The sequence below is a fragment of the Henckelia pumila genome, chromosome 2 (genome assembly GCF_033568475.1).
Source record: "Henckelia pumila isolate YLH828 chromosome 2, ASM3356847v2, whole genome shotgun sequence".
Lineage (NCBI taxonomy): Eukaryota > Viridiplantae > Streptophyta > Magnoliopsida > Lamiales > Gesneriaceae > Henckelia > Henckelia pumila.
In genome coordinates, this window is record NC_133121.1 from 112,949,131 (window position 1) to 113,019,923 (window position 70,793).

Here is a 70,793-nt window from a genome sequence, read left to right on the forward strand (position 1 = left end):
TTGGTGTTGCAGATGCCTGTGTTTCTGGGCCTTCAGTTCTTTGTCCAGCAACCCCCTATAATTGAAAGTTTGGTCAAAATGTTTGAGAAACATGGTATTGAAATTTTTGAATAGATTGTTACCTTGTACATGTTTGATTTTGGATGAACTGCATTTTTACAAGTTGCTCGATTGTGTCCAAGCTCCAAGCACTTTGAACATGTATGAGTTAGTCCCTTTCTTGTAGACATGCTAATGTCACCCTCATCTGCTTCTCTTCTTCTCATTCTTTGAGGTCTTCCTTTCTTTCTCTTATATATTGGTGCATTCAATGGTTCACCTTGTGTTTTGCACCAATCACCTTGTCTAGGCACGACATGTATCATGTGTGAATAAATCATCAATTATTCACTCTTGCCATAGTATTTATCAACAAAATCCTCCAATTTTTTTCTATTTTCACCGATGGCAGTGCATGCATGAGCGCAATGATACCCACAAAGCTGAAACATACCACATGTACATGTTTTATTGTTCAAATCAACCACATATTGACTAAGTACTCCTTCAGAAGACAAGCACTGAATTTGGAATTCATTATCCCCACAGTATATTGCAAAAAAATTGCTGGAGAATTTTTTATTCTTATTGATTCTTCTCATTATATTGGGACAAATCTCACCAATATATCTCTCCATTCCAATTTTATTTTGTTGAATCCTCTTCATCATTTTATTTCTTATACACTCCAACATTGTTATTATTGGTTTGTCCCCTAGCTTCCAAGATGTAGCTATTGAAGGATTCACACAAATTGTTCACTACTACATCTGACAAACAAACAGTGGGAAAATGACTTCTAGCCCAATGAATCGGTGGAATGTTTTGGAGCCATTCACAAGCTGTCTCATATGTAGCATTTATCTTCGGATCAATTTCAGAAATCTTCTTCATGTGAACATCAAAATCATTTTTGTTTGCGGTAGTACTAGCTTTCCAAAACAGACCCTTCAACTCTACTCCCTTGTATTTTTTTTGACGTTTTGGTACATGTGTCGTAAGCAATACCTATGCTGAGAATTAGGCACCAAATCCTTCAAAGCTTCAATAAGACCCTTTTGTCTATCTGAGATAAAAGTCCATCTATCTTCACCCAAACCTCCTATATCTTCTAGCAACTCCCTTATAAACCAAGTCCAGTTTTCTCTGTTCTCTACTTGCACTACAGCCAATGCAATAGGAACCATGTTGTCATTACCATCCCTACCAACAGCAACTAATAACTGTCCACCATGTACTGTTTTCAGAAAACAACCATCAAGTCCAATAATGGGTCTACACCCTGACAAAAAAATGTATTTCATTGCTTGCAAACTGTAATACAGCTTATCAAAGGTTGGAGGCTCAAAATCTTCTCTCCTCCTAATTATAATCTTGCTGCCTGGATTATATTTCAACACTGTCTCACAATAATCTCTAAGTAGCTGGTACTGGACACCATCAACCCCTCTTATCTTCTGAACATCAGCCTTTTTTGCCCTTAAAACTTTCCAATAACCAACATAAACTACACATTTCCTCAATATTATATTCTGTAGTTGATCAATCTTGATATCTGGATTATCTCTAACAATTTTTTCAATCCTTCTGCCCAAGAACTTGTAGTTAGCAAATCTGTTGGTATGAGGTCTCACACAAGTGTGAGCTCCTTTGATTATTTTGATTTGGAATGTTGGCCCACCTTGAACCATTGAAGCATGAATCCTCCAATCACTACTTTTTTTACAAACACCGGTTATCCTACCTTTCTCATTATTTTTCAACACCAACTCATAACTCATTCTAACCATGCAATCTCTAAGAACCTCTCTGAACTCTATTGCACTTTTGAATTTCATACCAACCACAAGTTCGAAAATCTTCATATCCTGCCCCTTCTTATAAGTTGGATGCTTAGGGCCATCATTATCAGATCCATCAAGACTTATGAGGTCATCTTCCTCACCATCATCACTTGCCCAGTTAGCTGTACTATTTGAATCTTCATTTCTCTTCCTCTTCTCACAAACCTTGCTCTTGCCTTTGTTGTTTTTCCTAATCGTATGCTCACTCATCCCTTCTCCTCCAACACCCACTTCAGCAAAAATATCCTCTTCATCACTCCCAAAAACACCTTTCAACATTTCATCTATTGAATCATCATCAGATTCTGACTTCTCAACTCCAATTGAATAGTTTTCATCTAAAGAATCATCAAATTCACTTACATCACTAATCCCTTCATGAATGTCATTGTAATCATCATCAAAGTTAGGTTGTTGTTGATTGGAAGCATTGCCTCCAACATTTTCAGTAGGATTTGGTTCAAATTCAGATAAATTCGGACCAGAGCAAGAAAAAGTCTCATGGACTTGGCTATTATCAGCAGGGGATTCATCATCGAAGCTAACATTCTCAGTTGGTTTAGGGGCAGCTATAGATTCCTTGTGATATTCTATATAACCTACTGGATTTGAGTGCAAAAACTCCTCTGGATCAACCACATTTCCATATGGGTCTAAAACCATGTCAGGCAATGGCATTGTCTCCTCAATTTAGACAGTTACCAATTCTAATTCCTTATACCAGTCATACATATCACTGACTTCTTTATCCCCCTTAATTTCTATTAGACCCTGTTCTATTACCCACCCCGGAATCCTATAATAAAATCGAACATTCAATTTGTTACCACCACAGAGTTTATAAAGAGCACGCAAATCTCTCATATTAAACCTATCAAAGTTCACTCTCTTGAACTGATGTTTTATCCCCCAACATAAGAAATTCTTGGATGTTCGCCTTCAAATTTTACCTTGAACACACCTCCATACCAAACCTCAAAATCGATTGCTAAATCCATGATACTAGAAAGAAGAGAAAAAAAATACATTCACCTATTCCATAATCTGAATCACATCAACGTCTCGATTTCTCTTCAAAATTCTGCTGGTTCAAAATTAGGGTTCGCGATAAGAGCATCGTCACTCCCCGCTTCTGTATGTTGGTATTGAATACAACAACATATTATTTGTTTATATATGAGGGTATAACAGACATTTGATAATTGAATTTAATTAAAATAGACAAAGGGGCAAGTGTGTCAACGTTTTAAAATCACGAGGAGCTTGGAGCCTATTAATTTATCACAGGGGGTTTTACGCCAATTAGAACTTTCACAGGGGGTCCACATGCAATTAACCCCCATATACGTCTCTGAGCCGTTTGGATTTTGTAGATATTTTTTTAAAAAAAGTGATTTTTTAATTTATAATTTTTGGCTTTTGAAAAAGCTCTAATTTTGACTCAAAAAATGTTTTTTTAAGCGCTTATTTGGTCATCTAAACACCTTATTAACTAAAAAGGCATTTTTTTTTTCATAACTTTTGATACCAAACGAAGCCTATGTCTCTATTCATAATCATAGGCGTTGAAGAAGCACATTTGCTTGCATGTTATTATTTTCTTTACTAATTTCCTGAAATTTTTCAATCAATGGAGAAAGTAATTCATTGGTGTATACTTATTTTCGATGCTTGGGGCTACTTATCTAAATGAGTGATCCATCATATTTCCAAGGCCCAGTGGAATAATTGTTGATGCTCATTTTCAATGTTCGGGCTTCTTATCTACACGAGTGATCCATCATATTCCAAGGCCCGAAATAAAGCCCATAAAGGACTGGAGTGGAGTCTCGAAGTCGAAACCCAGCATCCAAATGTCGGCTCTGGAAACAAATAACAAATTTATTCAACACTTTAATTTTTATGTTATCGGGGCAAAAGGATCATATTTCATCATTTACTCGTTAGGGTACATAGAGATGCATGATGTGTAGTTTCTTTCTTTCAAATAAAATATATATATATATATAAAAACTTAGTTTGTTTGACTTTGATCGGGAAATAATAATTGTACTGTACGTAATCGAAATTAGAAGAACAAGAATTACGTATTATAATATAGCTAGCCTTTTCTTTAATTTATTTATAGAAAAAGAAATATTGGAGTGGTGAATTAAAGTCTTGGAAATAATTGAAGATTGTGTCGCCGTGTCTCCCTCATTCATTCTTGCTTCCCACTAACAAACAGGACTCTCCTCACCTCAGATTGCCCTCTTTTTTATTTGTTTATTAAAATAAAATATATTTTGACCCATCATTCTCTTATTCGGATCTAAATAAATAATTAATCATCCCCCAACTTTGTAAATATTAAATATTTTCAACCCATATATATATGCATACTACAAGTTGAAAGCAAGATCACTAGATCAGTCATATTCTTCTTACTATTGTTCATATTTTATTTTCTTATCGCTCTTATTACATATATGTATCATTTGATTATCTTTTTTATCCGATGTAGTATCAAAATGAAAATATATAAATACACAAGATATGTATTTTGTGGCGGATGCATCGTATATGTCATAAAAACCATAGGAATTTATAAATTTATTATTTATATGGTATAATTTAGACGCGTGGGGTCGGGGCTCCTTAATTTCATGCAAAAAGAGAGATGGATTTTTATAGATACCAGAGAGCCTCGTTGCTCGTGCACGTTTCTCTTTCACAACCTTTACATACAAAATACACAACTCCCCTGATCCATCTCTACATATTTGCATTTTAACCCTCGGACAATCCGAGTCTCTCGTGGGACACCCCTCTTTTATTTATATCTATTCTAGCTAGGAGTGTTTCTCTATAAATCTCTTCAATATATATTAGATAGTGTGTACGCTGTTTCCCAAAGAGATCCATTAATATATATTCATCATCTCTCTCGATCTGCTAATAATTTCACATTCGCCAAAGAAATTATGGATATGGATTCTAATTCAGATGATCATCAGAACTGGCTTGCCTTCTCTCTTTCCAACAATTCCCTTTTCCAACCTCTCTTGATCAGCAGCAGTGAGTATTTATATTTATATATAAATACGGAAATGGAATATGATATATTCTAATTACTTTAGTTTATAAATCACTTAATGATTGTTTATTTTGCATAAAATATGAACCCACACCCTCAAAACCAGTGCCAAAATGATTATTTTATTCATTAACTGGACGAGAACGAAGCTATGGCAACCATTTATTTGATTTGGTAGTAGTGTTACATCATGCTTTCGTGTTTAATTTCTTGGGAATTAATTTTTAGGTACCGGGGTTGTGGTTAGTAGCGATCAAGAAAATGGAAGCTGCGGTGGTGCAGCTGCAAATCATCATCAGTTGTCAGTGCTTGGAGGAGCTGGAGGGCCCAAGCTGGAAGATTTCTTGGGTGTTTCCGGCGGATCTTCTGGCGCCGATGCGCCTCAGTTTGGCGATGGGGGTCAGGAGATCATGTACGATGATTTGGAGTTCAAGAATATAGCTGCTAGCTTCTTACGTGGGTTTTCTGATGAAGAAATTAGGACTAGTGCCACTGCCGACACACACAAGCCTTGGACGATGGTCGTGGCGCCGCCGCCGCCTCAGCCTCCGGCGAAGAAGGCGGTCGAAACTTTCAGCCAACGCACTTCCATTTATAGAGGAGTCACTAGGTAATTAATTAATTAAGCTATAGCACACATGCATATATATATATATATTAATTATGAATTGAAAAATTAATTAACATGTGTAATGTAACCGGATGGATCTGATTTTGTGGGCGTGTTACATTTACATTTTCAGGCATAGATGGACTGGTAGATATGAAGCTCATTTGTGGGACAATAGCTGCAGAAGACAAGGTCAAAGTCGGAAAGGAAGGCAAGGTATAATATATATATATGTGTGTGTGTGTGTGTGTTTTCTTCATTAGGGTTTTTACGTACTCTTTAATTTAGAATCTACAGATTATGATTTTGTAATAATTAATTAATATTATTATTTCTTTGACGCATGATTAATATATATCTTATCTTTTAATGGTTTTTCCTTCTCGTGGCCGGCTATACGTTGCAAATGATGATTTGTTTCATGGATTCGTGATTTCGATATCGCAATATTTTCAGTCTATCTAGGTAAGTTAGTTATTCATCACCATTTTATATAATTAGCTAGTCATGTTTAGTTTCAACTATTTGTCACGTTGCTATATATTTTGTTAATGTCTCATATACTTATTCAACAAATTGAAGGTGGGTACGATAAAGAAGAGAAAGCTGCTAGAGCTTATGATCTTGCAGCCATTAAGTATTGGGGTCCGACCACCACCACCAATTTCCCAGTTAAGTCCAAATCAATGTACAGTAATATATATATATATATATTAGATTAGATATTATCAAGGACTACATGAATTTATTACCATGTACGTACGTTTTGGAATATTAGTAATTCGTTGTCTCAATGAAGTAATTAAAAGTGCTGTTCCAATTATCCTTGGCTTGATATGTGTTAAATTTAAACGTTTCGTGATTGCTGCTGCAGGTACTAGATTACGAGAAGGAAATTGATGAAATGAAAAGCATGACAAGGCAAGAATTTGTCGCTTCACTTCGCAGGTTAGATTAGATTATATATCTCCATTTTTTGACCTAGCTAGTATCATCGGATTTCTTGGCTTTGAATGTCTTAATTACATGTTTTACAGAAGAAGTAGTGGGTTTTCACGGGGTGCCTCCATGTACAGAGGAGTCACAAGGTTTGTTCATTTATTTATAAATAAATTTCCGCTTAATTATATATCTGTATATATATAATTGCCATAACTAATTAAGTAGTACTATATTATATCATTGCTAGCTCCAATATTTACATTTTTCGTGACCGGAAATTGTTGTTGTTTCAGGCACCACCAGCACGGCCGGTGGCAAGCAAGAATCGGAAGAGTCGCCGGCAATAAAGATCTCTATCTTGGAACCTTCAGTGCGTTTATTTAATTTCCCTTTTCTCTTTTAATTTCTCCATTAAAGAATTTATTTATTTATTTACTGACATATATATATATATATATGATCTATGCTGAATATATTGAATTGAATGGCACATGCAAGTTGCAAATAAATAGGGACCTTTAAATACTCGCGGTGTTTATCATTGGTTGTCTCGGCGGTGGATGGACTTCTACGTAAAAGATGATAAAGCCTGCAATATAGAGCCGAAATTATTAATTAATAATGATAAAATATAAATGTACGTGGCAATCAGTGCCTGGCTCTACAAAACGGTGCTACATAACATTGTCATTGAAAGAGACCAATAAATTAGAGGAATTGTTTTAATATATATATATATATATATATATATATATATATATATTACTTTTTTATATATTTTTTGGGTTTTCATTCGAAATACTATTTACAGACTACAGTGGTTGAAGGTACTGCTCACTCCTTTGAATACTTGAATTTAAGTATATTTTCTGAAGTCTTTTCTTTCTGTCGACTGGCTCTATCATTTATAGAGAAAAAGACGATCCAGTCCTTATTTCATTAACCTGAGGTACGTACTGAGCCACAGTAAATTCAAAAATCATTTTGTTCATATAATATATATATACCGTACAAGTGGCTAGGGATAATTAAATTAATCAAATTGGCAGAATAGTTATTTTGGTCTGTTGATTTAGGTCTATTTGGAACTTAATAATTTATGATATATATATTCTACGTGCAACCTTCATCATACATGTAGTTTTAAATCTTGAACTTATAATATATATGACATATTAAATTTTTTATTTAGCTAAATATGTAGTACTTACCATGTTTATAAATTCAAGGCAATTAGGTGGCTAAAAATTGCCACCAAGACAAATTTAACAATGAAAGCGACTTAAGATGGGGGAGCTATTATTGGAATTAACCTCGATTGAAATTTGAATCATGTGAGTGATTGAAGTGGAAATGTATCCAAATTAACGTTGATCAATATTTGTGCTTGGTACGAAATATTAATCATGTTTGATTCCTATTTCAAGATGATTTACTTTTGTGATCTAAACTATTTCTTCATGCATGCATGCAAAATCGGACAGGTACTCAAGAAGAAGCAGCGGAGGCATACGACATTGCTGCAATAAAATTCAGAGGCTTAAACGCGGTCACAAATTTCGACATGAGTCGATACGATGTCCAGAGCATAGCCAACTGCAATCTTCCCGTCGGAGGCGTGACGAACAAATCCAAATCCCCGTCGGATTCCTTGTCCGATCCGAGAATCATCGATGGTCTGTTACAATCAGAAGACACCAACAAGAAGCAGGACTTCGCCTCTAGTATCTCTAATTCCCAGAATTCAGCTCCAAATATAAACTTTGCATTGCCCATTAAACAAGATCAATCATCTAGTTTGTGGGCCGCTCTGGGGTACCAAAATCCTTCGAAAAACCCTTATAATCCTGCCACCCTTTGTCAAGATTTGAACGGCGGCGGGGGGATCGTCGACATCAATAACGAGGATTTTTTCGACGTCGGTGGAGGTAATTACTATCAGGGCAATGGTGCAACTGATGATCCTACACACATTGCTGTAAATGGGAACGATGGTACGACGGATACTGCGTCTGTTTATGGAAATGGGACAGAGAGTCGGATAACTAATCAATCCCTTCATCTGTTGCAGCAAGCGAAACCAAACATCTCGGCTTTTCAAACCCCGATTTTTGGCTTCGAATGAACTCATGATCATAGAGAATGGAAAAGTGGGTTTTTGAGAAATGTCAAAAGGATGCAATCATGGGTGTGTTGTTTGATTGGGATACAAGGAGAAGTGGATTGGTCAAAAGGATAAAAGATGGGATTAGTTTACTTTCGCTTTTTGCATGGGATATACGAGAAAATGATGGGATAATATTTGACAATCATTTCGCATCGAATAATTGGTGGATACACACTACCACTGTACTATAACTGAATCTTTTGATTGTTTAAGAGTTCTGTTTTAGATATTATTAGTTTCTCTCGATCTTTTCTTATTAATATTTGTTTCGGATTTCCATTTTGCGAGGAAAGATATGGGAAATTAAAAAAATAATTTTGCATGGTTGCATGTTGGTGATCAGCGAAGTTTTTATTTAAATGAAGATTGTCTCTAAAGCTTTTAAAATAATCAATTTTTTTAAATAAAAAAAGGGTACATGATATCGATCTTTTATAATACTTTGATTCAAGTATTGGATAAAATAAAAATGATTAATCCATCAATATTTTATTATTTAATATATAAAAGCTACTTTATCTCCACATTACTGCGTGAATTGAGTTCAATCTGGTAAGATTATTGCAAGGGTACTATAACAAAAAAGAAGAAAATTGGACATAACAACTTGCCGATGGTTGGAGGCAAGCAATAAATGGTAGTGCTTGATAAAGCTTTTAGTAAGCACTTTTCAGATTTTTTTTAACAAAATTTTGTTAAGGAAAAACTGAGAAGTGTTTCTTAGAAACTCTCCCAAACACTACATATATATCTTTGAAAAAGATCGTGATAGATCGATAACCACGAGAAAATAGTGTTTTTTTTTCTAATATTTTGACGAACCTTGATATTGCTGGTGGTTGTTTCTGTGTGATATGATGAGTTTGGGAGAAAATAAATATTTTTGGAAAAGGGATACTCGAAGCTCAGCTTGAAAGCTTACTTGAGAAATTTTGTATGCAGAAGATTATAGAAATATAATTTTATTACCTTATCAATATTGGTTTTGGGTGTTGGATTGTTGGATTCCAGTGTGTTTTCTTGTCTCAAAGGGGTGCTTTAATTTCGGCACATCTTTTGTGGAACAGCTGATTGAGTTTTTTCACTGATTGACCACCATTTTAACATCTTATTATAGCATTTATTTATTTAGTGATCAAAATTAGAGGTTAATAAATATATGAAGGGGAAAAAAAACACACACACACACACAATGCCCCAATATTAATCGGGTCGAACCACAGAGTCAGGCCCACGTTTCCCGAATTTGGTTAGCCTTCTCAATCTCCCATAACGTTGGAACGGATTTGGGCTTGAATAGTTCATTTAACATTAATCGATACCATAGATTGTTAGTTCAAACACATTAATGTCAAATATAAAAATTAGGGAATTATAGAAATAAAGCTAAATTATATGATAAGTGCATGGTATATTTTAGGTTTTCTTGTTTAGCAGCGTGACGCTCAAGGTGGATTTCCAGGGGTGGAATAGGGTCGGGATCCGTCCCATAAACCCCCTACCCAACTCTCGTCCCGAAAAGAATTGAAAAACTTTTTTTTCTCCCGATCCCGTACCTGAAACATTTCGGGACCGACTATTCGGGATCCCGAATGTTCGGGATCCCGTCGGGTAGGGAGAGAAAATCCCGAATTTTTTTCATGTTCAAGATTTCGTTCAAAAAATAAAAAAAGTGATAATTTTATTAAATATACTATTTAGAAACTTATATTTATAAATAAAAATAAATATTCAACTTAAAACATATAATATTAAAATATTCCGGATAATGTTTCAAAGTTTTGTTAAGATAAAAAAATGTATCGGATAATTATTAATAAAATGTTCGGATACAATTATTAAATAAATTTTGTTAAATAGATTGTCAAATTAATCTCTTGAGTCTTGTTCTACATATTTGTTCTAATTAGATAATTATAAATATGAATTAATTAAATTATTAATTTAATTTTAAAAAAATACACAAAAATAAAATGGCATTTCGTGATTTTACAATTTGATCGTCCCAACAATAAAAATTATGCGAATTAAGTCCACAATTAAGTGTTATATGAGTTGAAACTTAATAATATTTAGCTTATTATATTAATAAAGTTATTAATAAAATATATTATTATATTATTTCGGGACGGGTCGGAAATCTCGTCGGGATAAGGTTTTATTCCTGATCCCGCTCCCGATATTAATCGGGATGGGAAAAATCCCGAAAGTTCGGGTCGGGAAAATTTCGGGTTGAGATTTTTTCGGGACGGGAATGGGATGAGATTCGGGAAGGGTCGGGATTTCGGGAATTTTTGCCACCCCTATGGATTTCAGCCTTAAGTTTGGTGATTTACTTGTATGTTTCTTACAGAGATTTTCAGTGAGTTGTTTCTACGTCTCAAAACAAAGTCAGAGGAGTCGGGAGGGTTTTTGGCGAAGACACTTCGACGCTCAAGTTAGTGATTACTCAAGGAATAATAATCAAAAGTAGAGCGTTATCGTGCTAAAAAAGTGTGTACCTTAATTATAATGAGGTGACTTGAGTTATTTATAGATATTCGAAGCGTTTTCATGTGCTTGAGTCTCTTATGGGCTTTTTTTGAATTCAGGATCTGCTTGAATAAAATCTAAAAATAATTAGATAAGCATGAGGCACAAAAATATTTGAATTGGACCTTTATGAATGGGTCTGGGCCCAATGAACTTTTTAGACGTAATCCATCCGTGATTAAATTCGAACTAAAATGATTCGAGTGTTTTATTAGTCGAATTTCACCAATCTTTCATTATATATATTATATATAATTGAATTTGACAAAATTGTGAAGCCGTCACGAGTTTAGAAGAAAAAAAAGCTTATTGGACCAATATTTTAGTTGAGTATTGGACGTAAAACCCAGGAATTAATTGCAATTGAGCTCCCTTATGTCGTATGTATTAATGAAAAATCGAGTGGTAAGTGGAATTTGTATAGGTTAGGTGCACCCAATTATGCGAATTTTGTATTAAAATAATTGTATACTCCGTCAAATATAATATTTATATTCAACTCATTTACTTCAAATTTTAAGTAAAAAAATATTATCGGAATGTTCTTTTTTTTAATATGTTATTTCTTCTCTCCAATACATTTATTTGTCAACATATGTTTTTAAGTTTCAATTTTGGTCCAATATGTTTGTTCGTTTGTTTTAATTTTTTTTCTCAATATGCGCTAATATGTGATACAATATTGCGGTGCTAACGTACGTAGCGCAAATTAGCATTTTAAAGCACATAAAATATAAAGATACGAGACATTGAAATTTGATTTCATAGATGATCAAAATCACAAAGAGATGAATATACTTGTCTAAAGATGAAAATTTTCCAAATATAAGTATCAAAATCGATCAATGAAATCAAAGTAGTGTTTGGGAGAGTTTTTAGGAATCACTTCTCAACTTTTCTTAACATAATTTCACAAAATTTCAAAATTTTGTTAAGAAAAACTAAAAAGTGCATTCTAAAAACTCTCCCAAACAATACCTAAATGGTGAATGAGATTCCTATATTTAATGGTTTGTATAGTTAATGCATGTGTCGAAAAACTTATTGAATGAGACTTTCTCCTCCTTCGATGAGGAAGTATTTTTTTTTCGATGGGGAAGTATTTGTGATATTGCTTATTTATATAAATTATAAATATACTGCGATATATTCTATAAATTTTGAGAATATAATTAAAAATATGAGATATATATCGAAATAGTCTCATCTATTTTGTGCACCATTCATGTTATTAAGTTGGATATACGTCTTCAGATGTGGCGTTTGGGCGTGGGCAGTGGCGGAGCCACATATAAAGCCCGGGTGGCAAAATTTTTTTTTAAATTTTTAATAATTTTGAATTAATTTGATATTAGCTCGGGTAGCTCGATTCAAAAAATTAAAGTATTGGAGGGCTTAAAATTCTAGCCCAAATAGATTGATATTTATGTTCGCCATTGGTCATGGGGCTCCCAAAACGACCGGATCGGGTCAGTTATTTTTCAAAATGTTTGATTTTAGTACTTGATTTATATATATATTTTGGGTTTCCGATTTTTATGTAATTACCGGTTTAATAAATTTGTAATTTAAATAATAAAACGGACAAACTGATAATATTACCTGAAAACTTTTGTATTTAAAAAATATGTGACTGTTTTTATTGAACACATTTTCCACGTTTAATGAGAAAGCCCAAAAAAAATTAAGGAAAATTGGATACCCGACAAATTTTTATAAAGCAAATCAAACCGAATCGAACCGAACCAATCTGAACCCGAACTCGAACCCGACACCCACATCCAGATATAAACTAAGTCATAAATATAATTTATTTTAAAAAAAAATTCATAAATGTAATAACTACTTTTGACTTCAAAGTATTTCGTACTTAATAAGATATTTGAGTTAGTGAAATATATGAACATCCTGAAAAATTATTATAAGTTTGATTCTTTCTTTCAACATTTCTCCAGTTTGCTTCATGATCTCAAATACTCTAATTGCTTCACATATTAATACCCTTGTTTAATTTGTGCGACGATACCATAATTAACCAAATGAAATTTTAATACATAATTGGATTTTTAAAAAAAATTATGGGTACATTTACAAAAAAAATTATCGTTTACGGACTTACAGTATTACATTTTATACTAAGATTTACTAAATATGCGTATGCCTCATGCCAAAGTTCAAAATGACTCTATTATCGTACGTTTATCTCTATTCTTAAAATCAACAAGTTATTATCACTTAACACTATAAATTTCAAAACTAATCTATATGGGACTTGTGAAGCTTCTATTTTTGTTTATCCCACTTAAATAATAATTTTAATTAATCATCACAAAATACTACACAAATCACGTCATAATTATTTATTTTAATATAATATTTGACTTGTTTAAAAATAATTACATAAAAAAATATTATATTATATAAGAGACCCCTCTAGTAACTAGATAGTTTCTAAAACAAACCAAATTTTCTTCTCCATAGACCATCTATCATTCCCTAAAAACTATTAATACTTTTGCAAAAAATAAAAATTTAGTGAACACAAAAACTAATGCAACATATTTATTCTATAAATAAAATTTTCCATAGATCCACGTATATATGTGATACATGAATTTTATTTTTATTTATTGAAAATGGAAATATCTCAATCATCAAGTAGTCACAGTACCAATTTAGCACATATATATACACACACTCTTAAAAACTGATGCTAAAAAACAGATGTGACGAAAGGATCATTTGAAATTCATAGATTTCAATTATAATTTTATTGTTAACATGCAACGTACTCAGATTCTGAATCTATAACTCCTTCTGTTTCAAATACATAGTCCTACCTTTTTTCACACAGATTAAGAAAAAAATTATTGAGAAAGTAAATTTTATTCAAATTTCCTATTTTATCGCTATTTAATGTATTAAAAATGATTGAATAATTTTCAATGTGTAATTTAATAGGGGTATATTAGTAAAGAAGTATAAAAAATATTACTAAATATGGTATATGACTATATATTTGGGACAAACAAAAAAAAAACATGAACTATATAGTTGAGACGGAGGAAATATTACTTATTTACACAATACTTATATAAAATATAATGAATTTTAAATCATTCATTGAATCTATACTCTAAATTCATGAATTTAAAATCTTTTAATCTAAACATAATTTAAAATATGTGTTCTGGTTTGCATCAAGTGTCTTTATAGCAAGAGCATGATCCATCTCATTAACCGAGCTAGGTAATATTTAAGTCGTGGAAATAAATAATTCACTGCCCTTTTGAGGGTGATGGTCATGGTACTCCAAATTGTTATAAGGTCAAACAAATAAATAATAATAATAAATAAAAACATAAAAAAGTGTACAACTAAGGACCAATGATTTCTGGACCTCATGCCACAGAAAAAAGGCCACTCCCATACAAAACTAGAAAACTATTTATATATATTTCTGAAAATCATTAATATTTGCGATTTTTATTCAAATACCACACCCCCTACGAAAAATAGCCATTAAATTATTTATTTTAAGATTTCATTATTACTCCGAAGTTGGGTAACATTAAAGCCGTGAAAGTTGAACGTAGCGGCTAATTAATACACATGGCAGGCAGCTCAATAATAATTTATAAAAAAATCGTTGAAAATAATTTAGTAATTAGTATACTAAATATAATTTCTTGCCTTGACGTATTTATTTTAGGTTATATATGAAAGAATGATTTCATTTCGGGGAAGATTTTGAAAAAATAGATATCAAATGTCCTTAACATGCATAACGTGTATATAAAATATAATCCCTCATATAATAATATAAATAAATATAATATAATATAAGAGATGAATGGCATCGAGTAACCACTAATCATGTCATGATATAACCACAAAAGAACCATATTATCTTTGACCTTAGTACAAAATTTATTATAAAACACCGTATGTTTTAAAACTAAAGAAGTTATCATATCATGCTCAAACAATCATCGTAAATTTACACAATTCTGTAAAGAATCATCTCTAAAGTTCTTGGATTTAATATATTTTTTTAATAAAAAAAGAAAATTAAACCTATTTATGTACAACTGGCAAACGAGATTACCAGTACAAATAATAGTTTTATTTACGAAATTGTGATACCTCAATCGATTCACAAAATCGATGAAAAAAAGAGATAGAACCTAGCGCTCTGATATCATGTTGAAAAATGCAATAAACCGAAGAGAATAAGCTGGGGAAATTTTCTTCATTGAAGAAATGAAAATTCTGCTATATCTATATTCAAAAATGAGAAAGAAACAGAATATATACATTTCTATTTTCCTAAGCTGTTATGATATCTCACATTAAAATATTAAACTAATAAAGAGTTAGTTATAAACTCATGAGGCAACCCCACCCAATAGGCAAGCCTTTTGGGATGGACACCTCATGAGTTTATAACCTAACATTTGGTGCTCTCGTTGAGAGCCGACGTAGCGGAAGGAGCGGCCTAGAAAAGGGCTACCATCGGATCAGTGTCAATAATTGGAAAAATTATAGGCCGGATTAAGGTGCATGAATGCATGCACTGAATAATGAAAGGTGAGTGAAATCCGTTTAGAGTAGGCCGCCGCGAACGTCGGCTTCTCAAGAGGTCGGCAATGTTATGATATCCCACATTAAAATATTAAACTAATAAAGAGTTAGTTATAAACTCATGAGTCAACCCCACCCAATAGGCAAACCTTTTGGAATGGACACTTCATGGGTTTATAACCTAGCATAAGCACTTCAATCAGAAACACGCTTTTTACAAAATAAAATGCAACTTCTTTTCAGAAGGCTAACCATTTGGATAATTTATGTTGGTGGGTATTTTTTTTCTTCACGTTTGTCATGTCATTCCTACTTCAACAAGAGAGTTTTGCATTCAAATCCATCGTATCGTTGGTAAAATATGTGGTGCAATGAAATTCAATTCGCATAAGATTGTCTCAGTTTATGAAAAACTTTTAGACAAAAACTGAAGTAGTGGGTAAAATCGAGATTAGAGTTATAATCTATGTTTTTAAAATGATTTTTCTCCAACACGCAATGATGATGGTATATGACAAAAACATCTTCAAAGATATAACGATTTTTTTTTGTAATAACATTATTTCAAATTAAAAAACCAAGCGAACAAAAGATGAACAAAGTGAAAGGCAAGTTGCAACAATGTGTATAAGACGGAGTTAATATTTTCTATTTTCGCCAGTGCAAAAAAAAAAAAAAACTCTACTCTCATATAATGTTTATTTGTGTCCATGTGATGAAATTTAATCTAATCCATCGGATCTCATTAGATGTCAGATGAGTTATAACCAAGGGATCATCGTCTTTCACCATATTATATCTGGTGCATTCATTTCGAGATCAATGATCCAGATCACACACCTATTAGATGATCCACAACTCAAGGAACCCATTAGATTAAATCCGCTGGATTTGAATCCGACGATCTATATCGCATCATTTTCGGTTGATGAGATCCTAGCATATGAGTAATATTCAAATCATACATCCAATGATTTTTATTTTTACACATAGACGTAATTAATGATATATTGTTGACATGACAAATCATGAGACATTAGATCTATTATTGGAATAATACTCATATGCTAGGTTGAACTCTACCATCATTTTCTATCTAAGTGCATCTGGTTTTTTGCACCCAATCGCCATCAAACAACCACGATTGTGAACCAACACAACCTTTCGATCCCACACGTCCGACCACATCCCACGGCTCTCAACAATCACCACGTCACGCATCCTAGCGGCACCTAATAGCACACAATTGTAAAAAAATTTAACCTACCCCATGAGTATTATCCTATGGAACAAGTAAATGCATTTTATTTGTTTAAATCATGTGGACCCCATATAATTTAGTGGAACCCACATAATTTGAACCAACTAGTGATTATCAACTACCCCGAAATACCCATAAAATAGGATCGAAGCTATCACACATGTACGATGACCGGACTACACATCGATCACTTCATCAACTCTATTTTTGAGTTGTATAATTAAAGCTTTTCTCACACTAATATGTACGTGCCAAGTGCAAAGATCCACGTATAAAATATACTAAGAGGAAATGAAAGCTATAGAATTCCAATTACAATTACATGTATTCAATGGGCTTGATTATCCAATTTTAAATAGTTAAATTAAATTTTTATGAAGCAATCACCAAATTTATACTCGCGGGACGAATATATTAGGTAAAAGGGCATCCATTTGAAGCCGCTTTTTTGCTTTGCTGTTGCTTGCACTCTTAATTCTCACTTATTTATTTATTTATTTATTTATTCTCAATATTAAATTTTTTGTATTTTTCGATCGATTTTGGTTTTTCATTTCTTTGCTCTTCTGATCTGTTTTCAACGGCCGGGACCTCGATTTCTCTCTTTCATTCTCGACTCAATTCATACATACATACACACCATAAATGTGTGCATAGATGTATGTATATGTCTATCTACATACACTGATGGTGGTGATTCGGATGCCGAAAGGCCCACGTTAAAGACTCATATTTTCATGGATTCCTTGCTTTTGCCCTCGATTTCTACCCCTGCTCGTCTTGGTAATTGTATCTCCTTTTATTTGTATTCATATAACATACATACACTCGCAGCAAATGGGTTTCTTTATGTCAGTGAGTGGGGTTGAAAAAATTTTGTTTTTCAGGTTTGTGAAACGGAGCTTTTGGTGGTAATGTGGGTATAGTTTTCTGTTGTTGAAAATATTAGCTATGGATGCTTCTTCTTTGGAGGGTAAAGACTCTTTTCTTTTTGGTTTTGTTTCTTCTCTAGCCAAAAAATATATATTCTTTTCTCTCTTTTTTTGCGATGTATATATATCTTGATTTTAACGCTTTTCATGCTAAAATAGTGAACCTTTTATTTTCTTGGTTGTTTGGATAACGGGTAATCGATTTCATGGTGGATCTGTTTGCTTGTCTGATTCTCAGAGTGATTTTGTGCCTTGTGAATCGATTATATGTTCTGGGTATTTTTCCTCCCGACGGAATAGGATACACGAGCCACGGCCATGAATACATACGCTTTTATTCTTCTCTCCTTTTAATTTTACAATTTTGATGGTGAACATGTAGTAAGAATTCTCGGTCTACACCCTTCTCATAAAAGCGTTGTGGGATGAAGAAATGCTAATGAAATGCCTGGCAATCTTTCTCTGGGTTGATTATTGTCTATCCAAATGTGCAAGATGGTCACCTAATAGTTTTGAAATATATGGTGCGTGCAATTTGGTGAAATATTTTGTGTTTCAATTGGTTCTGAATAATGAACGTGGCACCCCTCAAGCTTGGAAGTCAATGATGAGGATATGTTGTTTGCATGTCTTTAAAAGTCTTTGCAAGTCTTTCAGTCATCTATTGCTACAGATTTATCATTTTTAGTTCCAGTATTCTGCTTTTGACCATGTTCTCTGATTTTGTGTCTGGACTGGTGTTCTAAGAAAGAATTTCTATTGCCTGAGTTCGCTAGTTTTTTTGACCCCTAAAGTCAACTCTGTGGCTCAGAACTCACTTGCTTTTATCTGTAAAATTACTAAATATGACAATGAGATTAGGCTCAACTAAATCTTGGAAAACAGAATTCATGCTATCGGAAAGTTTTTGTGTAGTTGATCTTATTAAAGTGTATCTGCATGACTTAGTTGCATATAGTCTCGTGCCATTATGCAATCTTAAATGATTGATACTTATGCCAAGGCTTCTTGTTTTAAACCATCTCTTTTGGTTCCAGCATTGGGATTTGATCCATCAAATTGCAGCATGCTGAATACAGAGCAGAAGAGAGAACTTGTCTATGAAATGTCAAACTGGACAGACACTGCCCCTGAAATGCTACAGTCTTGGAGCCGCCAGGAGATATTACAGATTCTTTGTGCTGAGCTTGGAAAAGAAAGGAAGTACACAGGCTTGACGAAATCAAAAATAATAGAACACCTTCTGAAAATTGTACATGAAAAGAAATTGCAGGAGCATGGAAGTGCAAAAGTTTCTGAAGTGCAGCCCTCATCAGAAAATGGTGAAAGAACCATCAAGAGGCAAAGAAAAGCCGACCACCCAAATCGGTTGGTTGTTGCAGCAAATATTACCCCAACTTGTGCAGTTGAAATAAATTCAGGTAGTCCCATATACTGCAAGAATTCAGCTTGCAAGGCTAAACTCTGCAGTGAAGATTCATTTTGCAAACGGTGTTCATGCTGTATTTGCCACCAGTACGATGACAACAAGGACCCTAGCTTATGGTTGATATGCTCTGCTGACCCTCCATTTCGTGGTCTTTCATGTGGTATGACATGTCACCTCGAATGTGCTCTCAGCCATGAAAATTCAGGCATCTCTACTGGCAGGAGGGATAAGGGGCTTGATGGTAGCTTCTCTTGCGTATCTTGTGGAAAAGTGAATGATTTACTCAGGTAAACGTCTGATCTTGTATTTATCTGTTCTATTTCTTGAATAATTATATTATTTTTACATTCAACCGGTATGAAGTTGCAGTGCTTCATCATCAATATTCAACTGCTATTAGTACCAAATGGTGGTGAGGTCTCTGAACTCTCTGGCTGGTGCAATTGGTACATTGTTGAGTTCTTCGTCGTGCTCGCTTTATGGCATTATTTTCTAGTTGATGACCTATTTTTTAAGTGAATAGTAGGAATCATTCTATATTTCTCCCTGCTAGGAGGAATGGAGTCCTTTGTTTTCTTTGTAAGTTTCCCTGTGAAGGTTGAAGTGGTTTAACATGGTCGACATTGTCATTTAATCACCAAGTGAGGATATTATTTGTTCAACATAAATTTTTTGATGTAGAAATGATCTGGTCACACAAAGATCGGGCACGTGCATTTGTGTTGCTCTCTTGTGCTCTATTCTTTTTTTCACCTTTCTTCCTCCACCCTATCCTACACAAAAAGAATAGCAACCAAGAAAGAAGGGGAAAACTTATAAATTAGTGAAATAATGCAGCTCCTGGAGAAAGCAACTTGTGGTGGCAAAAGAGACCAGGCGGGTGGACATATTGTGCTATAGGCTCTCTATAAGCCAGAAAATTCTTGCTGGTACTAAACAATATCAGAATCTATTTGGAATCATTGATGAAGCTGTGAAGAAGCTCGAAGAAGATGTGGGTCCTTTAACAGGTTTACCCGTAAAGATGGCTCGTGGGATTGTGAACAGGCTCTCCTCAGGACCAGATATTCAGAGATTATGTGCTTTTGCAGTGGAGTCACTGGACTTAATTGTTCCCAACCGAGTGTCTAACACGCATTCTGGTACTTTCTTCTCCAAAAGATATTTTCCTCCTCTGATAGCTTCATTCGAGGCAAAAGATAATCATTGATTTTGTATATCCAAATTGTTTCACCCTTGCAGCAAACCTTGTCACATTCGAAGATATCCATACTTCATCACTGACTGTGATCTTGAATTCTGATCATGCAAATATGGAAAACGTAGTGGGTTATACCTTGTGGCATCGGAAAGCTAACGACACATCCTATCCTGTGGAACCTACTTGCAAATTGTCAGTGCCAAATACAAGGTTCCTGCTTTCTGGTCTAACTCCTGGTACTCCTTACTTTCTCAAGGTTGTTACACTTGGCACGGACAAAGATATGGGGTTTGATGAATTCCAGTTTCGAACTATAAGTTCACAAGATGAGTTGCGAACTGTGAAAAAGAGCTTGGATGTCGAAAGAAGTCTCAGTCCAGCTACCAACTGTAGCAGTCTTTCCAATCCTTCCTCAGTGGAAGATGAGATTTGCAACGGCATTCCTAGAAGCATAGAGAATCCAGAGGATAATTGTTTGCCTTTTTGTGGGAATGGTGATAAATCTTCTGAGAATATACACCTAGACACCATCGATTCTGTTGACATGTACACAAAAGAAACTACTGGAGATGCAGTCTCTTTGTTGGATCAAGATCTGGGAGTGGACAAAGTCAACGGCATACCAAACAGCGCTGCTTTCAATCTCAAAAACAAAGTATTGTGTAACGGCCATGTGCAAAATGGGTCCAATACTCCTTTTGGAACTGGCTCAGAATATGTGCCTTACGTGGATACTAGTTCAGAAGCTGGCTTACCTGTCACTCCTAGCAAGTTAGAGAACGTGAAGGATGGAACTGGAAGAAATAACAGACTCAAAACCAGCAGCAAGAATGTTGAGATAAAGTCCACAAGGGATGAGGAGCCTCAAGCTGGCAGCTCATCCAAGAAGAGAAGTGGCCAAAGTGGTGACGAGGATGGCACAGGCGTTGGAGACAAGGATTTTGAATATTGCGTGAAAGTGATCCGATGGCTGGAGTGTGATGGACATATCGAGACAACGTTTAGACAGAAGTTTTTGACTTGGTACAGCTTGAGGGCTACCCCTCAAGAAATACGAATTGTGAAGGTATTCATAGATACATTTGTTGAAGATCCCGCATCTCTAGCTGGGCAACTTGTTGACACCTTCTCTGATGTTGTTTCAAACAAGAGATGCTCGACTGTACCTGCTGGATTTTGCTTGAAGCTATGGCACTGAGAGGTTCAACATGTCCTGCTGCGAAAGATATGATAACAATATTCTTCTAATTTAGAAATTTTTATCATTCTTCATTTGAACAACCTTGATTCATACTTCGTGGTTAGGATTTTAATTCATTCTACATGTTCAGTTTAGTTTATACTCTTCTATCCCTTGGAGATATTTGCCATTTTATAGAATGTTGCACTGTGGCATCATCGTCGTATAATTGGCTTCTGAAATATCAGTCTATATATAGATTTTGGCACCTCCGCATGTAATTGATTCCGAGGCTTGGAAGCGCATTTGTATGGTAATATCTTTCGGCAGGGGTTAAAGGATTAAAGGTTATCCATTAAATTTCTTGGGTGGATTCAAAATTCTCGCATCTTTCATTCTTTCTTCACAAAAAAAGAAAAGAAAAGAAAAATTCACTTGTTCTGGATGGATATACTATTCTTGCACCCGTAATATTATCCATCTGCCGCAAAATTCTCAACTTCTGTAGCTCCCAAAACCCGTGTTGGGTGAAAGTTAACAGCCAGCCATAGGTTTTTTACTTTTTTCTACTGAAAACTAAGATTTTTGGAACAATAAAACTTGTTCAAACGGTTCAAGGACACAATTCGTGCTCTTTTGACAGACTTGGAGCTCAATCAACAAGAAGAAGATAACCAAACATATAGCTAGCTGATAAAATCAGGACTAAAAAAAAAAAGAAAGAAAAACATGCATGTGGAAGCATGCAAATTGTAAAATCCAGTTGGGCATTTTTCTGGAACTTTGTTTCAATGGACACATCAATCTACTGCTGGTTTCTTATCAAATGGAGTAAAATTTTCAAAAATAGAGAATAATTCATCAACACCAGACTTGGGGTCTAATGAATTGTCTAGGTGGTAGTCTGTATAAGAAGAATCACAGAATTAAAGAATACAAACACAAGAGTATCACAAAAACCTAATCCGTTTTAATCCTCAAGCCAACATAGATTAAAATCAAGGAAAAAGAAAATCAACCCAACATGATCCTCTCCAATCTAAATTGCCATCAAACAGAACGAGTCCGCATTTTTTTCCCTTTTATCGCCGGTGTGGCACTCCTGAATACCTTCTGGATTTTCTTCCTCTTTGCCTTCTCTTTGGGAGGAGGAGTCTCTATAATGGGCCCAGGAGGGACCCCCTTCTTTAATGCACTACCCCTTGGAGTAACAGATGGAGGTAATCTCAAGCTTTCTGGAGGTAATGGGTTATGTGGCTTCCACACCAAGTTATTCTTCATGGCAAATCTAACTTTCTTGGCACTCTTCCCCACACTCTTCGCAGAAGCATCAGCTTCTGCATCTCCAGCCTCATTTGATTGACCAGACCCTTGACCCTCTACACTTTTTGATCTTTTTCTCCTCTTTCTTGCATGCATACTATGTTCTGCTGAAACAAGGGGAGTATCAGACAGACCTGAATACTCATCACCATCAAAACCAGCTTCAGCCGCAATTTTCTCAAATTCTTTCTGAAGATTTGCTATCACAGATTCATCCATATTAATTGCTGGCTCATCAGTTTCCAAGTTATCAATCAGATTATCCTCAAAAGCAGTAATATCACTACTCTTCTCCATATTACCAGAAGTGTCTTCTTCTCTTTTCTTCCTTTTGTTCTTCTTCCCTTTAGCCTTCTTGTCATTTCCATTCACCCCTTTTCCAGCCTTCTTACTCTTCTTCGGGATTCTAGCATTAGAGTGAACCCTATCGTCTTGTGAATCCTCAACCCTGTCTGGTTCCCTCAATTCACCATTAACTTTACTATTATAGCTAGTTGGAATCAACTGAGGTACCTTATCATCATCATCATCATCATCATCACCACCATCACCATCACTAACACTAGTGAATTCGGGTATCATAATTTCGATCCCTGACAATTCAAACTCCTTCTCCAATTTCAGATAGTCTTCATGCAACCCCAAAACCACCTTCCTATTCCCCTGAACACACTCTACTGATGAACCAATCTCATACAACCTCCCTGATAATCCCATCCTCAGAGCAACCACACCCAACACATCCTCTTCATCCTCCTTGCAAGAAACTCCCTTCCTCTTCTTCTCCAACAACCCCTTTCCTACATTCACTAATTCATCAAACACACAACTTTTCACTTTCCCCAACAAAATTCTATCCTTACTTCTCATCATAACTGCAAAAAAAGGCCTCAAAATCAAATCAACCATCTCCTGCGTCACCGGAAACTTAATCCCCTTCAACTCCTCCAAATACACAGACGCCACTTGATAATTCACCCCATTCCCCTGCAACTTATCCTCCGCCAAGAACCCATCATCCTCCAAAACCCTCAAGTATTTCCCCAAAAGCTCGCAATCCCATTTTCTCAATCTCATCAACTCAAACAACGCCCTCACGAAGCGGCGTATCAGCAAGTAAAACTTGTCCAGCCTCAAGCGGTCTATGCCAGACCACTCGCGGCGAAGAGTAAGTAAAAACCCACGGAAAAATTCCAACGAAAACGAGGGTTGGAGCGATAAAAACAAAGAAGTAAGCTTGTCAATTAGTGCGACCTGGTTTGGTGTTTTGTCAGCGTGCCAGATGCAGTAAAAGAGGCCCTTCCATAGCTTCTTGATGTCAGATTCGGAGAGTTGGTGGGGTTGAGATGCCAGCCAAGATTGGATAAGGCGGAGGGATTGAGATCTGACGGTGGTGTTGCATGACGCCAAATACTTGATTAAGGCAGGGCCACCGGCGGATGCAAGGGCAGGTAGTAGGGGTTTGGGTTCTCGGGGTCTCTTCTTCATTGAGGAGGTAGCTGCTGTTGCTGTACTCGCCTAGGGTTTTTTTGGGTACCAATTAGGGTTTTTGTGACATACAAGAATAGAGAACGTTGGAGACGACGCCGTACCGGGGCAGCCAGCAGCATCTAACTATTATAGGTAAAATTTTATTTGCAAAAACTCAGATGGTTTCAAGGGTCATTGTTTGAGACGGGTTTTTTATATAGGTTATTTAATGAAAATTATTATATTTTATGCCAAAAATATTACATATAATTATAAATATAGATAGGTTTGATCCGTCTCACAATGAGACTGTCTCAAAGAAGTGTTACTCAAATTTATTTTGGCAAGTGGCAGCTAAACGATATTCATTTATTATGGTGAAAATTATCAATTTTATGTTTTATGTTTCCTTCTTATATAAACGATATTCATTTATGTTTCCTTCTTGATTTGATCAATCGCTTTTCAATTAACCCAATTTGATCATTTATTATGGTAAAAAAAACCTTTTTTATCTTCGTTAAATTGTTCTACTCAGGTGAGTTAGGTTACTCAAATTGGATCAATTAGCGTGACATATTTTTTATTAAACATGATTTTCTCAGTATATTTGTCGTGGTTGTTTTTATTTTTTAGTTATTTGGTTTTCGAGTTTCTATAATATTGTAACTGATCATATTGTCTATTGAAAAAAAAAAATATGATAGCTAAACTTGATTACGATTATTTAGTTGATAATTTTGTGCAACAAAAAGTGCGGAGAGTGTGGATATTTTGTTATTAGATTTTAACTTATAAATATCATTTTTTATAATTTAATAAAACGTAGCATATTGGTTTATTAAATTAGACATGAATGATATATATGTTTCATTTAATTTTTAGCCCGAATGTAATATTTTTATTTAATAAAAAATTATATAAAATATTTCTTTAACAATTAGCCTAGGTACTCCAAATTTCTGGAGATGGCTCTGGCTCTGGTTATAAACGGTAAATTAGAAACTATGGAGATGTCTTCAGGTGCAGATAGTTATGAGATGGATAAATTTGATTGGAGACCATTTCAAACCCGAAACAGAATGACATGCAAGATAATTAAGTTGCTTGAATCAAATTCGAACTTTCCCATGTACTTATATCAGTGAATGAAATGGTGCATCCAATGTTTGAAGTTTTCGTCCCATATTTATCGATAACGTAGTTTGTACATGTAAGATCTAATTTACCGTTTATAACATGCATTTATTTGGAGATTATTTAAAGTTTTGAGGTTGTTAACTCCCAAAAGATTGGAATTGAATTTGTTTCATTTGTAACACGTGAACTCTTTTTTTTAATTGGATAAATTTAATTATTTTGGACTCCGTAATGCTTTTTTTTTTTTAGGAGAAAATTGATTGTAAACATTATGCGTAAATAGTATATCACTTATCATATATGTATGATCTATTAATTTCACATCTTTCTAAGTTATATTCCATTTGAGTTGTGGGATTTTGCCTTTTATTTTTCCTGGATAAATTTCAAAAAACATTTTTATGTTGAATTTCCTGCATATATAAATTCATAAATCAAACGCAACATGGGAAACTACATCTCGTCTCAAGTTGTTCCTCTACTGGACTATGTTTTTAGCTTTTAGTTTGAGGATTGTTTTCTTCGTTTGAAACAATTTATTTAGGCTTCTAAAAGTTAAAAAAGAAAAAAAAAATAGATAAACAAAGTTTCAAGTCGAATAGAATTAAGAAAGATTATGTTCAAAAATTAAATATTCTCATTCTATCCTAAGATCATAGATGACCCAATATCGAGGCACATCTATCTTAAATAAGAGAGACAATGTCATCAAGTCAAGAAATTTTTAACGTATAATTTTTTTAAAAAAACACATAGATAAAATATATTTATAAATATTAATGATTTTTAAAATTAGATTTTTAATTCGTGTAAACAATATTGTCAATATAATCATTATTTATAATGCTCACATTATGAATCCAAAAATAAATATATCATCATATTCTATATATCCTAATTCCTAACATAATAGATTCCTACCTCATATAATATCGAAATATACCCAGGATTTTTTTTATAATCCAAAAAAAAAATCAGTAAATAAATAAAGAGAATTTAAGGATTCTAGCCTACTTCCAAACCATATTTTTAAAAATAGCCTTGTTCATCAAATATTTTGCAGTATAGCCTTCCATAAATTTAAAATCCTAAAATATCCTTTTAAACATGTTCTAAATTAGTAGATTCTATTACTATAACTCACTCAATAAATTAAGAGAGATTTACAACACTATATTTGGAAGAAAAAAAAAATTGGCTCGTAAAAATATTGTTTAAAATGTATTTTAAATTAACACAATATTTTTCACAATATGCATATGATTCAACACCGTATTAGAGCCGAACCCCACAACTATATCAATAATCAATGTATCAGTCTCTACTCTCCAATTACTAATTACTGCACGTAGATAACATTACTCTAACAATTAGCTTTGTGTGATATACTTATCAATATTTCATAAAAAATTATATAATTTGATATTCATCATGAATTTTCAATACATTAAAACATGATATAAAAAACACATAAAAAATGATGCAAAAAGAAAAAGAGATTACCTCCCTTGATTTGATTTGATGGTTGGCGGTGAGAGTCTGGGAGAGGGAGAAGATAATATAATGAAATTTGTGACTTTTTCAATACACTAAAATAAAATATAAGAATAAATAAAAAATCAAAACCACAAAACATGAGATTTCGTATCTTGGATTTAACGTTTTGTTGGTGGCAGCAAAGAGAAAAAAATAAGAATGATAAATCGGTGATAGCAAGTGATAATAGGGTTTAAGGGATAAATTTGTAACTTGGAATGATTAAAAGGCTAATTTGAAAAAATAGCTAAATTAAGGCCAAAATTAATTATAGATACTTGTAGAAGGCCATTTTAAAAATTCTCTCATAAATAAATCAACCATGTGGAAGAGTACGGGGTGGAAGTGGAACATCTCAATATAAGATATGGGAAAGATCAGGAAATTTTTTAATACAAATCTAGAAAAGTATACAATTACTATATATTGTCGATCGAGTTTGTTAGAATAATTAAGATTAAATTATGTCAAATTGTCAATGACCCACTACTTCTTTTTCTTTTTTAAAATGGCATTCTTTTATATGTTGAAATATACATGTAAGATGATGACTACATTTTTTTTATTATTAAAAAAAACATACACCGTAGGGAATAATTAATTTAATAAATTGATGTAAACTTTAAAGAATAAATAAAGAACTACTTATTTATATAATTTTTTTTAAAAAATAACTTAATCAATGAAAATCAAGTGTTCTTCAATATATATATATATACACTAGCGTCCCTTGCATGGGATGCGGACATATACATAAATTTTTTATGTGATTAATTTTCATGTTATTTTTAGATCTCACACTATGATTTAGATATTCAAAAATTTAAGAATGATAATGATTTAATCTAAATATTTCAAAAAAAAATTATCTAATCTAAAAATTAAATTAAATACAAACAAAGATAGCGAGTATCATTTTGGTAAATAAGATTGTTTTTAATGACTAAAAAAAGACCATATAAAATGAGTAAGTTGTTTAATAATTTTGATTTTGTTGGTAATTAATTTATAATATAATCATAATTTCATTTCAAATTTCACCAATTAATTGAAAATTAGTTAATTAAACTATAATATATTATATAATTAGATATATAAAAGAGTTTTGACGGGGAATGGCTGATATCTGTGATTTGATTTTTAAGAAAACGATGCATGGGCTCCTTAACATATATTTACATTATTTAAATAAAATTATGTATCAATCACGATGATACTCATTAAATTATCATGCAATAAACTATTCCATGTGTAAAGTGAATCGTTTTTGTTTAAAAATAAATAGATAATTCGTGAACATGGACGATTTCCATGATTGTCTTAACTCTTATCCTCGTTTAATTTTTTTAATATTTAATTTTATGTCTAAGTTCCGGCCTCCTCCCAAAAGCTTAATTATTTTTTTATATAAATCTCGTCCAAAAAAAAAATAAATTGAACCAAAAGCTAGCTTAATTATTTGTGGGGCCTCGATCTCTCAAATTTGATCTTCCTAAATACAATGTCACAAATTAAACTAAACAACAAAATTACATAATATATGTTATTTTAACAATCAACAGCTACCATATTCTACTTTCAACACATGCCATTAGCTGTCAACCTTACTTATTTTATTACGCACAATTAATTATATATAGATTAATTAATTTAATTTGATTTGATTTGATTTGTTTGTTTCTCCAAGAAAGAAAAGTTGCGGGATTTGGCCTGGTAAGATATTGCTGGTGAAATTCCAACTCTGTTCTCTCCGAACTCAACGTGGCCACTCCATTTGGATTAATTACATTGCTTTGCTTTGCTTTTGTGCATGCTTAGTTTACAGCTACATTAATTTTCTTGGATTGATCATATATACATATACGATGATCTACTTGGATGAATCCCATTTTCGACTTAAGGTACGTACAAATTATATCATAGTTGATTGATTTTTCATTCAAGATTTGTAACTTATAACTAGTTCAATTGATTTACAGGCATGAATACCAAAGTTGAAAGTTGCAGGATATATATTATATGGAGCGTTCACAGTCACAGGTGATAGAGTCCATGAAGAAGACGATGCTGACACATGAACAAATCTTCAAACAACAGGTACATACCATTTATATATGTATATTATGTTGATATATATGTACATAAGAACACATCAGATCTATGTTTATAAGCTGGTGTCTTTATATATGTATATATGCAGGTTAAAGAGCTCCACAGGCTGTATGATCTCCAAAAGATGCTCATGCACGAACTGAGAAACGAGCAATCTTGGAGAAGAAACGAATCCATCATATCACAAAGTTTCACGACTTTGTTTAAAAGAGACGATCCAGTTACAGAACTAGGTGGTACTAGCTGCTCTGGTGAGAGCTCGAGATTAATGCCGATCAGATTTGACCACCAACTCCATCCAGATAATGAGCAAAACGACGTGAAAAAGATCGAGGTAGAAGATGATCTTGAAGTCGAATTAACACTGAGTATAGGCCATTGCACGGGGGGAAAGAAATCGACAAGGCATCGGCAGCAATGCAACCCACAGTTTCTTGATTTCGATGGGTCAAATCCTGTCGAAGAAAGCGGTTCTTTGTCTAGAATTAATACAGGTGAAGATGAAGCATATGGGGAACCAAGTGCTGCAAGCTTAAATCAAGAAAATGGGCAGCCACATTGGTTGCTTCAAGATTTGAGTTTGAATAGAAGATGATTGTTTCCATGCCTAGACTAGGATAGATATTCAGAGACATTAAAATTTGATATTTTTTTAAAAAAAAATTTTTAGCTGTGATTAAAGTTGATTAAATATAGGCTGCTGTAGTTGAGTTCTGACATCAAAACAAGCTTCTAGGTTCGGAAACGTAACAATTATTTTGTTTGATTATGCAAATTATCACATTTTTTTTTTCTAAAACAGGATACTGTGTAATGAAATGAAGTATGTATCATAAATAGTTGTTCAAACTATCTGAGATCTTTAGTTTGGTATTTAAAGATTCCATTACTTGGCCTCATTCAAAATGAAATAAATATTCCTATATTCTTGACAATATCATTTGATTTCAAAACGCATGTGGATATAGATCTGCAAAGCCATGATTCTTGGACTTGAATAAAATCTTAAATATAGAAAAAAACTAATATTTGGCACGTCAAGGTTCATCTTTTATGGCCATGGATCCATAGCTTTTATGACATTTAACGTGAACACGCAGATGCAGAAACGAAAAAATCGACCTGGGAACCCATCGATATAAGCTTCTTATCTTACCCCCGAATTCGTGTCAAGATACCAACTTTCCCAGCTTGCAAAAAAACATGACCTGTTGATGACCTTGCAACCAAGATCTCATCAGAACCAATTTCTAATGGAGAATCTAGCTAGACATTCCAAAGTAACTGAGATATGCATTAATGCAAACATTTCAAAACTCAAAAATCGCCATGTTATTTCTATCTAGCTACCAAGGTAGTGTTTGGGCTAGAAGCATTCGCAAACACTACCTGAGGCATGAACTCAGGCAGGTAAGAGTAAACTAATTTGTTTACAAGTGTAGTAAAATTTGTACTATTCCCTTGCAAGTTGTTGGGACACCCCTGTACATCCAAGTATTTCTATGTATCTCCTCCTGCACCAACATATCAAGCCTCTAGCTCAGATACTTCAAAAATAAAAAACTGTTGCTTTATCAGCAAAACCAATACTTTACAGTCTACCACGTGAGTTAGTATTTGGACGCATACGAGACCATGACTTAGAGATATGGAATAGTTAGATTAGATTATATTTCACGAGAGTAAAGATTGGTGGTGATCAGACTACTCTTGCAACTCAGTACCTGTAACATGTTAAATCGAGCGTATCCAATTATGTTGCCTAGTCTGATTCTCTGAGGATCAAGGCGACCCACTGCAATAACTCGAATACGCGACAGAAAGTTTCTGCCTTCCTTTCCACTCTTCACCTGGCTTCAAGGTGATGGGATTTTCCACAGCTGCTGATGAGACACACAGCATTTTCATATATTCTTTGTATCCGAAGTCTCCCAATGTCTTCGCCTTTTTATCCCAAGGGTTCCAGACCGCTGCAAGAATGATTATCAAGCACTGTCATTACAAAATAAAGAATTTCAAAGAGATATCTCAAACTACCAACTCGGAGAGGTCATTGTTTCCAATCAACTAGTTGCACAGCGGGCGTACGTCTGCATTTTTTGTAAAAAAATATAGACAGCAGTGACAGATATCTCAAACTTACTAGTATCAGGCAGACCTTCTTTTTGAAGGACATAAGTTTGCCTCTTTGCATGGTCCATAATGGCAATCTTTGTTGGTGTGCTGAGATATACCTTGTCCACCTGATGTTCATGACAGTGGTTAGTTGCTTAACCAAAAACAAGAACGAAGAACATGTTAAAATCAGCATTGATCTCCTAAATTTACTTCAGATTCGAAAGTGATTGCATCCGCTTGTTCAGTAAATCGTTCCTCGTTCTTCAAATTATCAAGATAATGCATTGTTTCCAATCCTTCAACGCGTACATCACTGAAAAGAGGGAATGTCGTGGTTAAGGCCGGAAAAGTTTATAATACGCTCAAATTTACGTACGTAACATGGTTTTGCAAAGATATATACATATGAATATTAAGTGATTTGGAATGTTTAAAACATCAGTACTAACATCTTGTGACTGCTTCATATCAAATCAACACTAGTTAGGCAAATAAGAACAGAGAGAAGAGAAAAGAAAAGCTTTGAAATTTCATGCATTACCCGATATCCGTAACAGAGAAGTATGTATGATAAGCAAATGAAAATGTAAAAGGCTTTCCATCAGTGTTGCTATTTCTGATACGAGATGTCAACAGCAGTTCTCCAGTTTGCATCAAAGCAACCCTTAAGCGAAACTCAAAACTGCGTAACATGACCAAATAAGCTTTCACGATTACATCTGAAAAGGAGTAATTAGTTCTTTGTCAATAGAAGAACCTCTCAAGTCTACCTATGTGGCCAGATTTTCTTCTCGGGCGGGAGCAAATCGTTGGGGCAGAGTATCAAATCAACAAACGTATCGAAGGGATTTGTTGGTAACGGAGGGGGGGCGGGGTCAATGTGCCAAAACCTGATTCTAGCAAATCCATGCTTCCAAAGGGGTCCATTGTTTGAAAACTGAAGATCCATAAAATTTTTCTTTATGAGGGCCATGATTATTAATTACTAGTGGAAAGCAAACAAAGTTGAGGATTAATGAGACCTGCGGAAAGCAAAGAGGGATGCCTCCACGAATCGGCTTTGGAGGTTTGTAAACTGACTGAAAAGATACAAATGATTTCAGCCAATTTGTGCTGTACAGCCATACAGGGAAGCAAAAGACTAGAAAAAATGAACTCAACCATGTTGCAGATATCAAATATCCCACAATATCATATATATATCAAGCAATTAATAACACATATCAAGTAGCTAGCAAATTGAACTGAAATCACTCAATAGCTAGCTAGACTAGAAGTAATTCAAAACAAAACCAACATGCATTGGACGTACAAAAAGATTAAGTTAGATGAATAAACCTTACTACTAAGGAAAAGAAACTCCTCCCCACGCTTATTCTTCCATGATGTTACTTGACCTCCATACAGACTAACCTACAGATAGATAAAAATATAAATAACATTAATTAATGACAAAATTTAATTAAAGAGAAACTGCAAATATCTAGAATTCTTCAATCATATTAATTTGGTGACAACCTGCCGATGCAAATTTCAAACAAGATTTCACAACTAAAGAACACATATGCATGTCACGAACATAATTACAACACTTGCATGCATGCCATATCGCAGAAACCAACTTCATCAAGAAATATTCTACAACTTTTGCAACAAATTAAAGAATATATAGTGATTATTATATCGAAAAGGGGCCGGGATAAATTAAACCTCGGCGGAATAGCCGCTAGAGTTCGAGAGGATGACTTTTTTGAGGCCACCGGCACCCGTTCGGACCTCAAACGCAGCCTTCTCAGACGGCGGCTTCTGAGAAGACGACGGCTTCTGAGAAGATGACGACTCCGATGACATCTCCGGCGTCACTGATTCTTGTAGTGCAAGTTTGAGTTTATGTATATGTATATCTATGGAGTAATCGAGTACCGGATTTCAGTTGAGTTCAAGTTTTGTAACTGCTAAATGTGTAACTCATTGATCTGACAACTGTTTTTCAGATATATTATTATATCATGCTGAATTATTTTATTTTCGCTCAAGTATCCTTTTTCACAAATTACAAATTATTCAATTTTTATTTGATTCAAAATATTATTAAACCTATTTTAGTAATTTTGATCTCATCTATATCCATTATATTATCCTAATAAAATATTTCTTTGTCTTTGTTTAAAATTTTAAATTAAATAATCATATCACTCAAAATTGAAAGACAAAAATTTTTGTGAGACGATCTCACGTGTCAATTTTGAGAAATTGATGTTAAAAATATTACGTTTTATTATAAATGTGGGTTGGGTTGATATTTTATAAATTAATTTATTATTTATTTTTAGTCTCATTATCTTTTTATAATTTTTTAATCTTATTATTTTAAATCAATATAAATTAAGGAAAAACTGCAAATTTGGTCATTTATGTTTGTCATTTTATAATTTTGGTACTCTATGTTTTTATATTTCAGTTTTAGTCTTGCATGTTCTGATTTTTAGTAATTTCGGTCATTTTTATTCGAAAATGCTAACGTGACACTATACACGTCAACTCCACATACGGATGGCAATGGGGCGGGTCCGTATCAAACCCGCCCCGACGGGGCGGGTCTAGACCCGTCAAAGCGGGTCCACAAGCGGGTCCGGGGCGGGTCTCGGGCTTGGCCAAACCCGCCCGAACCCGCCCCGCCAAAGTATTATATATATATAAATTTAAAATATTCATTTATATATATAAATATAAAATATATATGTAATATTAATAATATATAATTATATTATTATACTAAATAATTAATATTTTATCCATAATTTGAATGTGTAATATTATTGGATTGAAATGACTTTATTTTATTATGATATGTTTAGTATAAAAATAAATCATTATAATGTTTTTTAGCTAATAAATATTAATTAATTACAAGTTAATAAATTTAAACTTGTAAGAATAATTTCTTTTTTGTCTTAAATATTATAAATCTATTTTTGAAATTAAATTTAATGATTTTTGTTAATTTTTAAAATTTTATTTTTTTATTTTAATAAATTTAAAATTATTTAATTTATGGCAGGTCCAACGGGTCTAACCCGGATTGAACCCGTCGGGTTCGCAGGGCTGGTCCTGGGTTTAGCCAAACCCGACCCAGACCTGCCCCGTTGACATCCCTAGCTCCACATAAGCACTTAATTGATGTCACGTCAACGCCACGTCGAAAAAAGGACTAAAATTGCTAAAAAAAATTAAAAATAGCTTACTAAAACTGAAATCTGAAAATATAAAGGATTGAAATCGCAAAGAGACAAACATAATCAAAAAAGTAATTTTTCCTACAAATTAATACAAAACTTTAAAATAGAATCAATTAATCTATTTAACTTAAAATTATCACAAAAAAGATTATACATAAAGCCTGCATCGAATCACTTATAATTATAATTTGTAACATACACATTTTTAATGTTTGTACTATGATTACTCTAGTCGTCAATATTTTCAAGTATCTAACTTTAATAATTACTATTTCATGACTCGATAGAAAAGTAATCCCATTCGATTTCACCTAAATTTTCGACTTTTAAATATTTCTTTGGTTTTCTACAATTTTTTAAATCCAAAAACCCATAAATAGAATTGTTTTTTTTTTTACTAAAACATACTTTCATCAAATTTTTTTACATAAATAAAATCGATTGACTGGAGATTATTATGTTTTGAAAAATTACGTACCGTGCTTAGAATATCATGAAGTATATATTTGATAACTTTTAATGGAAATTTTTCTTATATTAATTTTAAGTAAAATGCAACTCTATTTTATTATATATTTCTTACAAAAGCATTATTTCACATAACGAAGACACTGTTTATCTAGTTTTGATTTAATCTGTTGCAACATATTAAATTTATTGAAAAAAAAAAAAAAAATCAGGTTCCAATTAATATTATGAACTATTTGAAAGTATTTACTCAGACGATCTTTTCGGTCATAATTAAGAAGGTATATTTTCTCCCAAGAGTTGAACATGAGAAACTCAATCACATGCATGATATCTTATCATCTATTAATTTGTATTATTATTTAGTAAAGTTAAAGTTTCTTTACTCACTAATCATACGTTTGGACAAATACTTATAAAACATTTTGTAACAATGTTTTTCTTAAAAAAAATTATAAAATATTTTAAAATTTATTTTAACAAGAAGTATGTGTTAGAAAAAAAATATTCTATAAAAATACTTTTAGAGTAAAAAAGTAATCGCAAAAACTCATGTAGACGGTATCACGAATCATTTTTATGAGACAAATCTCTTATTTGGATCATCTATAAAAAAAATATTACTTTTTATGTAAAAGTTATTTTTTTTATGGCAAAAAATCCTATGAGACGGTCTCAAGGGTTATTTTTTTGAGATGAGTCTCTTATATAGATTATCCATTAAAAAATATTATATTTTATGTCAAAAGTATTACTTTTATTTTTTATGTAGATGTCAAAAGTAATACTTATTATTATAAATATGGATAGGGTTGACCCGTCTCACGAATGAGATTGTATCACAGGAGTGTTACTCTTTTTTAATTGTAAATATGAGTAGGATTGATCCGTCTCACGAATAAAGATTTGTGAGATGACACCTACTCAAAAGTAATATGTTTTGATTTCCATAATTGACATTCAATTCTAAAAATATAAAAAAAACACATCTCAATCGTTTTTTTTTAAACAACTATACTTGTAAAATACGTTTTTAGGAATATTTTTCAAATATTTTAAAAAAATATTGTCTAAACACATATTTTAATTTTTTCACTTATAAATATTAAAAACGTTTTCAAAATAATTGTTCAAACGAACTCTAACTTTCGTATGGCAGTGAAGCCTTTTTAATTTCTAAAACACCATCTAATTATCTAATGAATAAACTAAATTTTTATTTACATTTAATTTTCTATTCTGCCATTTCAGTTTAAAATTTTAGAACTTTCATTTTCATTTTTTATAAAAAAAAATACAACTTCATTATCTATATTTTTTTATGAAACACACGCATCGATCGTGTGTGTATAATTCGCTAGTATTAATACCACAGAGCACCATATACTATCATATTAAATCATGGTATAATTTTTCGTTTCTCTAAAATACCCTAACTTTTATATGGTGGTGAATCTGTTTTTAATTCCCAAAACACCCTCTAGTTATCCAATAGATATACTAAATTTTATTTTTTATTATACCATTTCAATTTAAAAATTTATAACTTTCATTTTCAAATTAAAAAAGCACAACTTAATTATCTAATTTGTTTTATGAAACATACACGTGCATAATCTGCTTTCTTAACACCACAAGAACACCATACACTAACAAATCTGGTCATGGACTCATGGTATAATTTTTCGTTTCTCTAATGTCTTGTCAAACTAAAAATTATTCTTCTATATATTTATGTTTTACTAGCAAATATCTTTCCATGCTACCAATTATATTCTATTATTTTAGTTTCAAAAATCCATTCTATCATTTCAACTTAAAAATATTGATAAATTTTAATTTTAATAAAAAAAACATTTAACCTATTTTTTTTTTTATGGATGACATATACATAACATGTGCAACGACTAGCTAATCTATACTTAGGTTGCATTTACTTGGGGTGATTATCATGTGATAAGACTATTAATACTAATTCATCCCATGTTTACTTAAAAATTTACAAAAAATCCTAAACTCAATAGCTCGTTAATAATTAGATTTGAGCATGATTTTTAATCCTCAATTTCATTAAGGATAAATAATCTATGGCTTGTATAAATGGAAAGAAAGTTAGAAAACTCCCAATATACCCTTATTTTTAATCATTTCTATTATATTTAAAGGGTAAAATTGTGAATTTTTGTTTAATCACAATTCTAATTACAATCGTAATCAATCATAGTAAACAAATTATTATTTATCCATAATACTCTATATCATATCTAATTAGTTTAATAATCACCTAATAAATTATATCTTCACAATCATATCAACATAAGTAAACGCAGCCTTACTATATTATAAATATTAGATCCATAAACAAACTGTTTTTGATGTCTTTGGTGCAAAGATTTTAAATACCGAAAATAGCCCTATCAAATTACAAAAGTCTTAAACTATTATTTAATTAAAAATATCATAAAACCCTATTTTAGTAAATTTCTAACTTATCTAAACCTAAAGTATATCTTATCCACATTCAAAAATCTTTTAAATTTATAAAAAAGTGTTTATTTATCTTTATATATCTATATTTTTAAATTTTTACATATCACTTTTAATTAAAAAAATATTTAAAAAATCATTAATTTAAAAATAAAAAATTTAAGTATGGATAATTATTATATCTGTGTAAGCACGCAACACATGCAATAAAAAGATATTATTTAATTAAAACTCTACCTATTGTACAAACTAAGTTATAATTAATTTAGTGAAAACCTAATTAATTTTACCCGAATACTCTCAAATCCTCATTATTTTAAAACATCTTAAATTTTATCTTTACTTATATTTTAAAATTCCGTCACATCTTTGCCCAAATTTTAAACTCTTTAAATAGTTCATTATTCTTCTTAATAAAAAATATAGAAAAATCATTAACGTAAAAAAAAGCAAAAAAAAAAAACTTTAATCTCGCCTTAATTATAAAATTCAATTATATCTTTATCTATATTTATAATTTTTAAATAATTCATTATTCCGATTTTTTTTAAAAAAAATCCTTAACTAACCAAAATGATCAGGCTTACATAAATATTTCGACTGTATAAGCACGCGAAAATAGAGTGTCTTATTATACATGTGTGCCATACATAACGCCAAAGGCTCCTTAGGGAGCCATTCTCATGAAGTACATGAGAAAGAAGTACAACATATTTCTGGTAAAATTATGTTCTCTAAATTATGGTATCCAGCTTGCTTTTAATTTCCAGCCATCATGTGTTTATGCTCAGAAACAACTTCCATCTTCTTAGACGGTATAGTGCTGCTGGATGGTTTCGATGTCAAGCCCCTTAAGCTTCACCACTGACTCAACATGGCCCTTCAAAGTGTGCAGCTCCCGAAGCCTAAACATGTTTTTTGTTTCAAGTTACAAACTTCATTCACCGATAAAATTTTAACTTAAGATTGGCCAGAAGCAAAATTTGCATTTAATTACCTTGCAATCTCAGCTCTCCTTTTCGCTTGTTCTGCTATCTCCGACAGTTCTCTATAGTTGTTCTTCTCATGGAATACATTAGAGGATTCTTGTGGTTGTAGTCCATGTAAAGTTCTCTGAGCCAGAGCCCATTGAGCTTCTCTTTCCTCTTTCCCATAATCTTTTTTGGTAGTAAAAGCAGTCTGTTTCATCGGAAAAGATTAGGACAAATCGCGCACCACCGTGTTGGCTAGCTGTAAGAACATGGAAGTTTTAGCATACCTTGTTTTCATACAAGTTCTTCCAAGCATTCCCACTCAAGATGTAACGGATAGAGAATTTGATGAAGTCTAGTGGCACGTAGAAGACCGCACTATAAATCCAGATCACTCCGGCCCATCCCCAGCCGCAGCCTTTTATTCTTGCAAAACCCCAGTTAGCATATACAGCTAGTAGAGTTGCAACCTACACAACACAAGTGACTCAATACCAGCACCTTTTGTTGAATGGATTTCCAGCTCTAAGGATGTGAAAAAGAAGTGAAAATTTATAATACCGCCTGGGCGATCACAAAAGCGCTCATCAGCAGGAGACCAGGGCGTTCAGCATAGGACCAGCTTCGTGATCTGGTAACGAATATGAGGGCCTGGCTGACGATACTGACTTGCAAGTAAAGAGCAGCCATCATTTCATTTTTATTGTCACTGATGTCTTTTACTCCAAACTTTTCCTGCATTTGGTATCATGGTCTTAGGAATCGTATTGATCACAAATTACTTCTGCATACCTATAACAAATAGATGGAGCAAACTTTACCGGGAAGAACCTCGTTTTGTGCATCAACCAGAAGAATATAACAGTCATCATTGCAAGGTAGCCTCCGAGTACTACGCCTGTGGCAAAGATTTCTTTGAGTTTCCAGCTATCTGGCAATGGAGACGGCTTCACTCTATCCTTCGAAATTGTCATGATTGTACCTTAATATTCATTTAATGATTGGTCAGTAAAACATTTCCAGAAAGGTTGCAGATAAATAATGAAATAACGAACTCGAAAAGCTCTAATCTCACCATCATTGAGAATGGCAATGATCAAAACCATGAATGGAGAGAAATCAAACTTCCAGATCAAAGCAATAAGCATGAAGCCAAACTGTGGATTGAAACTAAAGAACATGAAAGAATGGACAAGAAATTGTGCCATCAAATGCCATATTGCAACAGTTTTTATGTTTTTGCAAATCCCAAATTTAACTTACCACAATACGGATGGTGATGGAAACTGCATAAATCTGTGGGAGAAAAAAAAAACACAAACATATGAAAAGTTGCAATTTTTTTGGGACCAAAAAGTCTAGTTGTAAAAGATAAACTAACAGTGTAATTCTTCATTCTCTGAAAAATAGCTCTACTCGTCAGCACGGCACTGATAATAACACTAAGCCCCGGTTCAGTCAACACGATATCAGAAGCACCTCTAGCTGCATCAGTAGCATCAGCAACAGCTATTCCAATGTCTGCTTTCTTTAGAGCAGGGGCATCATTAACTCCATCTCCAGTCATTCCCACAATGTGCTTACTCTCTTGCAACTTCTTAACAATTTCGTATTTGTGTTCTGATTGCCAACAAGAAAGGTATGAGTTTCCTGTTTCAGTGTAAAGATCGTGTCTCAGAAACTGAATGCCGACGTACCAGGGAAAACTCCAGCAAATCCGTCAGCTTTCTCAATAAGTTCTTCCACGGGAAGGCCAGCTATAGACTCATCTTTATGTTGGCCTAGTAAAGAAGCTGACGGATACATGTTAACTCCCATTCCAAGCCTACGCCCAGTCTCCTTAGCAATGGCCAGTTGATCACCTGGAATTCAATAACACATATATGAAATGGGGCATCTAAAGTTACACCAAATCGTCAAAGGCGGTGAAACATTTACTTACCTGTAATCATTTTCACATTCACACCAAGATGCAAAGCTCTACGAATCGTCTCTGCACTGTCGTGTCTAGGAGGATCGAATAGGGATAGAAGTCCAACAAATTGCCATGGAGAACCAGGGCTTTCCTTAGATTTCTCTGGAACTTCCTAAGAACATGAAACATTTACCTCAACAACAATTTTTTTTTATTATATATACTTAAAAGATCTGTCAAATTTTTTTATGTAAACCTGTCTAGCAACAGCCAATGACCGAAGTCCACGTTCAGCAAACTTATTAATAACAGAGTGAACCTTTTTCTTGAAGTCTTCCTTGCAGTTACACAGAGTCAAAATCTGATTCATTCAAACCAAGAGAAAGCACATTACATATATTATCAGTGTGTGTAGGCTACGAAGCAGGGGTGTCAAGGAGATTGAGAAAATGAAAGGGTACTTGTTCGGGGGCGCCTTTGCTAGCTCTATGCCAATTCCCATTTGAATCAATGTAAGTCAAAGCCGTCCTCTTGTCCACAGGGTTGAAGGGAAAGAAATGAACCTCTCTGATGCCAGCCCTTGCCTAAAATCAAATGCAAGTCATATTAGTACACTACTGGTTATGCAGGAACCTGATTTATTATACGCTAGCTACATGCGATATTCGGGTACCTCCTTGGGATCAGAAAGTGTGCCTACTATGGCACAATCAATGGCATCTTGATTTTCGGTTCTAGACGCCCTTGCAGCAAGAAGCAACACATGATCTGGATCGGCTCCCTTTGCGAAGACCTCGATCAAGCTCTTGTCAACAGTCAGCTTATTGAGTGTTAGAGTGCCGGTTTTATCACTACAGAGGACATCCATCCCGGCCAGTTCTTCAATGGCAGTCATTCTCTTCGTAATAGCACCTTGTTGTGACAGCTTGTGGGATCCGATAGCCATAGTCACAGACAAAACCGTAGGCATAGCAATCGGAATCCCTCCGATCAAAAGAACGAGCAGATTATCAATCCCCTGCCTATACGGCCTGTGTTGAATCGGGTACATGACTATTATCTCAGCAAGCATGCCAACGGCTATGGAGCAAATACAGAAGTTCCCTATTGCAGTGAGTACTTTCTGGAAGTGGCCGACTTGATGAGTACTGTCCACAAGATGTGCTGCTTTGCCAAAGAAGGTGTGCACGCCCGTGGCTATGACAACCGCCTCAATCTCGCCTTGTTTGCAAGTGGAACCGGAGAAGATTTCGTCGTAAGGATGCTTGGTGACGGGGAGCGACTCGCCGGTGAGGGCCGATTGGTCAACTTTCAAAGGGTCACCTTCAAGAAGACGTGCATCAGCAGGGATTATATCTCCGAGTTTAATGCTTATAATGTCTCCAGGAACTAGAATGGCTGCTTCTTGCTCACTCCATCTGCCATCTCTGAGAACCTATTATATTACCATCAAACAAGCATTGTTAAAGCAGAAATTAATCAATATATACTTGGGAGTGGGAAGCTGCAGATACCTTAGTTTTGGGAGCAAGACCGGCCATGAGAGCTGCAGCAGCGTTTCCAGCGTTGTTTTCTTCGATGAAACTTATGGTCGAATTAATAACGAGCAAACAAATGATGCCCACAAAGTCTTGCCAATCGGGGGGCTGTCCGTTGCCATTGGCGAGCACAATAGCCATCAGAGCTGCGGCTTCCATGACCCATGATAAGGGATTCCACATGAACCCAAGAAACTTTAGTATTTTGTTTTCCTGCAGCATCCACAAATTAACCATAATTAATTAATTAATTAATTAAGCTCTCAAAATTAATCTTGCATGCGATATATGATCAAAAGAAATTGAACCTTCTTTTCTTCCAACTTGTTGGGTCCAAAAATTTGGATCCTGTTGGCTCCTTCATCGGAACTCAGCCCCTCACGCCCGCATTTCAGCTGCTGAAACACTTCCTCGATCGGAACTTTTTCCTGTTTGTACATTATTTCTTCATTTTAGTTGGCACGTGTCCCTCTTCTTTTTTTTAATTTAACTATTTCTAATTTTAAATTAAAATTAATTAACTGTATAGATAATTGCATGCATAAATATTTATAAGAGAAATTAATGGACGTATTTCAATAAATCAAGGGAAATAAAATATTTTTTTTAATTAGTAACTAAAAATAAATAGTTGTTTTTACCTCTGATATTTAATTTATTGTATTTCACTATATATTTTAAAGTTAAACATAACAAGTTATGATAAATTCGTAATAAATACCACTAGAACGTAAAAGTTAGTCTATTATTAGATTTTATAACTACGAGCCCTATAGTCAAACATTAAGGTTTGGTCAATATTCAGTTAATGAGGTGCCAACCCCCATTAATAACAACAATTGCACGCTTATTATTTGTTAAACATCACACATATTATTTCAGATTATAATCTCAACTAATCTAGATATTTAATCCCCAAAAAAATGATGGTAACTAGTTTTGTAAATACTTAAAATCAATATTAATCTGGGACTTCTCAATTTTTTTTATAAAGATAATACATATACAGTACACATGCTAGAAATTATGCGTATATTTTATATGTGTACGTGTGTTCGGGGTCGTGAATATTTTTATCAACGAAAATAATCTATATACGAGAAAATTACAAAGCAACAAGCTTGGATTATCTCAAACAGGAAATAAATTCTCGAGTATATATATATGTTAATTCTGAGTACAATATTGATCTTTCTTTCTTTAGATCTCTTTGTTTGTTCAAACGGAATGAGCTTATTAAAATAATCTCTCAAACCGAGACTTCAGTTCAAATTTAGGACCTCGATGCCAGATGAGTTATAATCATCAACTTTTATATATAGTTCAATTTCAATTTATGACATCGAACGTGTTATAGAATTTAAAACATGGCTTATGTCGTATCCGACAAAGACATATCTCAAAACGACGTTCATAAATCAAAATAACTAGCTACAAATATTAATGTTTCATTCATGTATTAAAGTGCATATATAAATCAAAGATATATATATATGGATATGTTTGATTACCAGATCAACAGTCTCATTCTTTATTTCTTCAAGGCTAAGACCTCCCATGTTTCACTACGGCGGCGGCGGCGGATCGATCACCTCCTTCTGCTTGAATAAAACAAAAAGGGAAGAGGTCGAGAAAACAAATATGAATTAGGAGGCTGAATTCATATTGGAATGAAGAAAAATGTGAAGTAAGAAGGGTAAATGCTTGATTGGTATTTATAAGTAGTAAGCACCACACTAGGCGTAGGAAGATATTAATTAATTAGTATATTACCCTCCCTATGTTTCAAAACCGACCTGCCTCAAGTGATTCCTCGATCATGCCTTCAACATAATATAACATATATACATATTATAGAAAATAATTAAACAATATTTTGGTTCGGTTCATATTCGATGCATGCATGCTTATGATTTAATTTTGTGTTTATTGTATTAAAAAAATGTGGTTTTAAGAAGAAAGTTGACCGATAAGTTGTTACTCGTGTCTATTAATTGTATATATACGAAAATATAGTCAACTTTACCACCTCCTAATATTTTTTTATTTTAATTATAATTGTACGTATAATATTCTATTAATTAAATTGATAACTGGTACTCCTATATTGCATGCGGCAAAGAGATTTTTACAACATTAAAATATAGAGTCGTCAACTAATTAGTAACCATAAAAAATAAATACTCGAAGCGTGCAATTGTGCGTAACGGGCAACAAATGGATTTTATACAACATTTTGTATAATTATAATTGACTTAATTATCTGCTGCCTCATGCATTAACCGCCGCCACAGTTTTAAAAAAAAAAGGAAAAAAGAAAACCATACGTTATTGGTTTCATTTGTTAGTTTTATCTTGTGTTGAAAAAAATAAAATGCTATGGTATCAATTGACACCATATATAGTCGAACCATAAATTTAATTATCGGGTCAAATTTATGCAATATTATAATCCTACAACAAGTGACATAGTTTAAACATGATTCGATCACCAATAATTGGTAAAGACACACACACATATATAATTAATTAACACTTTATAAGTAATGAAAAAATCTTTGAAATAAAAATGATGTGAATTATTCACAGTAATCAAATGACTCCAATTTGAAATTAGACATTAATGTAAGATGTGTAGGTATATATAAATTGGTTTTGCACGATCAATTTCAATTTCATTAATGAATGCCCGAATGGTCCTACCCGACACTTAAATGAACTAAATCTTGCAAAAAAAAATGTTTAAAGACCTCGAAATAATACAAATCAATTATTTTTTTAAAAAAAAAACTAATGGGGGAGTTTGTTTTAATTAGAATTAGTCAATGTGTGGAATTATGGTAATTATTAAGCTACATAAATATCTTTGAATCAAAATTTTGACAATAAAGAAAAGTTTTTATAATTTTATTTTATTTTAAAAAAGCAGAAAATTGTATTGTAAACAAGTAGGTGCTGGCTAGTTCTACATGCATCTATCTATATATGTGCCCCTGAGTTCAGGTAATACCTATACACGGTACGTATTATTAGAATTTTTTTTTGTTTTTGCTCACAATTGGAAGTCAATTTGCCTATCTTCTTGGCTCATAATTCACAAATTTAATAAAGACTTTATTGCGTTTGACTCAAGATATTTAAAAAATTTTGTTATCCATCAATTATTTGAACAGAATATGCAAATAAGAATCCGGTTACATTTTTATCTTTCAAATATACATAGTATGTCTGATCAATTATATTATATGATGAAGAAGCCGCCTCCTCACTAGCTAGGCGAAATATATTACAACACCATACATAGAACCTAGAAATTTAGGCAGATGGAAAGGGAAGCCTCTTTTTATATATAGCACTCTTATTTTTATATCATTAATTTATCGAATCAAAAATATTATTTCGAGGCCTTTAAACATTTTTTTTTTTAAAAAAAGATGTACTTAGTTTTGATTTCTTCTATTAATAGGAGAAATTTTGGGCCAGAAATAAGCATATATATATATATATATACATTTGATTAGTTGTTGGTAGTCTTGGTGCCTGGGTGTTGGCACGGAGGCCTACGCAAGTGTGCTCAATTACATTATTACAAGTACATTATTAACAAGTTGAACAAATAATGTGTATATTATATGTATATACGTGGCATGACTCACAACTAGCTATATATATTCTTGGTTACTTGAATTAATGCATGCGTCTTGCTACGGTTTCCCACTAACAAGATAATAAATAAAATTGAGGAAACGAAATATAGTATATTGTACGTGCGCTTGCTGGGGATTTAGACTCCAACCGGTAAAATAAAATATAGTTTGATAGTTTACCCAAAAAAAATTGGCATCATAGTACATATTTATAAATTATGCCTTGACATTCTTTAGTATATTAGAGTGATCTTGAGAAATTTTACTTATACAAGGAAATTGAGTTGATTTCAACTACCCAGAAGTCTCCTAATTTGCTCTCTTTTCCATTACCTAATTCTCAATATGTATGTATACATGTGAATAGGTTTGTATTCTAAACGCATTTTAATTTCTATCTATAAGTAGGAAATTAACAAGTTAGGGTCAGTCAACACATGCAATTATATATAAAGGCAGATGTGACCACAATTCCGTGTGGGAAAGGTTGGATGTGCGTCATTGCTTAGGTTCAATCAGCATTGCAGACGTAAACCGCCTTTCGCTGCTTGCGGGTGGTCACAAGGCCCAGTTGCTCTAAAACATGCAGTGTAAAATGGCAGGCTAAAAATGAAAAGAACTTGTAAAACATACCATATATATAACCTGTACGGCTGTACTTGGATTTATTTTATTTTTTCTTCTCCATCTTTGGTGCGTTTCTTCCAAGTTCGGACATACAGCCTCAAACACAACACAAACATGATGTGAAACTAATCCTCTACTTAGATGATTCCTCTACATTCTTGATTCTCCCAAATACTAGCGTAACCTTCAGAGACTGAATCACAAAGCGCTCGTCTTCCAACGATTTCATACAAAACTCAATTGAACCTCTGATCCTGCTATTAGCTCAGGTGGTGTTCCCACGAACCTTACATGAATCGCAGAGAAATTTAAGTTGGCTATGGCAGGTCTGACAACAATGAAGGTCGAGAATTTCCAGAATGCAGCCGAAAAAGAATGTGTTAACTGTGCAGAAACGTCCTCATTTCGGTTCACTTCCTCCTCATCAGACGACAGAGCTCGCAAGAGAGAGTTCATGGAGCTCACCTAGCATCCACTCTTCCCCAGTTTGACCTCCAAGAACTATAACTCTCGTCCCCCCAACAACACACGTGCTATGTCCCCATGCAAATCTTGGGGGTCTCCCAGGTACATTTAGAACCCTCCACGTTGGCTTCTCTTCCGTTGGATCAAGTATAAAGAGCTGGGATGCAGAGTGGAGGCCAGCCACCGAGCCACCAAAAACAACAATCCTACCACCAGGAAGACTCAGAGCCACGTGATCTAGTCGAGGAGGAGGAGCGATGCCTCCAGGATTTCCAGAACCAGGCATGCCACTCCCAGTCACACTTCTCCAACACGGTTCCTCCTCGCTCAAATCCATGGTGAACACATCACTTGATCGGAAACGAAGAGGGCCGCTCTTGGCAAGACCACCAAACATCAATATTTTCCTGCCACCATAAACGGACAATGTGTGGCCCAATCTTGAAGGTGGAGCCCATGCGACGGGTATCTCTCGCCATACAGGTCTTTCCAATGAAAGATCTAGCAAGAAGGTGTCGCTGAGAAGCACTCCAGAATCTGCACAACCACCAGAAACTATCAGTTTGGTCCCATCAAGAGTGCAGGAGCTGTGCCAAGATCTAGGAAGTGGAGGAGCCAAGCTGGATATTTCGCGCCATGTGGGATGTTTAGCATCCAAATCTAAAACAAAAACATCATTAAGTAAACCTTGTCTCCCACAACCACCAAACAGGACAAGATGAGAACCATTAACACAAGAAAGGGTGTGACCCCATCGCCCAGGAGGTGGAGAGCTAACTTTGAAATGTTGCCACTCTGGCTTGCAAGAGTTCAGGTCCAGCACGAAAGTATCATTCATGGGTTGCATGTTCACACCCTCTCCACCAAAAAGAACAACACGACTCCCAACCGCGCATGCACTGAAGTTGCAACGTGAGGGTTCGACGATGCCTCCAACAGTTAGTTTTCTCCAAGCTAATGCTTCAAGAGTGGTAAGTTCCCTTGCCAATCTGCCCCACCCTAGTTGTTTAGCACCAGAAACAGTGTCTAATACTTGAGTTGTTTCACTCCCCCATGCATTTTGACACACCAATCGCCATAGATCTTCACTCCTTGTCAGCTCATAAAATCGCCGACATACAGAGCCCACAGATGCAATGTCCCTTGGTGTCAGCCGTGAAAGAATCTTTAGAGCAAGAACTTCATCACTTAACTCCATAATCCCAAAAACACCACGGTTAATATTTCTGATCCCATTTGAAACTGCTCCATGAGGAGAAAATTTAAATCTTAACCGTTCAGATGCTCCAGCAGATTCCTTGGCTGATGATCCTGGAAGTGGACCCAAATCAAGATTTACTTCTATAAAGACCTGTATGGCAATTATATGAGTTAAAGTTTCGTCTTCGCCATATATAGGGGTCATGTGCAATCTATTCATAAGTGGCGATCCATCTTTTCTAAAATTTAACAACTCTCCTCGAAATTCAATTCCTACTTCAAGGCATCTTCGTATCTCAGCAACTACAGTGGAGTCCACAAGAGGATGCCTTCTCTTAGCATATGGGCCTCGGCATTGCAAAAAACGACTGCAGAAAACAAACAGTCATAAATATGCAAGCAATCATACCACAAGACCAGCATAAATTACAAAAAAAATCCAATACACAGCTGTATCGATAGCACATAAAATTAGATGATAATAAATTGATGGCAGAAATAACAATAGATTGAAACTGAAAGAAAAGACAACTGAAGATAACATTCAAACTCTAGAAATGAATAAACATTAACATTATGGAAATTTAAAGAGGTGACAAACACATTGGACTTGATTGGTAAAAAAAATGCACTAAAATGTACCAGTTTTGACATATTTCCAAAAAAATCTAGAAAATAATATGAGCCACTATAAGTGCTGTTAGGGTACTCTCATCCTGTTCTTTAATTGGCTAGTTCAACCCTTGAGAGCCCAACAACCACAGGACCTAGTACGGAACGGATGGCCTTCATTCATCTAGTAATAATCTGTTATACATCTTTAGTCCAACCTAAAAAGTGGTCATGTCCCCATAAAAAAAATAAAAAAGTGGCAATGTCATCTACACTTACCTGAATGTGCTTTTGTTATGTAAATGCTGGAGCTTAGCATAAGCCCAAATAGAGAGCTCAAACAAGTTTTCAGGAGGTAAAGATTCAGATGCTTGCTTAGCACTCCCCTTTGCAGAGCCAATATGGGACGCGTAATTAAAAGCACCAATAACTTAAATATCAAAGTGAACTTAAAAATACTAGGAAGCAATGCTATGAAACTCTGAATCCTCCCCCACCCCCACCCCCTTTCCCAACCCCGTTCTTCCACCATATTTTTTTCAGCTTCACAGAAACCAACTATCGAATGCTCTAGATCAATAATATATTTACTATCTAAGGCAACGGCGTTATACATCTTTGGGGAAAAAAAAAATCCATTTTTTGTTTATTTATCCCATTTGAAAAACTCCAATCCACCTCTCACAGACTCAGCAAAACCAAAATATCAGTCTATTATATGATCAAAGCTGCAGTACAAAAAATACTAACCACAAATCCCTGTATTGTAAAACAAGCAAAGATAAAAGGGAAAACGAAGAGATAGCTGACCAGTTACGACCAAGAACTTCTTCTGCCCGGTACCCAGTAACCATCTCGAAGCCAGAATTAACGTAAATTATAGGATTATCTGGCTCCAAAGCATCACTAACAACAAATCCACAATTCGTAGGTTGCAAAAGCGCGTCGACAGGGAACGGCAATTCCCCGCCACCGCTCTTCCGCAACAGAAACCCTAATCCTTCATCAACCTCGTCCTCCTCCCCGCTGCTCAGATCGGACTCCGAGTTGCTGTCCCACTCCATCGCAGCTTACCGCACAATTCAATACCCAACAATACAATTACTCCAATGTAATGACGATTGAATTGAACGAAAAATTGGAGTAAAAACAAAGAAAAAATTTAATGGGTTCGACCAGTTTGAGCGTGTTGTATGGTTTTATGGTTTCGGTTCGCCAAAAGATTGGTGAAATGGTAGACGATTTGGCACCGCCTTGGGTGCGAAAGAAGAAAGCGCGAGCAAAAAAATCTCCCTTTTTTGTTAGGCAAACAGCGATGCAAGGAAGATAAGGCTCTGCTTAGATATTGTTTTGACTTTGGAAATTAGGGATGTTCATTTTTAGCTTCACTTTCTTTTTCCCTTATTTTTATTTCATCTCAATCTAATCCAAATATTACAAGTATTGGATTCGAAATTTATTAACGGTAAATTTATCCAAACATTCAAATAGTAATACCAAGATAACGAATTAATATTTATTTAGAGAAAAAAATTAATAAATTATAATATTTCACAAGTTATGTCAGAAAAATAAAATCAACGCGTTTTAACATGAAATTTTTACAAGTTGTAAGAAATTTCAAGGATAGAAAATAGAAATCGACATTTTTGTCACGGACAGATGTGAATTTCCGAAAACAACCCCAGTATTATCCGGCAATTACTTTCTTCACTTCACTTGCTCTTAGTACAAAGCTTTCTTCACTTCACTTGCAAAGCAAACCATCTACTTCAAATCTACGCTAAGCACCACTTTTTTTTTATTTCCCCCAGATTTTAACTCTTTCTTTTCCTTCCAAGTGTGCGAAAAAAGAATCCATTTAAGTTTTTTTCCCCCTTGCAGTCTCGCGATTTAGTTTTTTTTTTTTTTTTTTAAAAAAAGTTTTTAAAAATGCCAATCAAGAGTGAATCGTCCACTCCGCCGCCGAGAATCGCCAAGATCGGGCCATACACGGTGTTTGTGACTCCTCCAGCTACACCCAATGGCGCCCCAAAACCGAATTCTCCTAGAAAACTCGACCCGGTTGAGGACCCGATTCAGAAGCCGGTTCAGCTCCCGACGCCTCCCCCAGTTATGGCTCCTCCGGCGCAGTTCCACAAAGAAAAGCCCTCTTCTTTTGCTTTCATCTGGGATGCCGTTGCAAAAGTTCAAAACGGTACCGTATTGATCTCAATGTTTTTTTTAAAAAAATTATTATTTAGTTCTGAAATTTTATCCGTAACACTGCGGGGGAAGTCAGAATTTTGCGAATAGAAAAAAAAATAATTTAGTGTTCTGTGTTGGTAAGAGTTGGCAGTTGAGCAAAAAAGATTGGCTTTTTTAATGTCTTTGCATATTCTCTCTCGTTCAGCCCATGCGAGTCTAGACGAGCAAGTGGCGCATTGGTTTGGCTTGAACCAGTCGAAATATCAATGGGCATTAGATGATTACTATGAAACCAATGGAAAGGTGAGATTTTCAGCAGCTTTTTAATTATAATTTGCACAGTTGAGCTTGCGATTTTGGTCCTGTTAAACTTACAATTTTGTTCTTTCAAAAAGTGTCCACTAATTTTGGTTTTTTGCTCTCATAATAGGAGTGCTAGATAAAGAACTGAACGTGTAATTATTTTGTTGCCTTTGTATTAGTTGAACTTTCGGTGGAAGTAAAGCTTTATGGTTTTGTTTGTCTTGCCGTCTGTGATCGTGCTTGAACTGACTACTGCATGCTTTGTTAATATATATATATACATATATATATATATATATATATATATATATATATATATATATATATGGTGCTCTACAATGTTGGCAAAAATTCTGGGATTGAAACTTACAAGTTCTAAAGATAAGATCTTGTGAGTTTACAAGTTCTGTGAAGAAAGAAAAGTAGACCCTGTATTTTGTAGCGATCTATGGAATCAAATCCTTTAGTCTGCTTTGTATGCAGTAAAGTCAGCCCTGCCCTTGATAACAAATTGAATTTTTTTATGAATTCTTGTTCTCACTTCATCTTTTATGTTCGAAAAGTTATGGTAGAATATAGAGCAGATAAACTGTCTAAAATATAACATGTTCAGACGTTCCCTTTGGTCCTTCAAATGAAAGTTACTAAACTAGCAGTTTTTTTTCTTGTTTTGAGGATGTTACCAAGTTGAGATTCCGTATCAGATCTGGCCTGCGAATATATCTGAAGTGGAGAATTTCAGCAGAACATTTGAGGGGAAGTGGAGATATCTCATGCTGCCAATTTAGAATTGAGATTGTGTGGTAAAAGTTGCATCAGGGTGATGAACTGAAAAGTACAGTACTAACAGTAGTAGCAGTACTGATTTAAATCTTGGATACACTGTTGTGCTTGGTGATGATCTGGAGTTGACTGTTGTACACAATCATTGAATTGCTATTTCCAAATACAACTTCTCAGATTTCTTGGTGGTTCCTGTTTGGACAAGTAGGGACCAGTGTTCCTCATAGGCTAGAGATGCAGATCTGATTTTTAGCTTCTTTTCTTTGTAAGAAATGTCTTTTTACCCGAGGCAATTTTATTAATAAACTGAAAGAAGCACGTTGAATCCACTAGGATCTTTTTCTGTTGAAATATTCTAGACATAAGAAGCATAAGTTCCAGATTTGTGGCCTGTATTGGAGTTGAAGTCTGGTAAGAGTTTATGTTCTGTGTTCATCAGGGATTCTCTCCAAGGTTCAACTGGAATTTGTAGTTGTGTACGGAATTTTGATTTTATTTCTAAACATTATTATGTTCTGATATTTCTGCTCGGGAAAATGTTCGTTTGCGACCTGATCATCAGCATTATTGATTGATCTAATGTATGTGAATGTCTTGACTGCAGAATCAAACAGAGGTGAAGACACAGACTAAACCTGGAAAATTAGAGAATGTATAAAATGCCCTTGAGCGAGTAAGTTGTCTGTTTTTCCTGTCATTTTGCCTTTTGGAATTTGGAATTTGGGCAGACCTTTTACACGATACAATTTTTCAGGTTCAGATGAATGGAGGACAATGCATACCGAAACACTCTTTGGATTTCCCTTTCTACACCGTGAACAAAAAATCGCTGTCTCGTTATTGGAGATGGGGGTTGGGTGGGGTTTGAGGGCGTTTTCTTTTTGTGCACTGCTATTAGTATAAGTATTTTTTAGCTGTTATGACTTATGATAACACATGGGTTATAACACGTTGTATTGTATGCTATTACCATGCTAGTAAATGTGACAGAGCGAACTCCCTTTAGAGTTGCAACCTGCATTTAGAATGTATCAATCAACTGCTTTGTTCTCGACTTTATTATGTTGTTCTATCAATATTAATCTGATATTGTTTTGCCTTCCCTAAAAATCCTCGATATTAGTAAGTAGTAAATCGCAATGTAAACAAGTATTTTATTTTGATGCAACTAGAAGAAATTGAAATGAAACCACGTTTTCAAACAATAATTAAAGAACATGTGTTCCCGCAAAAAAAATGTGCATTGAATTCCAGATCGGATTTGCATAAAATCTACGAGAACTTGCAAATTCTACAAGAACTGAAGTCCACGACAATTTTCAAGGGAATATCTAGGAAAGAAAACTAAGACATCGTCCTACATCTTTTTAGGTCGGCGTAATGTCATCATCATTAACGCTACAATGTAAAGAAAGCATCCCATGGGTGTATTGCTTTCTCACCTCTCTGTACTTCTCAAGCAGCATCTTGTACCGTACTTCAATGGTGCTAAACTCAACTTCCTTGCAAAACTTCAACATGACTTGCATGAAAACTTCTTCTGCTACGCCCCAGTGCTGGCTAGACAAATCCAACAGGTACCGGCTATCCACTGATATAACACTCGAATTGCTCGAGTTTTCTATTTCTTCTTCCACTGCTAGATGTCTCATCCATCGCAGGTGTCCGAGAGGATCTTCATTTTCATTTAAAGCTGCTTTTATATGTTTTAGGATGTGGGAAAACTTTGATTCTTTCAAGATTCTATTGACCAAGAAATCGAAAATTGTTCTCCAGTTGTTGAACCTATCTTCTGTTGATGAAAATGATGATGCACCAACCAAACAAGCCTTCCGAAACATTGGATCACTGTTGCCAATGAGATTGATCGCAACATGCAGGAGCTTCACAGAAGCAGTGAGAAGATTTTGTGGCATGGAATCAGGTGACGTGTTTGGTAACATTTTATTTTTCTCGTACCAAGAATAGACCGCAATGTGCAATAAACCTTCCCACCTGTCATGAAATCATAATTTGTATTTTGCACAAAAATAACATAAAAGAAACAGGCGGTGTGTGTGTGGTTTCTGATGTAGGAAAGACAATCCAGTATGCGTTGGTTTACAAGTTTTCACAAAACTGTTTTCACGCCAAAGTTGGAGAAAAATACTTACTCAAACGGAGGTTCAATCTCAATAGCCAGAGTCAAATGTAAGGAGAATTCAATTGGATTGTTGAATTCCTCAGCTTCATCTTTAAGGGTCCGAGCTTCATGAGGAAATCCTCTTGGAATATATAAAACATCACCTTCTTTCAGCAAAAATTGTTGGCAAGCATCAGTTATTTGGCTTTCATCCTGTAAATCGTGTGGGATACCTAAAGGTTGATATAAACGAGGTAATTGGTGATCCGACCGAGGAAAGATTGTCCACTTTTTGGCACCGATAAGTTGGCATACAAATACACAATGGTCGTCACTGTGACGGACTAAACCTTGAGAATTAGTAGGTGTTAAATACAAATTTACACCAGCTGATGGCTGGCCAAAGAGAGAAGCTAACCCATCTGCAATAGAAGCAATAGTTTGACAACGAAACTCCATACCACGTAGAGCAATCGAATAACCCTCCAAAAAAGCATCTTCAAATTTCAATAAATCATTAATATTGAGGATATGACGATCCACGGAGATACTGGGGCCTGAATGCTCCTGAAAATAGTGCAACTCTTTTTTTCCGCATGGCGATTTTATAACACGGACATCTTGGTTGTAAACCAGAGGGCAACCAAGTTGGTTTCTTACGTCCTCCATCACCCTTAGGATATCCAGTTCATCGGATGCCGTTGGCGGACAAGAAGTGAACCGATTTAGTATTGTTGGAAGAAAGCTTTGTATTGCCTCTTTAGGACCAAGAAACTGAGTAAATGGACTGAAAATACCATCCTCACTAGCTGAAGCCTGTGCCGAATCCCTTACGAGCATAGGAGACACCTCCCAAATGTTTGATAGAAATAGTTCAAAAGTAGTTTCTCCCAATCCAAAAATGCTTTCCATTATCATATCGAAAGCTGCTGGTTGAAGGTGCAGACTAGAAGTAATGGAGAATCTAAATATACTTTCAGCCAATTTATTTGTCGCGATGTTTAATGTGTAGAAATCTTTTCCCAAATCACCTTTACAAGTAATAGAGAACCTCTGTTTATTTACTATTCCCCACAACATCTTCAAATGGACCAAATACGATTCCGATAGCTCTGTTGGTATGGCTCTTAGCTGCTCCATCGTGCAGTTGTTGATAAGAGTGGTAGCAACATGAAAAATCGAAGTTGAATACTCATCATCCTCAAATAATATCACATCAGAGGAGGCAGAAACCACAGGAGCATAATTTTTATTTTCCTGAATTGAGCAAAGGCTAATGGACATTTAGTATTTTGATAATTTCAAGTCCTAAATTGCAAGTACAGTTAAAAGGACTAATCGATAAACCCAAATCTTGAAACTTAATGTGCAAAAGTTTGTCCGATAGCAGAGTACCTAAGATTTTCTGTCAGTTCTTTCATTCACTGATTGGACATAATATGTGCTACTTTCACTTAAATCGGCGACTTAAGGCGTGCAATTAAAAAACTTAATGGTGCATCGATGTCTATGCAGCAAAATCTTTTAGTTCTACCATCCTCTTAAGAACACAGAGTTCCTAGGATGCAATGACTGAACCGGAAACCCTTACAGGAGTCCACATTTTTTTTCTGAAGTTTCATGACCAGCCCTTCGATCGAACTGATTACTCAAATCAAATTTCAAGTGGAATATAATCAGCCTATGCTACAATCATCCACAGGCCTTCTACCAAAGATATAAGAGCAACCAACAACTAAGAATCAATAGTTAAGACTTCACATTTCCACTGGTAAAGGGGTTCTCTTCATAATTAAGGTCAAAGAAAGATGCTCACATAAGCTTCTCAATGGCAGAGAACTGAAGCAGCCTTTGACGTCCAACTGATGTTGTAGCCAAATCCAACATAGCATTGCAAGCAACCATCGAGATTTTCCTCATTGGACTTCGCAACAGTGAGATCAAGCTCTTTATGATTTCATCTTCCAGAGCAATTATTTCATTCATCTCAAACGATGATAGGGAGGCAGCCCCAACAATCTCAGCGCTTTTGCACACAATTTCAACACAACTGTTGCAAAAAGAACACGAAAGAAATACTAAAAGAGTGATAAATTTACAAAAGGTAAACAACACTCATCAACGATGTTGTGCAGGGGCTTGCCCAGCCTAACCATGACGGGTGATTTCAGTAAAAAAGTAATCTTGGTCCTAAAACTCACTTCTAAATCACAACTCAACATTTTTGCGGATACAGTGAGTCAAATTCACACACACAAAAATCTCTCTCATCGAAATAGTTTTAGCCATCACCCCGAAAAGGAAACTATCGAAGCATATGCCCAAGCTGAAACAACTCGAGCAAAAAAAAAAAGAAAGAAAGAAAGAAAAATTCTACAAACCCTAGAATGCTTGAATAGAATTACCCTAACCATTACTTGGATTTAAGGAGAGCTGGAATCACAGAGAGAACAGGTGCTAACAGGAAATGCGGAAGTGAGAGAATGGTCTTGTTCAAGCATTTCTTTATGACGGCTTGGTTGTTGCGAGATTTGGAGAGAATGGCTGCCAAAAGTAAAGGAAAAAGCGTATGGGACTGCGGATTATGTAGCTGTTTTCGCCTCTTCTTCTTGGTAATTCTTCCTTTTTTGCTAATAATCGCCATTTGCTTCTGCTGCTGCTGCTCTTCCATGGTATTATTATTTCTTTTTTCACTACTCTTCCATAATAATTTCTCAGTTCTATTGCAAATCGACGGGCAAATGTCCAGCAAACCCCCACATTTTCACGTTGGGGTTTTATTAGTTCATTGAGATATTCGGATCCAAATTCGGATGGTCCACTTGTTGCTAATGTATAGATGGTGTTTGGCTCGGAACAACTTATGATATTGGGATAATTAGAGCTAGGATATCGAATCAAAATATCGATATTTCGGAATATCGCATCGAAATTTTTTGATATATAGACATTTTTTGATATATCGATTTTTTTTTCGATATCTCTACGATATCAATATATGATTTTTTTTTCATACCAAAATTTCGGAATTTCGATATTGGTTTTGATATTAATTTTTTTCATACCAATATCTTTTATACGGTATACCGAAAACCTATCCCTAGGGTAAATATCCAAAATGGTCATATAAGTTTTGTTCATTTTGTGTTTGTTGATCTTATAAATTTTGAATATTGATCTGGTAATAGATTATATTCTGGTTTTTAGTTTTTTTTTTCTTTTGAGTATATACTAGTCGTCACATTATCATTTTTAGATATAACGTAAACAGTAAATGAAAAACAAAAAATAAGAAACAAAACATTACTTAACTTATGATATATCATAACTCAATCCATTCATTCATCATTGAAATCAAATAATTAACCACTTCAACCATTAATGCCTTTCGGTTTGATTGGGAGTTCGGTTCACCAACTTAAAACCAAACTCAAGCCAAATCCATCTCAAATCATGTCTTGCGACTCTTGCCATTGACATCCCACTAGGAATATCAATGGACGTATAAAAATATGCAAACATGACCAATATTTATATGTTCTAGGAAATATAAATTTTCGTAAAACATCGTAATTAACATTTCATTGAACTTTTTTTTGATTGGTTGTCGCATATTCATTTATATCATAGAGAATGTATCATATTCTTAAATATTTATATATATAATTTGTATTGAGCGTTTTGTGGATGAAAATCCAAGACTTATATTGCAGATGAACTAATGACAACTTATATTAAATTATTAATAAGCTTTTCTGGGCTATCATGAAAAAAGATGTTCTTCTATGATCAAGTTTTTCTAAAAAGCCATGGAGTAGTGATATTTATGATTTAGCATGTTTTATTCAAATGAATATTTTTCGTTTGAAGAATACTGTTCAAAACAGTATTACTCAAGAATATGATATTCCTCATAATCTTGATTTATTAAATAAATGGACTATTCCTAAAATAGAACCTAAAATGGTCTATCAATTAGGAACCTTTGAAAAAATTGGTCTTAAACAAATTGTTAAGACTACTGAGTTTTCAATTCCTCTTAATAATGAAGAGATGGTTATTCATTTATTAAATGAAAAATATATATTAACATTTTCTAAAGATTATAAATTTCTTCATATAGGTCTAGTACAAATTGCCTTTAGACCTCTTACTTTGAAAGGTTTACCTGAAAGCTTTATTGCAGCTTTAAGAGATGATAGAAATTTAAATTGGAAACAATCTTTAATCGGAATAATTGAATCCAGTCTGGCTCATGGTCCAGTTTATTTTGATGTGTATCCAAATCTTTCTCTATCATTGACTGATATAAATATTTTAGATTCTTTAACATTAAATGTTAAGACTCATGGTTATAATTATTCTGTTGGAACATAAGTCATATGTATTTGTTATCGTATTTATTATAAACCTCTTTATACTTTAAATCCAATGTGTAAAAGAATTGACAAAAATAAGAATGAAACTGTTCTTATTGAGACTAATTTCAATAAATCTAAAATAACTACCCGTAGATCTATTAAATGGGAAGAAATAGACTTTTCATCAAAGTGGACTTTTGAAAATTCTATTCCTAGAAATCCTATTTTGAATATGGATTTACAACAAGTAATACAGACTAATGAAGGATCTGTTAATATACAATTTCAAAATAAAAATTATTTGCCTATTACTAGATCTCAATCTGTTAGATCTTATATTTCTCCTCTAGATTATATAATTGATATTCCTCAATATTCTAGAGCTTCTACTTCTCAAATTCGACAAGAAGTTAGATCTGATTTCTCTAAAAATAAAAACATTGAAGAGGTTATTATAAACAGAAATAATATTGTTCATGGAAATGTCCAGAATATTACAGAATCAGATACTATCTCAGAAATGAATTTTTTTTAAATGGATAGTACAACCAAAATATATTTCAGTAAAGGATCTAGAGCAAGAGCTCAGATTAATAAAGAATTCTGTGATCATAAATGGAAATATTTTAGAAAATGGTATTTTAAGAGTTTTTCAAAAAAAGAATTTGATTATATAATTAATACTTTTTATAAAGATTGTGCAAAAAAAAAAAAATGATTTATTTTGTTCCCTGATTTATAAAAACCTTTCTTGTTGATTATATTTCTGTTATAGAAAGAAATTATAAACTTTCTTCTGGAAATATTCAGAAATCTGTGTATCCTCCACAGAATTCTTTTCAAATAGAAAAGAATAAAAAAGTTTTAAATTTTAATGCGTTTTCAAAAATATTTGAGGATGATATGTTGTCTGTTAATATTAATCATATTAATCAACTTTTTGAAAAGCAAAATTATACTAATTTATATCTTATTCTTTTAGGAGAAGAATTGACTTCTTTAAAAAAGAATATCGATAATATTTTATTGGTCATACAACAGATCAAGCCTAATGTACACATTGAAGAAAAGAAAGATAGAAATATAGTATTCATAGCTTCTTCTTCTATTCAATCTCCTCCAGAAATACAAGATTTTAAATTTAAATCTTCTGTTTCTGAATTTGAAAAAATTTTATCAGAAAAATTTAAAAATATGAATATTTATGTTATTAATAATATTGAATCATTTAGTAATAATAATACTGATGATGATGATACAGATAAAATTCAAAAAATGAAATGGGCCGATAGGCCAACTCAAAATCATTATTACTATTCTCGTCCTACTCCTTTGGATGTTCTTAATGAAGAACAAGAGTACATTATAACAAATAGTTATAATGGGAAAAACATTTATGAATGGAATGCTGATGGTTTAACAGATAAGCAGATTTATAATCTTGCTCATAGAATGCTTATGTATAGTACTGTTTGTAAAAGTGCTGGTAATACTGATAAGAATATAGCAAAAATGCTTATTTCTGGTTTTACAGGCCAACTTAAAGGTTGGTGGGATAATTATTTATCTCAACAACAGAAAAATGATATTTATGATTCTATTAAAATAGAGAATAATAATCAGACTGAAAATGTTATTTATAGTCTTATTATGACTATTATTGAACATTTTACTGGTCGTTTTACTGATAATAGTGAAAATATTAGAACTCTTTTGAGTAATATGAAATGTAAGACTCTTACTGATTTCAGATGGTATAAAGATACTTTTCTTTCTAAAATTTATGAATTACCGGATTGTAATAACAATCAATGAAAAGCCAAATTTATTGATGGTCTTCCTCATCTCTTTGCTGAAAGAGTCAGAAAAATTCTTCGTAAAGATAATATTTCTATTCAGTATGATAATTATACTTACGGTAACTTAATAAGTACTTATATTCATGAAGGTTTATCTTTATGTAATGATTTAAAATTAAATAATCAGTTAAAAAGACAAAATATTTTTGAAAGAAAACAGCTTGGTCATTTCTGTGATCAATTTGGGATTGATATACCCAAGAAGAAGATTCATAAATCTTTAGATAAACCTCATAGGAAGAGACATTTGTCTGAAAGACAAATATTGAAAAAACAAAAACGAAAAGAATTTCGGAATAATAAAAAAGATGCGAAGAAGAGACAATTTTGGAAAAAAAGATAAGGATAAAAAGCCTTTAATTACCTGTCATAAATGTGGTAGACCTGGTCATTATGCTAATCAATGTTGGGCTAAGGAGAAAATTAAATCTCTAAATATCTCTGATGATATTAAAAATACTTTATATGAAATTGTCATGAAAAATTATTCTGAAGATTCTCATACTTCTGATTCTAGTTTAGATACTGATGATATTATTAATCTTGATAATGATTCTTTAAATTCTTCAGAAGATTGTGATAATTGCATCCAAGGTCAGTCTTCTAATTGTTGCAATTATATTAGTAACAATGATGATGATAATGATGAATTTTATAAGTTAAAATCTCAATTTGAAGATTTAAGTATTAATGTTTTATCTGGTGATAAAATTATTGAATTTTTAAAATTAATTAAAGATCCTAATCTTCGTACTTCTATAATTGATCATATTGATAACAAAACTTCTACTAGTTATACTGATTTTTTGAAAAATGATCAGACTTATTCTTTAAAAGAAATAAGAAAACTTTTAAAAGAAAAACACAGTGTTAATACTCCTGTAACTTTAGATAATTTAAAAATTGAAATTGATCAACTTAAACAGCAAGTTGTTATTTTACAACATGAGAATATTCGTTTTAATAGAAGGATTTCTGATTTAGAAATGCCTGAGTTAGAAAATAGTTCTAATAATGTTTCAGACCAAGAACAACATTTATCTGTTCTTAGTAAAATAAAATCTCAAAAGTGGTATACTAAAATAACTTTATTAATTGATAATAATTATAAAAAAGACTTTATTGTCTTAATTGATAGTGGAGCAGATTTAAATGTTATTCAAGAAGGAATCATACCTTCAAAATATTTTCATAAAACTTCACACTCTCTTTCTCATGCAGGAGGTGAAAAATTACAGGTTAATTATAAATTACCAAAAGCTTATATTTGTAAAAATAAGACTTGTATTCAAACAAGTTTCTTCTTAATAAAAAACCTTTTCACTCAAATCATTCTTGGTTTACCTTTTCTTTATAAAATCTATCCTATTATTTCTATAAATCCTACAGGTATAATTGGTACTTATGAAGGTAAGAATATTCACTTTCAGTTTATTACTAAACCTTATTTAAAAATTTTAAATTCTATCCAAGATCATATTGACAGAAAAATCTTTCATATTAATTCTTTAAAAGAAGAAATAAATTTTTTAACTATTGATGATACTTTGAAAAATCCTAAACTACAAGATAAAATTAAATTGCTTCATAACCAATTCTCTTTAGAAATTTGTAATGATTTTCCCAATGCTTTTTGGAATCGTAAGAAACATATTGTTTCTCTTCCTTATGAAGAAAGTTTTGATGAAAAGAATATTCCTACCAAGGCAAGACCTTGTCAGATGAATTTTGAATATTTAGAATTATGTAAGAAAGAAATTCAATCTCTTTTAGATAAAAAGTTAATAACTCCTTCTCAATCTCCTTGGTCTTGTACTGCTTTCTATATCAATAAACATTCTGAGATTGAAAGAGGTGTTCCTCGTCTAGTAATAAATTATAAACTTTTAAATAAAGTTTTAAAATGGATTAGGCATCCTATTCCTAATAAAAAAGATCTTCTTGATAGACTTTTACATGCCATAATATTTTCTAAATTTGATTTAAAATCAGGATTTTGGCAGATCCAAATTAATAAGGATGATAGATATAAAACTGCTTTTAATGTTCCGATAGGACATTATGAATGGAATGTTATGCCTTTTGGTCTGAAGAATGCTCCTTCAGAATTTCAACAAATTATGAATGATATCTTTACCCCTTATAGTGATTTTATTATTGTTTACATAGATGATATTCTTATATTCTCAAAAAATATTGAGACTCATTTTAAACATTTAAACATATTTAAAACTCTTATTATTCAAAATGGATTAGTTATTTCTAAACCCAAAATGGTTTTATTTCAAACCAATATTAAATTTTTAGGTCATAATATTGATAAAGGTAATATTATTCCTATTCAAAGAAGTATAGAATTTGGTAATAAATTTTCCAGATATTATTACTGATAAGACTCAATTACAAAGATTTTTAGGTAGTTTAAATTATATATCTGCCTATATTAAGAATTTAGCTAATGATACTGCTATCTTATATGATAGACTTAAGAAAAATCCTTCCCCCGGACTGATCAGCATACCAATTCTGTCAAGAAAATTAAAGAAAAAATTAAACATATTCCTTGCTTAATGATTTCTAATCCTAGTTGGGAGAAAATTGTTGAAATAGATGCTTTTGATATAGGCTTTGGAGGTATTTTAAAACAATTAAAACCCCAAAGTAAAGAAGAATATCTTGTTAGATTTCATTCAGGAAAGTGGAATTCTGCTCAGAAAAATTACTCTACAGTTGCAAAAGAAATTCTTTCTATTGTTAAATGTATTCTGAAATTTCAGGATGATCTTTACAATCAGAAATTTATTATTAAAACAGATTGCAAGTCTGCAAAATATATGTTTAATAAAGATTTTAAATATGATGTTTCTAAACAAATGTTTGCTAGATGACAAGCTAATTTAGCTCCTTTTGATTTTGAAATTATTTATAAAAAAGGAGAAGAAAATTATCTTCCTGATTTTTTAACCCGTGAATATTTATCTAATGATGGCAGGAATGAATAAGGGTCGTGGTGAATTTTCCTCTTATAGAGGAAGAGGAGGAAGAGGAAAACCCCCAAATTATATTGGCAATGCTCCAAGGCTGATAGCTCAATTTGGAAATCAACGCCTCATAGGCCAACAGATTTCTAGTTCTTCTGATAGTAATACTATCCAAAAAAATGATCCTTTATATGATGAGTTTCAAGAATTCTTAAAACAAAAAGGTAAGAATAAGGTAATTCCTGATTCTGAAGAATCTTATGCAAATATTGCAAAAGAAAATGAAAATGATTCAGTATTATATACTGAGAATAAAAATAAAGAAATCATTCTTCTTGTAGAAGAAAAAGATGAGCAATGAAAAAATACTCCTTGGATTATCATGGATAGATATCTATCACATACATCATATGTTCATGGTGCTTATAAGCCAAGAGAATATTATGAAACCCTCTTAATTTCTACAAAAACGGTGGAAATTACCCATTTTCAGAGTAATACTCAGCAAACGGAAAGTTATAACTTTTCCAAATTTATTATTAAGAAAATTATATCTATTGAAGAATGGGAAATTTTTCCACTAGCAGAAAAAGAATTTTATTCTACTCAAAAACAAATTACTTTTAAATATAATTACTGGGATTATATACAGAGTTTTTATACAACTCTATTCTACGAAAATTCAAAAATAAAACATTCTTGGTTCTTGAAAATATGTGAAAATAATTCACATGATAATATTCCCAACTGGTTCATAAACTGGTGGCAATTCTTTAGACCTTCATCAAAAATTTTACCTGAAGAATTCAAAAATTACTTTGAAGATTGGATCAGATTCTCTCCAAGAGTTATACAGAACATGACTACAAATTGGGTCAACAATAATTTATCCTGCAATTTCTTTATTGAATTCGGTATCCCATGGATCTGGAAATGGCAACCAGAATTTGGTTATAATGATCATGGAATTCCTTGCTTATGGAGGAAGAGCTTATCAAAGTTTTGGAAAAAATTGCTCAGAAATGATCCTGAAACTGGAAAACCACATGACATAGATATATTACAAAAAATGGAAGAAAATATCTCTCAATACAAGAATGATTTTGCACAACAGGAGAAGGGAAAACAATCTGATGTGATAAGTCCCTTCAAAATTATTACTCAGAAATATCAAGAAATCTACTCAAAAGAACAAATGATCGACTTATATGTTGAAGAAATGAAAAAAGATTTGTTTAAAAATATTGGTAACACTGATACAAAATCTGATCAGTCCATGACTTCAACTGACAGCCACAATCAGTTTATCAAATTAATGCATATGCAAGATGGACAGGATCCCGAAGATGATGATCTTGAAGAAAATCAAATTGATGAAACTTTTGAAAAATTAAAGCATCTCTAAAGTCCAAGATTGGATGAAAAATGAATCCTTTAGATAATATATCACTTTCAACTTTTATAAAGTTTGTCACAAGTTATTCTACTTTTTCAAGATGTAATAATGCATCTTTTTATTATTCTAATAAAAGTAGTTTTATAAGTTTAGCTTGGAATCCGGGGTTGATGTCCGGCTCTTCCTATTTATAGGTGTATTTTGTAAGTTTAGAGGCACGCTTGAGTTTGCTCGCCTCTCTTTCTTCTCCCTTTCTCCCTATCTCTCTTGTAATAAAAGCCTTTCAGAAAATAAAAGTTTGAAGTTTCTGTTTACAATCTTTGTAAGTATTTCTCTTTTTATTTTGTCTATTTCTATTTTTTTTATTTAATTTAGCCTAATGACAGGCTAAATTCTCTTTGCTAGATCATAATAATCCTACGAAATGACCATGGTATTGTAATGGTATAAGATATTATGGGGATCTAAAGGGAGGTTAAAATTTTTTTATAAGGTTCGAGGTTAATATTAAGTAGATCAAATTCATGTACTACCCTTCAGCTCGTGTTTGCCTTGAAATGGCTTTTAGAGCATTGTGGGTATTTATTTTGAATCTTGATCTACTTAATTAATCTCGGTAAACTCCTTATATATATTTTTTGTATTATTATTATTATTATTATTATTATTATTATTATTATCCTTCCAATAATAAATAAATAAATAAATAAAAATTGGGAAGCTAACCATTGGCAAATGATAGGTCTGCTTCACTACGGGAAAGATGGCAGATGTGCTACCCCATCATTTACATGTTCTGTCCATTTTGAATTTGTTTAAATAGTTGTTCATAAGATTTTGTTATTTTTTTTAATGATATGTCAAATCTCTTCATTCTAATAAAGTCATGCACAATCATTATTTTTCAATGCAAAATTTGTAAGGTATGATTGGCTTCAGAGCATTGATATGGATAAGATATGATCACACAGGCCTTAAGGTTAGGAGCACCCCTTTGTCTTCTTTGATTGGGACGCTTCACATATAATGAGTAGTTTAATAACTTCAACCTAAAAGAAAAGGTCTCATAAAAATACATTTTGGGTGGTGCTGCTATTTTATTGAACATGTTGTGTCTTACTTAAATTCAAGTGTCTGAGTCAAAATATATCTTAAGTAGTGTTTGTAACATTTGAATATCAGAATGTATTCAATCTAGAAAAAACAATAACTTTTAATGACTTTTGTAAAATTTAAAAGTATAGAAGGATTCAATCTAGATTTTTATATACTCTATAAGAGTCTAGTGATATTCAACATGGATTTTCATAGAGTTTTAAAAAATGTTATGTGATAATCAAACTTGAATTTTTTAAAACTCTATAAAAGTCTATATGTATCCAAAATGTCAATAAATCTTCATCGACTTCTATTAAATTATTTAGTACAAAATTTGAAACCTTATGTTTAACTATGAAAAGTAAAAAATTCTCCACCACTAATGCAAAAAATTTGTAGAGATTTTTAATTATAAAAAACTTATAAATCACTTTTTTAATTTCTCCAAACATCACAAGCATAAACATCTCTCAATTTATTATTAAATTAAAAAAATAATGAAAAACATATAAAATAAACTTACGTTTAATTTCTATTATTTTAATTTAAAAAAATTATCTCTATTAATATTTTTTTATTTTTGTCCTTAAAATTTATCATTCTTTATATACTGTTAAAATTATTTTTATTAAAATATTGTATCATAATGAGTAAATTAATATGTAATCATTTTATATTTTTTAAAAAAAATTGATTTATGTTAATTACGTGAAAAAGGAATAAGTTCGAATTTATTTTTCATTTTTGATATTTTATTTAAAAATCTATTATTAACAGTTTTTTTAGTTGGTGAAACCGTGAAAGCTAATAATTTGTGATAAAAAGATATTATTTCATAAGTGTTTAATCGTATTGTTATGTATTAACAATATTAATATAATTTGGTTTGTTTTTAAATGAAATTTTCAGCCAACGTGTTAAAGATTTTGTTGAAATTTATGATATGTTTGCTTGATGGATCGGATTCATAGCAAATAATTTTCGTAAACATATCTCGATTATCATAATTTAAAATAAACATATTATGATAGGTAGATATATTATTCTTGTCAATACACTATAAATTTAAAATTTTTATATTTATTTGTAGATATTTAACTATCGCCGTTTGCAGCCCTGTTCAAATTATAAAATCTATAGAATTCTATTTAAAAAATGTTTATAAAATTATAATTCCTTTTACAATCTTGTGACATTTTATAAAAGTCAATAAAAATATATCAATTATGTATATCATTTTAAAAAGTCTATCAAAAGTTTTAATTGAATACACTCGTGCAAGAGATTGTGTATTTTTGGGTTTGATTGAAAATTGAAGTAAAATTTGATAAACATCCCACCTCCAACAAGAGAATAATACAAGGGTAACATGATGCATGGTAATATCAAAGGAGATAGTTACTATACATGGGAGAAGTTTCTCGTGGCTAACTATTGCAAACAGCAACACCAACCATCTGTCACATGTTTTCAAGTACTAAAAAACAGTGCTGAGTTTCCAGCGATGTCTGTCTGGGGCCAAGATCCATCTCACAAATTTTACCACCCCCATCTCCCTTTCCCCAAACTGTATCTTTCCTATGCTGCATGATGACAACATATCAAAAGCCTGATCGAATACAGACAGACATAATTACAGTTTCGAATTTCAAGGCGGCGGCTATACATACATACATTCATGTAAGCCTCTCATTTTTTGTCATTCCCGAGCTCTCGTTGGTATAAAATGCTCGCTCCCCAAGCCCACCGTTTGTGTGTTACAGTGCATCTGTATTCAAGATCAAAGATGTGGTTTTGATTTCAAAATATATATATATATATATATATATATATATATATATATATTGTTATTTAATCCTTGCTTCCCCTGTCCCAGCGTTTTTGTATGTTTTCGTGTGTAATTGCTCCATGTCATTTCCAATTGATTTTAAGGAACATGGATCGGTTCAATTCCGTTAGAACCTTTTTGTCTCTTCCTTCTTGTATTTTCTCGGAGCCCCTTTTTGACGGGAATCTCTCCTGAAAATAGACAACCATTCCCCTGTTTTCTGGGCCGATTCGTGATACAGGGATATGGGCAGTCTCCATCTCTGGCTATGCTTATTCTTGATTTCGAGCAGCAGTCATTTCTATCTTATTACAACAGCGTTAGATGGAAAAACCGACGGTGGCATTTCTGACGCTCTTCCGCCGCCGCAGCAATCGATTTCGGAGTCTTCGGGGAGTTCGAGAGTAGCCCCGTTCAAGCCTGGGATCGCCATAATTGTGGGACTGCTCACGACTATATTTTCGATCACTTTCTTGTTGCTTCTCTACGTGAAGCATTGCAAGAGGGACGCTGCTTACGCTAGCAGTTCCAGGGGGCACCTTCCATCGAGAAATCATTCGGGAATCAACAGGAAAGTAATCGAATCTCTTCCCATGTTTCGTTTCTCATCGCTGAGAGGGCAGAAAGACGGCTTGGAATGCGCGGTTTGTCTGAATAAATTCGAGGCGGACGAGGTGCTGAGGCTGCTTCCCAAGTGCAAACACGCCTTCCACGTCGAGTGCGTGGACACATGGCTGGAAGCACACTCCACATGCCCGCTTTGCAGGTACCGGGTCGACCCGGAAGACGTGCTCCTCGTCCTGGATCTCCACGACAGCAGATCCTTGTTCAACAATCAAGAAAGCGCCGCCGTCCTGTCCCCAGGTGTCGCCGTGAACACGAGGATCTCCGGGAGGCATTCATCTGCTGCGGAGAGAGGAAAGTCGATGGAAATCATAGTGGAGGATCCAGGGGAGGTTTCCAGAGGAAGAGTTTCGTTGGATAGTTGGAAATCCAGGAGGAAAGCCAAGAACGAATCAGTACACTCGATGAGTGGAAGTGTAGGCGAGCTCGGAAAACCAGGGCAGGCGGCGGAGGAAGCGGAAAATACGGGCAGAAAGTCGGTGGACAGCTGGAGGCGGAAAGACGGGCAGCTGTTGGTGGGGCAGAATCATCGGTTGGAACATCGCATCATAATATCTACGGGAGAAAGGAGGGAGCGTTGGAGCGACGTGCAGGCGGCGGAGTTACTGTATCTGAAGTCGGAGATGATAATGCAGGAGGAAGATGAAGAAGAAGGGAGTGGCAGAGGTGTAATTAAGGAGAGAAGCGTGTCTGAAATCACAGGAGTAAGTAGGTATAGGAGTAATGAGATGATGAGAGATAGACAAGGAGAAGGGGCTGTAATGAGGTGGTTGGCTTGGATTTCACAATCCCCACTGTACAACCATCAGAAGCCAGCTGTACAATCTTCTTCTTCTTCACCTGCTGTTGTTTAGCATTCTAATCTTTAATTTTTTTTTTTAAAAAAACAGAGTTTCCAGAAATAGAGTTCAAAATAGGTCAAGTGGGGCGACCCACAATCCATCGAAATCTGTTTTTTTTAATGGTGTGGGATGAGGTTGAAAACATTCTAACTCAATCGTTTGTTTGATGGCGTGGGACGAGTCAACCATAATCATTTTTTTGTTATATCAAGCAATCTGCCACATGATGAGTTTTAGATAGTCATTTGGATGCATGAGCCAGAAAATTATCAACGCAATTCATCTATTTGACCGGGCAGATCGATCCGACGAATTAATCTATTTTGATAGTTCTGTTTAGAAAGAGGATATTTAATTTATTGACTTAAAAAGCACAACTTTTATGATTATGAAAAGAAGAATTAGATCCTTAAAATATACACAAGGAATGGTAAATAATACATAACCTTTCTGCATTTGGCCCTTGGGCTGAGGAGAAGTACACTCCAATAATAATAATTGTAAAGAGACGGAAACAACGAGAAACACACTTTAAAAAATTTTGTTTGTATTCAACAATTCCTTATTATTATTTCTTTACGATTATCCTGCCATCTTTGGAAATATTTGTTAGAAACTTTTAAATAGGTGGTTAAATGTTTTAACAGTTTAACACAAAAAAACTCATGTGATAAAGTTTTATAAATTAATTTTGTGAGACATGTTTTTTAATTGGATTGTACATGAAAAAGTAATTTATGTGTTAAAAATATTACTTTATTGTAAATATAAGTAGGATTGATCCGTCTCACGGATAAAAATTCGTGAAAGCGTCTCACGAAAGTACTACTCATTGAAAATTTCTCATGTTTGGTTTCATAGATAAGATTAAATATTACAAAAATTGTATGATTATTAATATGTTGGAATTGAATGTTGAATAGTAATTGATAAATAATAATATGTTTTGTTTGAATGATTAAATTTAAGATAGATGGTAAATTTCATTTTTTTACCTTTTTAATAATTAATAAATATAAATAAAATAATATACGTGAGAGTAATATTGTAATTTTATATTAATGATATCATGGATGTGAAATGAAAGATTAATTATTTAATTGATGTCGGATGAATTAAACCTAAGATGAGATTGGATTATTAACTCATCTTGCACATCAAACACTAACGTGGTGGCAAGTTTGATACATTGGAGAATTATCCAATCAATTGATAGTTTGATCACAATATCTTATGAAAATTAACAATTAACAGTAAATTTATTTTAAAACTTAGTGTGAATTTTTATGAATTGACTAGAGTTCAACAATATTTTTTACCGTAATTATGCTCTTAATCACAAAAGTATAATATGTTTTTCCAAAAATTATTCTAAAATAATAAAAAAAACATCTTCTTATTTTTAATCTTAATTTTTAATATATGTAAATTTACATTTTCTCCCAAACACTTTAACATAATCTTGGTAAATCAAAATTCCGTAACCCACCAATTTTATGTATTTTATAAAAATAAAATAAAAATTAATAACGTTTTGTATGTATATCCTATAAAATATTGATATATAATTTGAATATTAAGAAAGATTGTTTTTTTGTTATTTGTAATTTATTTACTTTTTCCACAAAAACAATGAAAAATTTTGTATATATCAAAATTTTACTTTTTAATAAATAGAATGATTGAATTTGAGTTTTTTTTAAGGTGCATAGAGATTTTATTATATGAGAAAATAATTAATTAT

General features: G+C 33.3%; 9 protein-coding genes and 1 pseudogene across 12 annotated transcripts; 5 read left to right on the top strand and 5 right to left on the bottom strand.

Annotated features, from left to right (window-relative positions):
- Positions 1-4,846: 4,846 nt before the first annotated feature.
- On the top strand, positions 4,847-8,747 carry LOC140884537 (AP2-like ethylene-responsive transcription factor AIL5). The gene is made up of 9 exons (XM_073291317.1): positions 4,847-4,940; positions 5,188-5,569; positions 5,703-5,785; positions 6,026-6,034; positions 6,152-6,240; positions 6,444-6,517; positions 6,607-6,657; positions 6,805-6,881; positions 7,996-8,747. The coding sequence occupies exons 1-9, from the start codon at positions 4,847-4,849 to the stop codon at positions 8,634-8,636; spliced, it is 1,500 nt and encodes a 499-aa protein (XP_073147418.1). The 3' UTR covers positions 8,637-8,747.
- An 8,782-nt stretch (positions 8,748-17,529) lies between these two features.
- On the top strand, positions 17,530-21,962 carry LOC140880923 (VIN3-like protein 2). The gene is made up of 5 exons (XM_073285799.1): positions 17,530-17,838; positions 17,943-18,028; positions 19,025-19,703; positions 20,254-20,558; positions 20,659-21,962. The coding sequence occupies exons 2-5, from the start codon at positions 18,007-18,009 to the stop codon at positions 21,813-21,815; spliced, it is 2,163 nt and encodes a 720-aa protein (XP_073141900.1). The 5' UTR covers positions 17,530-17,838; positions 17,943-18,006; the 3' UTR covers positions 21,816-21,962.
- Positions 21,963-22,591: 629 nt separating this feature from the next.
- On the bottom strand, positions 22,592-24,699 carry LOC140882291 (uncharacterized). Its single transcript, XM_073288216.1, has one exon. It carries the CDS (start codon positions 24,606-24,608, stop codon positions 22,848-22,850), a length of 1,761 nt encoding a protein of 586 aa, XP_073144317.1. The 5' UTR covers positions 24,609-24,699; the 3' UTR covers positions 22,592-22,847.
- A 4,435-nt stretch (positions 24,700-29,134) lies between these two features.
- On the top strand, positions 29,135-29,973 carry LOC140878193 (uncharacterized). The gene is made up of 3 exons (XM_073281805.1): positions 29,135-29,167; positions 29,246-29,363; positions 29,467-29,973. The coding sequence occupies exons 2-3, from the start codon at positions 29,286-29,288 to the stop codon at positions 29,971-29,973; spliced, it is 585 nt and encodes a 194-aa protein (XP_073137906.1). The 5' UTR covers positions 29,135-29,167; positions 29,246-29,285.
- A 557-nt stretch (positions 29,974-30,530) lies between these two features.
- On the bottom strand, positions 30,531-33,347 carry LOC140878194 (putative glucose-6-phosphate 1-epimerase; annotated as a pseudogene).
- Positions 33,348-38,295: 4,948 nt separating this feature from the next.
- LOC140881857 (plasma membrane ATPase 4-like) lies at positions 38,296-43,784 on the bottom strand. Its single transcript, XM_073287487.1, has 16 exons — positions 43,626-43,784; positions 42,423-42,542; positions 42,091-42,327; positions 41,250-42,011; positions 41,038-41,160; positions 40,833-40,937; positions 40,604-40,748; positions 40,359-40,523; positions 40,043-40,281; positions 39,925-39,957; positions 39,737-39,818; positions 39,483-39,643; positions 39,223-39,396; positions 38,949-39,131; positions 38,688-38,869; positions 38,296-38,595 (listed from the first exon to the last, which is right to left on the bottom strand). The coding sequence occupies exons 1-16, from the start codon at positions 43,671-43,673 to the stop codon at positions 38,499-38,501; spliced, it is 2,856 nt and encodes a 951-aa protein (XP_073143588.1). The 5' UTR covers positions 43,674-43,784; the 3' UTR covers positions 38,296-38,498.
- Positions 43,785-46,425: 2,641 nt separating this feature from the next.
- Positions 46,426-50,013, bottom strand: LOC140880102 (adagio protein 1). The gene is made up of 2 exons (XM_073284213.1): positions 49,476-50,013; positions 46,426-48,421 (listed from the first exon to the last, which is right to left on the bottom strand). Exons 1-2 carry the CDS (start codon positions 49,727-49,729, stop codon positions 46,813-46,815), a joined length of 1,863 nt encoding a protein of 620 aa, XP_073140314.1. The 5' UTR covers positions 49,730-50,013; the 3' UTR covers positions 46,426-46,812.
- A 380-nt stretch (positions 50,014-50,393) lies between these two features.
- LOC140882399 (uncharacterized) lies at positions 50,394-53,027 on the top strand. Its single transcript, XM_073288385.1, has 4 exons — positions 50,394-50,862; positions 51,058-51,155; positions 52,543-52,611; positions 52,693-53,027. Exons 1-3 carry the CDS (start codon positions 50,598-50,600, stop codon positions 52,594-52,596), a joined length of 417 nt encoding a protein of 138 aa, XP_073144486.1. The 5' UTR covers positions 50,394-50,597; the 3' UTR covers positions 52,597-52,611; positions 52,693-53,027.
- Positions 53,028-53,138: 111 nt separating this feature from the next.
- LOC140882398 (uncharacterized) lies at positions 53,139-56,789 on the bottom strand. Of its 4 annotated transcripts, XM_073288382.1 has the most exons (5): positions 56,478-56,789; positions 55,877-56,110; positions 54,092-55,333; positions 53,300-53,933; positions 53,171-53,269 (listed from the first exon to the last, which is right to left on the bottom strand). In XM_073288382.1, the coding sequence occupies exons 1-4, from the start codon at positions 56,729-56,731 to the stop codon at positions 53,306-53,308; spliced, it is 2,358 nt and encodes a 785-aa protein (XP_073144483.1). In that variant the 5' UTR covers positions 56,732-56,789; the 3' UTR covers positions 53,171-53,269; positions 53,300-53,305. The 4 variants fall into 4 exon arrangements, with proteins under 4 accessions (XP_073144481.1, XP_073144484.1, XP_073144485.1 ...); XM_073288380.1 differs by having other exon boundaries at positions 53,139-53,933; XM_073288383.1 differs by having other exon boundaries at positions 53,139-53,933; positions 56,466-56,586.
- A 10,429-nt stretch (positions 56,790-67,218) lies between these two features.
- Positions 67,219-69,190, top strand: LOC140883961 (RING-H2 finger protein ATL43). Its single transcript, XM_073290589.1, has one exon. The coding sequence runs from the start codon at positions 67,829-67,831 to the stop codon at positions 69,059-69,061; it is 1,233 nt and encodes a 410-aa protein (XP_073146690.1). The 5' UTR covers positions 67,219-67,828; the 3' UTR covers positions 69,062-69,190.
- The last annotated feature ends 1,603 nt before the right edge of the window (positions 69,191-70,793 follow it).

Bases quoted from the DNA above. Each gene is read 5' to 3' on its own strand.
- LOC140884537 (XM_073291317.1), top strand. From the start codon at position 4,847: ATGGATATGGATTCTAATTCAGATGATCATCAGAACTGGCTTGCCTTC. The intron at 6,241-6,443 runs GTTAAGTCCAAA...TTGCTGCTGCAG, and splicing joins CCACCACCACCAATTTCCCA to GTACTAGATTACGAGAAGGA. The intron at 6,882-7,995 runs GTGCGTTTATTT...AAAATCGGACAG, and splicing joins TCTCTATCTTGGAACCTTCA to GTACTCAAGAAGAAGCAGCG.
- LOC140880923 (XM_073285799.1), top strand. From the start codon at position 18,007: ATGGATGCTTCTTCTTTGGAGG. The intron at 18,029-19,024 runs GTAAAGACTCTT...TTTTGGTTCCAG, and splicing joins GGATGCTTCTTCTTTGGAGG to CATTGGGATTTGATCCATCA. The intron at 19,704-20,253 runs GTAAACGTCTGA...GAAATAATGCAG, and splicing joins AAAGTGAATGATTTACTCAG to CTCCTGGAGAAAGCAACTTG.
- LOC140882291 (XM_073288216.1), bottom strand. From the start codon at position 24,608: ATGAAGAAGAGACCCCGAGAACCCAAACCCCTACTACCTGCCCTTGCA.
- LOC140878193 (XM_073281805.1), top strand. From the start codon at position 29,286: ATGGAGCGTTCACAGTCACAGGTGATAGAGTCCATGAAGAAGACGATG. The intron at 29,364-29,466 runs GTACATACCATT...GTATATATGCAG, and splicing joins AACAAATCTTCAAACAACAG to GTTAAAGAGCTCCACAGGCT.
- LOC140881857 (XM_073287487.1), bottom strand. From the start codon at position 43,673: ATGGGAGGTCTTAGCCTTGAAGAAATAAAGAATGAGACTGTTGATCTG. The intron at 40,749-40,832 runs GTTTACATAAAA...TCATGTTCTTAG, and splicing joins CATTGGCTGTTGCTAGACAG to GAAGTTCCAGAGAAATCTAA. The intron at 39,397-39,482 runs GTAAAGTTTGCT...TACCAAATGCAG, and splicing joins ACAAAACGAGGTTCTTCCCG to GAAAAGTTTGGAGTAAAAGA.
- LOC140880102 (XM_073284213.1), bottom strand. From the start codon at position 49,729: ATGGAGTGGGACAGCAACTCGGAGTCCGATCTGAGCAGCGGGGAGGAG. The intron at 48,422-49,475 runs GTCAGCTATCTC...TGTTTTCTGCAG, and splicing joins GAAGTTCTTGGTCGTAACTG to TCGTTTTTTGCAATGCCGAG.
- LOC140882399 (XM_073288385.1), top strand. From the start codon at position 50,598: ATGCCAATCAAGAGTGAATCGTCCACTCCGCCGCCGAGAATCGCCAAG. The intron at 50,863-51,057 runs GTACCGTATTGA...TCTCTCGTTCAG, and splicing joins CGTTGCAAAAGTTCAAAACG to CCCATGCGAGTCTAGACGAG. The intron at 51,156-52,542 runs GTGAGATTTTCA...TCTTGACTGCAG, and splicing joins ACTATGAAACCAATGGAAAG to AATCAAACAGAGGTGAAGAC.
- LOC140882398 (XM_073288380.1), bottom strand. From the start codon at position 56,731: ATGGAAGAGCAGCAGCAGCAGAAGCAAATGGCGATTATTAGCAAAAAA. The intron at 56,111-56,477 runs GTAATGGTTAGG...TTTTTGCAACAG, and splicing joins CCAGCTCTCCTTAAATCCAA to TTGTGTTGAAATTGTGTGCA. The intron at 53,934-54,091 runs GTAAGTATTTTT...ATTTCATGACAG, and splicing joins GAGATTGAACCTCCGTTTGA to GTGGGAAGGTTTATTGCACA.
- LOC140883961 (XM_073290589.1), top strand. From the start codon at position 67,829: ATGGGCAGTCTCCATCTCTGGCTATGCTTATTCTTGATTTCGAGCAGC.